This window comes from Carassius carassius, chromosome 28 (genome assembly GCF_963082965.1).
Source record: "Carassius carassius chromosome 28, fCarCar2.1, whole genome shotgun sequence".
In the NCBI taxonomy this organism is placed as follows: Eukaryota; Metazoa; Chordata; class Actinopteri; order Cypriniformes; family Cyprinidae; genus Carassius; species Carassius carassius.
In genome coordinates, this window is record NC_081782.1 from 6,794,364 (window position 1) to 6,851,265 (window position 56,902).

At 36.5% G+C, this 56,902-nt stretch overlaps 5 protein-coding genes across 10 annotated transcripts; 3 read left to right on the top strand and 2 right to left on the bottom strand.

Moving 5' to 3' along the window:
• Positions 1 to 1,185: 1,185 nt before the first annotated feature.
• mrpl44 (mitochondrial ribosomal protein L44) lies at positions 1,186 to 4,919 on the top strand. The gene is made up of 5 exons (XM_059514038.1): positions 1,186 to 1,506; positions 2,487 to 2,709; positions 2,786 to 3,031; positions 3,588 to 3,766; positions 4,083 to 4,919. Exons 1-5 carry the CDS (start codon positions 1,211 to 1,213, stop codon positions 4,258 to 4,260), a joined length of 1,122 nt encoding a protein of 373 aa, XP_059370021.1. The 5' UTR covers positions 1,186 to 1,210; the 3' UTR covers positions 4,261 to 4,919.
• Positions 4,920 to 5,812: 893 nt separating this feature from the next.
• Positions 5,813 to 32,525, top strand: agfg1a (ArfGAP with FG repeats 1a). Of its 5 annotated transcripts, none has more exons than XM_059514032.1 (15): positions 5,813 to 6,266; positions 20,435 to 20,528; positions 22,188 to 22,303; positions 22,675 to 22,837; positions 23,315 to 23,468; positions 24,109 to 24,234; positions 24,999 to 25,070; positions 26,967 to 27,161; positions 27,314 to 27,473; positions 27,559 to 27,638; positions 27,711 to 27,821; positions 31,169 to 31,318; positions 31,499 to 31,584; positions 31,687 to 31,771; positions 31,970 to 32,525. In XM_059514032.1, the coding sequence occupies exons 1-14, from the start codon at positions 6,100 to 6,102 to the stop codon at positions 31,744 to 31,746; spliced, it is 1,734 nt and encodes a 577-aa protein (XP_059370015.1). In that variant the 5' UTR covers positions 5,813 to 6,099; the 3' UTR covers positions 31,747 to 31,771; positions 31,970 to 32,525. The 5 variants fall into 5 exon arrangements, with proteins under 5 accessions (XP_059370015.1, XP_059370016.1, XP_059370019.1 ...); XM_059514033.1 differs by having other exon boundaries at positions 5,814 to 6,266; positions 24,112 to 24,234; XM_059514034.1 differs by lacking the exon at positions 24,999 to 25,070 and having other exon boundaries at positions 5,816 to 6,266.
• An 11-nt stretch (positions 32,526 to 32,536) lies between these two features.
• Positions 32,537 to 37,998, bottom strand: LOC132107807 (thiamine transporter 1-like). The gene is made up of 7 exons (XM_059514041.1): positions 37,652 to 37,998; positions 37,381 to 37,547; positions 35,532 to 36,159; positions 34,657 to 34,869; positions 34,275 to 34,467; positions 32,852 to 32,993; positions 32,537 to 32,732 (listed from the first exon to the last, which is right to left on the bottom strand). The coding sequence occupies exons 2-7, from the start codon at positions 37,525 to 37,527 to the stop codon at positions 32,565 to 32,567; spliced, it is 1,491 nt and encodes a 496-aa protein (XP_059370024.1). The 5' UTR covers positions 37,528 to 37,547; positions 37,652 to 37,998; the 3' UTR covers positions 32,537 to 32,564.
• Positions 37,999 to 38,105: 107 nt separating this feature from the next.
• Positions 38,106 to 39,472, top strand: LOC132107805 (biogenesis of lysosome-related organelles complex 1 subunit 3-like). 2 transcript variants are annotated; one of them, XM_059514039.1, is made up of 2 exons: positions 38,106 to 38,218; positions 38,580 to 39,472. In XM_059514039.1, exon 2 carries the CDS (start codon positions 38,590 to 38,592, stop codon positions 39,193 to 39,195), a length of 606 nt encoding a protein of 201 aa, XP_059370022.1. In that variant the 5' UTR covers positions 38,106 to 38,218; positions 38,580 to 38,589; the 3' UTR covers positions 39,196 to 39,472. The 2 variants fall into 2 exon arrangements, with proteins under 2 accessions (XP_059370022.1, XP_059370023.1); XM_059514040.1 differs by lacking the exon at positions 38,106 to 38,218 and adding an exon at positions 38,227 to 38,363.
• A 516-nt stretch (positions 39,473 to 39,988) lies between these two features.
• LOC132107803 (sestrin-3-like) lies at positions 39,989 to 56,097 on the bottom strand. The gene is made up of 10 exons (XM_059514037.1): positions 55,967 to 56,097; positions 46,545 to 46,610; positions 45,395 to 45,577; positions 45,129 to 45,311; positions 43,923 to 44,162; positions 43,065 to 43,197; positions 42,586 to 42,704; positions 42,294 to 42,484; positions 41,708 to 41,852; positions 39,989 to 41,574 (listed from the first exon to the last, which is right to left on the bottom strand). Exons 1-10 carry the CDS (start codon positions 56,018 to 56,020, stop codon positions 41,488 to 41,490), a joined length of 1,401 nt encoding a protein of 466 aa, XP_059370020.1. The 5' UTR covers positions 56,021 to 56,097; the 3' UTR covers positions 39,989 to 41,487.
• Between the last annotated feature and the right edge of the window lie 805 nt (positions 56,098 to 56,902).

Genomic DNA, 56,902 nt, shown 5'->3' on the forward strand with positions numbered 1-56,902 from the left:
GAACTCCTGTTCAGGGTTTCAGGTCAGTTTCATCTGTAAAGATGCTTTTTTGTCTTTGTTTTTTTATTTATTTATTTAATCAAGCAGCAGCACGTTGCTCATCAGTCATCACTCAAAATACTATATAAAAGGGCATCATTATTATCTGTTGTAATGTTACAGTAGTAATTTAGCTGAAAAAAAAATCAGATTTTTTTATAGGTTTAGGGGGAGCTAGACAACAACACAATCCTTACGAAAATTAACATTTTAATATTTAACTATAAATCCAGAGAAAATGTTTACTATTGTTTAACTGTGATAACCAAAAATGTAAAATTATTTTACAAATGTATTTATTTAAAAATAAATACAAATCCATTTGCAAAAAAAAAAAAAAACGAGAGAGAGAGATGGATAACAGGGCAAAATAAAGAGACTGAAGAGAAAAATGGAAGTGAAGGTGCAGTTCAGGAGAAAACTTTTAATTATTTTACATGTCCCCAAATTAAAGATTTAAAAAAAATGTATGTCAGGTCCATACAAAAAATTGTTTTGTCCATGAATTTGTTTGTATGAGTTTGAATTTTCCAGTCTGAATTTTTTTCCCAGTCCGCCCCTCCTGTAAATTAATGGCAAAGACATGGTTTCATTTACTACACATAGGCCTACTGAAGCTCGCAGTGTTTTCAACCTCTGCTGCCTCAATATAGGAGTACACAAGCACATAAACATAATTTCTAGAACTGCTCTGTGTCACTTCATGTGCATTTGACTTATTTTGAGAAAACTATCATCATATACAGAGACAGCAGTTTCAAAAAAACACCAATGTTTCAGGAGTTTATTACACAGAATACGTCACATGCTTATTAGATAACTGTATTTAAGTTGATGTATATGCTTTTATTTATTATTCTTTAATTTTCACAAATTTAGAAAGTAATCAAAAAGTACTCAAAAGTAATTAGTTACATTACTTTAATAAAGTAATTGAAAAAGTTACACTACTATTACATTTTAAACAGGGTAACTTGTAATCTGTAACCTATTACATTTCCAAAGTAACCTTCCCAACACTGCTTATATTAAGTACCAATGGTTATTCATGCTTTTTATATTGTACTAATAAGTAACTGCCATATTGATGATTATTAAAAATAAATGTATTACACAACCTCGGATAATTTTGATCAGTTTTGGTTTTGGCGGCTTTGTAAATTAAATAGTTATGGAGTCCACCTTTACAAACAGCACAACCGCTGTGCTCCGGACACGTGGCGGCGCTGTGGACAGCTTCCCTCCCGCTCTCCGTCGCTCTTTCGAGGATTGCGCAGTGCAAGTCGTGGCTGTCATGGCGGCGTGCAGGGCGCTCGTGAGTCGCGCTATATTGCCTCTGCATTTCCATTATGTTTGCAGAGGAGTAATGCTCACACATATCAGAGAGAAGAAGAGATGGATGAAGGCTTACACGCTCATCATGGAGAGGAAGAGAAAGATGGAGGGACCTCCACCTCCAAAGCCGCGGTCAGTGGAACATCTCAAGGCCACTTGTGATACTCTCCGGCGGTGTCTCAAATCATAGTGATCTGCCTACCTAGATATTATCTCTGCGCCATAGGATTTTTTAGAGCATGTCTGTGATCCCAACAAAATGCTGTCTAGGTAGGCAACACTAGGTTTTGAGTAACAGCCAGTAAATATCACTATAAACGCATTATGTATTGATCGGTGTACGGATAAATGAGATTGTTGGTGATATTTTGAGACTTCTCTTCAATTGTTTGTACTGTGACCTCTAAACCTGCAGATGTGTTACCCCGTGCATTCTAGTCGTTACTTTAACGTGTAATCTGTTCTGATCGGGGCTGAAATATTAACACATTTTTCAATCATTTCCTAACAGTTGAAAGCTTTTCTCTGAATGTAAAAAAGTATACACTGCGTTAATGAGAATGCATGACTGATACTCGAAGAATTATTTATATTTTTACGTTTTATACTAAGAGCATTTTGTTTTTGAAAGAAAAATGTGATGGCAGTACATACAGTACTATTATTAATACTATTGATCAGCTTGAGGAATAGTGGCATTGATAAACCTTCTTAAAGGGGTAGTTCACCCAAAAATAATTTACTCATGTATAAACAAAACTTTAATGATATCAAATTGCACACCTTTGTGTGTGTGTGTGTGTGTGTGTGTGTGTGTGTGTGTGTGTGTACTTGTTTATGGTACATTGTGGGGAGCAGCCTAAAGTTCCCATGAGGGGAAAATTGTTTTTAAAAATAGTAAATTATGTTTATCTGAAAATTTAACATTGCAAACTAGTTTACTGTATGGGTAGGTTTAGGGTTAAGGGATAGAAAATATTGTTTGATTAGTATAAAAGTAATAGAAGTCTATGGAAAGTCCCAACAATTCACAGAAACACAAACGTGTGGGTGTGTAGGGCTGTGTGTTATTTCATATGCACCTCTTTAACTCTCTTTTCTTTTCCCATCAGCTCCCAGCAGCCAAACTTTGATTATAATGCTGAAGTGGAGGCTTTCAGCGCCCGACTGCAGGAGAGTTTCTCTATGGAGCTTCTGAAGACGGCGTTTGTGAACACGTGTTACCTGCGATCTGAGGAGGAGAGGAGAAGAGCGCTGGGCCTTGATTTGGAGACGACCGCCCTCAACCTGAAAGACAATGACGAGCTGTGTGTGCACGGTCAACAGTTCACAAAGGTGAGAACACTGATGAGTCTCATGCTCAAATATTGGTATGATATTCACATTCCTCTCTTTCCATTGTTTTGTACAGGGTTTCCTCAATGACTGGTGCAGGGGCAGCTTTCCCAGCCTCCCTGAGGAGGGTGTGGCAGCCGTCGTAGGCCACCTGACAGGGTCAGAGGTCATGTGTCACGTCGCACGGAACCTTGCATTGGAGGATTTGACGATGAGTGCAGAGTTTCCTGTTCCAGATGAAACCCTGCAAGGAACATTCTTTGCTGTGATTGGTGCTCTGGATCAGAGCAGCGGTCCTGTGCGAGCCGGGCTTTTCATTAGAGTAAGACAAGAGTCCTCTAAAGTTAACTTTTCAGGTTTTTATTTATAATAATTGTTTGTATATATATTATTTATGTGTGTGTGAGTGAAATAACTTAACATTAATAAAAAAAATAATTTTCTAATTATAGAATGTTTATATGTTATTGTATATTTTTGATTGTTATTATATATTATATTATAAGATTTTCACCAAGACAGCATTTACCTGGCCCGTAATATAGCAAAACTATTATAATGATAATGATAATTATAATGATGATAATTGTATATTTATTTAATTTTAGAGATTTTAGAATTTTAGAAATTAATTTTATCTGATAAATACCATAGGATGTGACATAAAACAGGTTTCAGTTTATTGGCATAAAGTCACTTTTCTGAAGTCGTGACTACTATTCTTTTTTTTTTTTTTTTAAACCTATCGATGATCGAAATGAGAAATTTCCAAAAATGCCCATCCCTATATATTACATTACATTATATTATATCATATGTGTTACAGACCCTAATCTTTGTGAACTTGTTGATTTATCTGTTGTGTGTGTGATTTGCAGGATTTCCTGGTGAGTCAACTAATAGGGAAAGATCTGTTTGACATGTGGAAAGTGGTTGATCCCATGGGGCTGCTGGTTAAAGAACTGACACGTAAAGGTATAGCTCTACCCGAGCCCCGTCTCATCCGGTCTGCTGGCGCCAGTACCGTCCTCCCTCTCTATTTCGTTGGGCTTTACAGGTATTACACAAGGGTTAATAAGCTGCATGAGGTCATTGGTAATTTTGCTGATAGGTTAGTAACAGAAAATGAACTTTTTTACAAAACATTGTGTACTGTTACACTGCTATGTATCTAAACCCTGATCTATACTCTCCACAGTCTGTAAATAAAGCTCTAGTTGATTAATCTGAAGTGTCATATCAGGGTCGAGTCAGATATCTTCTTGTCTCTACTCCAGGAAGCAATTTCAGACACTACTATGGAAATAATCAATACTCTTCTCAGTTTAGATTTTGATTGATTTTTAAAATGGCAAATCTATTTTTTGTGTCAGTGAGCGTAAGCTGCTGGCTCAGGGTCCAGGCGAGACTGTCCTTGCAGCCGAAGAGGAGGCAGCGCGCGTGGCTCTGAGGAAAACCTACGGCTTCACTGAGAACCGCAGACCGTGGGACTTCACTGCCCCCGGCGAGAAGCTTCAGAAGCCCAGTGTGCAGGCTCTCACCAGCGGATAACTGACAGACTTCAGAGCTCAATGTGATGTACTGTGGCTTGAAGAGCAGATTCCAGTGGGACACTTTTTGAAAAGCCAAAATATGTACATTCATCATCATCTGCTTATTTACGTTGAAACTCGATTTCAATTGCTGAAATGTGTCAGTCGGTTCACTGGAGTCCAATTTAATATCCCAGAAAGACTGAAACTCTTTATGTACCACATACTATGATAATTAAAAACATCATATACATCTATCAGCAGGAGCATGCTCTTTAGATATTATTTCATTTATTGCTGCATATTGATGATGTGTATAAACGGTAAGCTTCGTTGCTTATCAAAGTTCTGAACACAATGTTCCATTTGAAATGTTCTGTCTGAATAGAACTTTTTGTGTTGTCATGGAGACTGGTTTTGCACAGTGGTTCAAAGTTGGTCGCCATAAACATGTTTGACTCATCTTATCAGCAGATTCTGAGTTGGCCAGCACTAGTGATTAGAAATGCAAATAACTGCTCTTCTGTAATGTTTGAAGATTTTTTATCTTACAGTATTCAACCTACCATTTTTTACATCTTTCTATGTCTTTAATCTTAATGAACACTGACGCGCAAACCACCATGTTCATATTAAATGCCAGTGAAACCTAATAAAATTAACTTCTTGTAATATAAACCAATCTGTCACTTGGAGTTTAAATTAATAGTATTCATACAAATTGTTAGCAGAAATAATTGCAACGGGAAAAAAAGCCAGTAACACTTGCATACTCAAATAATCTTGGTTTTATTTACAGCTTAGAATTTTTTTTACATTGTATATTTGGTATATATGTGACGATTCCATAAAATCTGTAAATTTTCTGCAAACATATAAAACTTACACTCCCTTGTCACATAAGTCTACAAGTGAGGGAAGTCAATACTTCAAGGCATATGCCTTTACAAAACGTAAAAAAATATTCACTTAAGTAAAATGGGACAACTAGCCCCAGTCTCCCACAGCATTTGGCCAATGCAACACAAAACGGTTTTATTTAATTTAGGCAGCTTCATTTATCACTTAATTATACATATCCATGTCCATCCTAAAAACAAAAGGTGATTAAAAAGTCGATTCATGTCCTCAGCGAACCAAATCCTCTGAATTAGGTCACTCTTGCAGAGAATTAGAGCCGGTTGTTATTGTGTTGCGTCTATGTGTTCCTGTTGAGGGCGCTGCTGCTTAAGAACATTTAAATGAGGGCGAGAACAAGCACTCGAATGTGGTCACGTGATCCTAGGTGGCGCCTGTGATTGGCTACTCACTGTACCGTTCCATAGTTTTCGTTCCAGTGCTAGTGGGTTTATACAATTATTAGACGTTACACAAAAATATCAAGTTTTTGTTGACTTATAAGTACGAATAGTGAGCAAAACTATTTATGAATGTCTATTTATTATATTTCCATATAGATTTACACCGCACAACAAAACTTACAGACAGTTTTAGCAATGAGCCCCATTGTATTTCTTCCGTTAAGTACTTATTATTAGTACTCGCCCCCTGTTGGTCGTTGTGTTGAAATGAATACAGAGTGGGAGGGCTATTGCACTGGCAGTGAAAGTAGAGTGGGCTGGCTGGCCGTTAAAGAAAGTGCCTGCGCCTCAGGACCCTCCTCTTTTCACTACGGCGCTTTTCGCCCGTTGTTCGCTAAACGTGAGACCCTTCTGATGAACACCGGTCCGTCCTAACGTTACCTTCCCGTTTCCTGTTGATACAAGGAAGCCCTTGTCTAATATTTCCCCAGAAACACATATTGGATTTTTATTACCTTTTTTTTTTATTGACCGACGCTATATTACCGGCTCCGGCCATGGCAGCCAACGCGAAGCGAAAACAGGAGGAAAAACACCTGAAGATGCTGCGGGAAATGACAAGTTTGCTGCCCAACCGAAAGTGCTTCGACTGCGACCAGCGCGGCCCGACCTACGCCAACATGACCGTGGGCTCGTTCGTCTGCACGTCCTGCTCAGGCATCCTGTGAGCCACCCTCCTGTCTGTCTCTGTCTGAGCCTCTTTATTTCAGTCACTCACTGGCTGTGCCTCAAAACCTAGTGGGCTGCCTAGCTAGACGTCGCATTATCTAACGCCCGTGATGCCTTAAACATGTCTAGTCAGGCAGCTTTATAGGTTTTGAAAGCAATCGTTTCAACCCAGCTGTTGATCCATTAACACAAATGTCATTGTTAGGGGGTTTAAAGTGTAAGTAAGGGTGGGCAAATGGGTTGTTGTCTTAATGGTGGTTGGTTTGATGCAGTAACATCATGTGTGTCTTGCTCTCAGTCCACTCACTTCAGCAAACTTGAGGAGCTACCTGTAGGCATATCACTGGCCTTTTCATACTTATGTCCTGCATTGTCTTATCTAGCACGACGGACAGACCCTTGTGGGTCAGATAACACCTCTATACAGGCTCAGCATGTGGAAGAGCTGGATAGTCACATGGTGACATGTGGCAAAGGGTGTGAGCACCCCTGCAGTCTTGTCCTGATAGCTGAGGGCTTGACAGTCTTTAAATGAAGCTGAATTTATACTTCCCTTGTATGGTTTGGATCAGAGGAGTGCTCCGGGATCTGTGAAAACGTTTGGACTCAAACTCAAAAGTACAGTTACTAAATTGAGTTGTTAGGTAGACCTTCAGATAGATAGTTTTTAATGTATCTGTTTATCAATCAGTCAATCTTGCTATCTGCTCAATATAGTACTGTACTGATGTATTGTTGAAGTATTTTTAAATATATTAATTTCTTTTATTTTAGTTATTTTTATTATTAATTTATTTTTACATCTAAGCATTTTTCAAAAAAAATTTTTTTTTAATTTTTATAAAATTTAAATAAATAAAAGTACAGTAGTAGTAGAAATAAATACAAATGTATTTAAGGATGGAGGGCCTTCATGACTATATTTGGGGGTCTGTGGTGTTTGAAAGATTTAAACCGTCTAGTGTGGATAACAAATATGGTCATCCTGATCTGTGGTTGCTTTGTTCAGTTTTCAGCATGCTTTTTTATATCAGATGTTGAGTTTTTTGTTTAGTTTAGAATTTTACATGGTAGTCCTTTTCCTTGTAATTTATCCTCCCTTGTTAGTTGGTAAGCAACGACAAATGAATGAATGCTGAAACATGCAATTGGTAGAATCTCCCTTGAAAGATGCATTTAAAAAGCCATTGTGTTTTAGATTGCATAGATAGGTAGAAAGATAGATAGATATAATTTCAGCCTTGTTGTGTAACGGGCATCTGCAGGGGATTTTGGATTAGAGTTGGGAATGCTCCTAAAATAATGCTTTTTAAATTCAAAGTCATCTTGCAAGTATGTGATGTAGAGTTTCTTGAATTGAAGTGAATAAGCAGATCTTGTTCCTTCACTGCATCTGTGAAGCTGACAGCATGCTTCCCTAAATTAAAGTACCCCTGTTATGCCATTTCCAATATTGCATTTCATGCAGTGTGTAATGTAGCTGTATCTGCAAAGTTGTAAAGCTGAAAGTGCACGATAAATAAAGTTATTGTCTCCCAAAATAAAGACTCGACTCTGATCAGCTTAAACGAGTCGTTAGTAATTCGAAGTACTAATAGGGGGCGAGTACTAATAATAATTTGATGGATTAACACATCTGCATAATGCACGCCTATGTTCTACGTTGGCCAGATGCGAAGAACTTGACCCCGCCCACAAACACATCATTCTACTGATGACTGCTTCTCTAATCTCAGGGAGTTCAATGTGGGATTCACAAAAGTTGCTGTTGAAATATGGATTGTATCCTGTTTATTTGGACCAGCTGCTCCACTGAATCACTACCTGTAAATATGATAAATAATAAATATTAAAATTTTCTATAGAGTGCTCAAAATCGAGAACTATTGAAATAGGCGTATCGTTTCCGACACCGCTGTACATGGCAGAACAATCACAACAGACTAGGCCATCTGACCAATCAGAGCAGAGCAGGCTCACAGAAAGGAGGGGAATGGAGAGACTAAATCTTTGACTTGCTTCGAACGAATCGTTTGAGAATCGCTGGAAAATGAGGTGATATTAAATGCATATCTTGCATATAATGCACACTTAGCTGAAGGTCTTAAAGAAGAGTCTGAATTGGTTGCTTTAATTCTTCATATCTGTGTTTCTGATATTGAATTGTCTCATAGAGTCTGAACTAGTCATGTCTGAAAAATTATTAGTGCTCATGGGCTCGCTTAAAAAAATGAGTTTGAGACCGTTCTGCTAGACTTGAGCTTCTTGTTTTGAAATCTCTGAGTTTTTAGAGGAATCTTCCAATTGTGTTGAGTCCAAATATGAGCTACTCTTTAAAATTCGATGAGATGTTGGAGAATGATCTCACTTTGTATCCCATGAGGGTACAGGAACCATCTGCCTTCCCTGTAAGCACTTTAGGGAGAAATGCAACAAGCAGTCTGATATAATATCACTGTTTCTAAGTAAAGCTATTGATAAATGATTGTACTTTAGTGCTGTCTAGATCCTGAGATCTCTGAAATGTCATTCTGAGTGACCTCTCTACAAAATTACAAAGAATGGTCAATAATTCTCCAAAAGGCAGAGGAGAGGATAGTGCAATCGACTGAGCAAATAAAAGAAATATGAGTTTGTTGTTCTAGTTGAACTCCTCTGGAGTCCTGGAGTGAGGCAAGGGGTGAGGATCGTGTTAGTTTATTTGGAAGTGGTGTTTGGTGTATTGAACAAGCCCGAGCCCAGGTTAGTTGTCTATAGGTTGGTCAGTCTGGGAGACATAAAACGAAACTAAAACGTTAATAAGGGATGACGTATTTACACTAGTTCCATCGACAAAAAGGAACTATGATTTTTCCATTGGCTTTTGTATTGTAGCAGAATGTAAGTTCTGTGACCAATAAAAGTTCCTGCTTCTTACACTTTTTGTTCATTGAGATAATCTTCCCAAATGAACAAAAATGAATTTTGGAGCCTAAATACAATCATAAGAAGTAAAAACTAGTGTCGCTACCATTAAGCTTTTGAAAACTTTTAAAATCCCTGACAGCCTCTGTAGTTTTTTTTTTATTACTTATTAAGCCACTTTCTCCATGTCATGTAAATTAAAAAATAATTATAATAATGAGTGGGGTGTTATGAGTGGAAATATGTTGATCTTGTGTTAACCACATTGAACCAAAAACCCATTGACTTAAGGACGATGGAACCGGAAGTGCAACAATGTTTGTTTCTAGCTTTTAGGGTTCAATCCTGCAGCGCTCTATTATTTGCTATGCATTTGTAAGTATCCTAATTTTCAATAGTTGTCCTTTCATTGCTGACGGTGAATGGTGACTGTCCTACTAAACTCCATCAGGGGAGATAATTGGGTTCTTTTCTAAGCACCAGCTTCTAAAATGACTTCAGTATCACCAGAGAGACGTCTGCTCGCTGCACTGAAGCGTATGCAGCAGATGTCAGACAGCCAAAGCATGGGAGTCTCCTTACAAACAGTCTACAAATATTTAACTTTTTTTTTACTTTTTAATATGCACTTCTGCGTTTAGCCGTTTCAACCTTATTTCACCTTATTTTTAGCTAAAGGACGTAGTAGTCAAAAGCATAATGTATGCACATTTATCTGTGGGTTATGGAAAAGTGAATGATTAACGTGTTAAGCTATTAATGTATGAGCTATTTGGTGTTGGATTTTAATTAGGGCATTTGTACGGGGAGATGGTCCTCTGACTTTGCCTTATTCACAAGTGTGCCAGTGATTCCCAGTTGTAATCCAGTAGAACTGAATGTAGATTTTGCCATGCTGCTTTTACAGTGTTTTTAAAGTCTTTTCAGTTATGGCCTGAAATTAGTTTAAATTAATTAGGTTGAGCATTGTTGGCTGAATTATGTCAGGAATTAGGTATGTACTATATTTTGATCTCACATTGCTGATTAAAAAGACATATCCATTGATATTAGATTTTAATTGTTCATGCTAACTGATTTCTTCAGTTCTGTGTTAGTGACTAATATCTGATCTGAACTTTAATCACACACACTCGTCTATGAATTTATAATCCCTGATCTTTCTGTGGCTTGTACATATGACCATCAGTTTCTTGAACAGGAAGTCTTTGTGAAGTTTTTGGAGCATCAGCAGCATGTGGTCTGCACATGCACAGGAAGTGGAAACGGTAGGACAGGAAGTACACATTGTCCTCTCACTTCAGAGCTGTGTCAGTGCTTGTTTGTTTGTGTGAAAGGCCATTGCTACACTCACACTTATCACATTTTCACTTCATTTGATGGATGAAATCACACTAGGACAGAAGTTTATGCTATGATTGTGTATTGTGAAACATTGGTTTCATCATTAGTGCTAAAATGTGGTTGTTTATTAAACAAAAATACTCTCAAAATAGACCTAATTTACCTGCGTTCACCCTATACTGTATGTTATCAGTAGTTGTCGACCGATAATGTGTTTTTGACAGCCAATGTCGATATCTTGGAAAGCAGGGGGCCGATAGCCGATATAAAGCCAATATAATTTTTTTTATATTATTTTATATTGTTTTATATTATATTTTTTATAAACTATTATTATTTAAGAAATTTGAAATCGTTTGACTTAAAAAAATTTATGGCTTAAAAAATTAATGTGTAAAAGAAGCATACTCTATATGACAGAATTTTTCACAAATAAATAATTAAAATAATTAAAAAGAAAGTGAACATTGTAACCAACAGGGCACTCAGTATTCTGGGACATTTGTGTGCATTGGGAATCATATTTTTCAAATAAAGCCAGGGTAACCCTCATTTTACATACAGCACACAGTGACAGTGACATGAATATGACAGTGGGCAAATGCATAAAAGTGCAGCATAATTTGAAATCATGAGTTTAAAGTTTGAAGAATTCAATTCACATGGACCGACTGTCACACAGAGAACATGCGATCATGCTGGATACACACTTCACAAGATCTCACAGCTGGATTTGGCTAAGTTTGCGAAATTAAATGTTCATTAGTCATTCAAAGATTTGTTTAAATTATAGAAATGCGTATTTGCTTAATGCTGACGGCAAACGAGAAAATATTATGATGTTTGCCTTTCTATTACTAATAGGCCTAATGTAAAAGCAATCATTATAATACTTACTATATACATTAATTCCTTTGTTTAACTGTTTGATCTGATTATTAGAAAGATTTATATCCGTATTAGACAGAACTGTTAATGACAATGATGAACAAAAGAGAGAGTATGAGCACTGTGTGTGCTCAGGCGCTGCCGCTCTCAGCGCCATCAAAATAAAAGTCTTGCTTCGAACATATTGGGCAAACAGAAAAACTTATCAGCCGATGTCGATATTTGAAAAAATGCCAAATATCGGTCGACCACTAGTTATCAGTATAACATTGGCCATTGAACACATTGCTTATAAGATATCATTATGAGAAACCCTATCTGCTGCCCACTGATCTCAGCTGTGATTTCCCTTCATGAATCTTTGAGCAGGAGCAGAGATCTTTGGTCTGAGAAAGATGAGCATTAACTTAGTAGAGATTGGGTGAAGTCAAGCTACCCACAAACACTTCCCTGTTAGTTTTATGTAGGGGTCAGTTACTGGGTAAACACATTCCAGCACAGGGTGGGTCCATTTGTCTTTCTCTCTCTTCTATCTTCCTCTCCTCACTCACTTTCACTGTCTTGCTTTACCTTTCTTTCTCCGTTCTCACACTCTATCGTTTAACCACATAGGCTACTCTTGTTTTGTCTGTCTTTCTTTCTTTCCTGTTCTCTCTATCTAGTTCATCTTTGTTTCCGTAGTCGCTGATGTATCAGAAACCGCAGGTCTTGTCTTGATTTTGATCATCATCTCATGCCACACGCTACTGTTTAAGCATGTGGCATTTCCTGTTGGCTGGTTTGCCATTGTAGATTAAAAAAAAAACCTGTAGTTTACAGTACAGTAGTAGTCTTTATACTTTACTCTGTATTAGGGCTGCAACTAACGATTACTTTGATAATCGATCAATCTGTCGATTATTTTAACGATTAATCTTTATGTACTTTTAGTTTTGCCCATTTTTTCCAATTAAACTTGTTCTGAATTCTCCATGTTTTGCGTAGTGACAAAGATGCATACAGAATTGGCGCTGCCCGTAATGGTATAGTGCACAACCTGCACAGTTGCGGAGCCTACGCTGATTAATAGACTGAGAATAAGCGTAATTCTAGAAAGTTGCATCAGCCGATCTGATCGGGAAGTTCTCTGGATTTCTCGCATTATAAGGACATTATATGAGTAACAGACAAGTAAGTCCAGTGTTATTTGAATATTAATGTTATACTGCAAGTATAGTTGTTGCAAATACTGTTTCTAAGTTTATTCATGTATATTAACGTGACCTATTTACCGCACGTGAATTACGCGCTGTATTATATGCTGTCAATCATTTGAAGTTAAAAATAGCGATCGATCACTGTGACTTGTGTAAGTAGAAGATACTTTATGTTGTTTATTATTTATATCATTTATGTAACATTTAAGTGATCCATCTGCTAATTATTATTTTTATTTTGTTGTTCTAGACCACTACATGTCCATCTATATTGATGCCAGAGCAATCATTAAAAGGCTATCATTGAGACAAGACTCTGAGTTCTCTGACAAGAATACTGTAGCGGTCAGTGCAAATCGATCCAGATATAAATCCTTAATCAAACAAAACTATTAACAAAGGGTCTTTATCCTTCAACATAGACTTTTTAGAGATTTTAACCATTTTGCATTGTCATATCCTCATCAAAAATATCCTTTGTCAAACTCTTCTGCAATCAAAACACTGACCCATAGTCTAGCAAATTTCACAAGGAGATTTCAAATAATGTTTTCACCATGGCAGTCCTTAGAGCTCCTAAAGTAGTTTAACATCCCGAACAAAGCTTATTAAGGAATCTTTCAGAAAATATTTTCACGAAGAATAAGAATAAAACAGAATAAATTTGCAGTACATTGCATTTTATAATTTTTTTCCTGTAAACACACAACTGGGAAACAGCTTTATAGCTTATGCTGTGAAATTGTAAACAATCCTTCGAATAAAGTGCCAGTGGCATGAAACCTGAATGGAACTCACAATTTAAAGTAAAATCCATCAGAAGGTTGTCCAGAAAAAAAATTACACACAAAAAACCTGCTGTGTGAAAAAGAGCAGTGAATACTTAGAAAAAAAGGCATTTCAAATACATTTAAACATTTACCTCTCTCATTCAGTCAAGACTGAATTATGTACTGGTAAACGACAAACTGATCATAGAAACTTGTTTGTAAATCTTTAAATGTTAACTGTTAAAAAGCAATGTTATTAGCTTTTTAGAAGTCCTAAACAGTTCAGTAGTGCAGAGTTTACAGGTTACTCTTCTTTTTTGAAGGCTCAAAGTAAAACTGCGTTCAACTTTGGATGACTTCGTTCGATTAGTTTTATCTTCCGCTTTTTTCTTTTTCTTTCTTTTTCTTTCTCAAGCTTACTCCACTGCCGTCTGTCTCCACCATTTCACTGAATGCTGCAGACGCAGTTCGGGAAGCACGTGACATAAAACGAGGCCAGCTATTGGCTATTCGCTACTTCTCCTACTGTGTACTGGCTGAATAAAACCCTGCGGTGGCTCATTACTGCCACACTTTGGTCACCGCAGATTTAAAATATGCACAAAATGAGCCGCTTATGGCAAATAAAAGTTGTTTAGCACATAATCGATGACTAAATTAGTTGACAACTATTTTAATAATCGATTTTAATCGATTAGTTGTGTCAGCTCTACTCTGTATGCATAATGTATACACTAGGGCTGAAACGATTCCTCGAGTAACTCGATTACAAAAAATGATCGAGGCAAATTCCTCTGCCTCGAAGCCTCTTTTAATTTATTTTAAAGCTCCCGTCAGGTTCTTTCGCAAAAAATTTTTTTTAATGTTACAACGCGTTTACATCACCCACAAAGCGGAAGGAGACGCAAGGAGAAAGCAGTGTTTTGATTTGAGGGTGCGGGCAAACGTAAAGAGAGCGTCGTGGCGTGTGTCCACTGCAAGATAGAGCTGGCATACCACAACTAGGGCCCTATGATTTCCGCGATGCAGAAAACGTGGAGGGAATCACCGAATCCAGTCATTAAAACGGATTTTACAGTTTAATGCGGAATGGCACGGAATTTGCCAAATTTTTAATTAATTAATCAAAAATAGGTCATTGCACTTACATCAAATCACGATATGGACTAATATCTGTAAATATTAAGCCGGAACAGTCCATTTAAATATTAATCCTGCATGTTCTGCGTGTCTCTGTTAATGAATGGCACAGAAGCGCGGCTCCGTTTATTTACACACACTGAAGCGCGCGTGATGCTCTGGTAATTTCAGCCTCTGCTGTCTCACTAAATAAGAACATGAACACACGAACAACATCTCCAGAACTGCTCTGACAGTCACTTCTTGAGCATTTGACCGTTTGATTTGAGTAAAACTAGCGTCACATCACATACTGTATTTTTCGGACTATAAGTCGCACCTGAGTATAAGTTGCATCAGTCCAATAATACATCATGATGAGGAAAAAAAACATATACAAGTCGCACTGGACTATAAGCGCCCTCTCGCGGCTGTAGACGGTAACGTTTTCTATTGGTTCATTTCTCTCGGTTCATGTCAAATTAATTTTGATGAATAAATCGCACCTGACTATAAGTCGCAGGACCAGCCAAACTATGAAAAAAAGTGCGACTTATAGACCGGAAAATACGGTACACAGAACTTTAAAGGTACATCAACCCGTCAAAATAAAAGTCCGGTTTAGCTTCTTTATTGCGGATTAGTACTAAAAAGTTAAGTTTGCTTATTTTTCAATTATTAAAAGATAAATTAAATTAATGTTTTATGTGCTTAATGTTTAATGTGCATCTCAGAAAATTGCATCTCTGCTTTATTTAAAACCCAAAAGTGAATGGCACTTAAATTCACTTAATTCATCTGTCAACTTTATTGTCATTGTTCAAAGTAGAAGTACAGACAGAGAAACAATGGGTAATAATTAAATGTTTATTTTTGATGTATGCATTGCATTCTATGCATTTAAAAAAAAAAAAAAAATTCTAAAAAAGGAAACGTAGTTGTTCATTTTAAGAGACCCAGGAGTCTTATTTTCTCTTGCATAATTAATATTGCACTTTCATTAAGTAAAAAACACATTTTATCCGATTACTCGATTAATCGATGACATTTTTGGTAGAATACTCGATTACTAAAATATTCGATAGCTACAGCCCTAGTATACACCTTTTAGTATACAGCATGCGTCATGCTCCCGGAACTGCTTAGTTTTCAACTGTGAGCGCAAGCTAGATTAAAGTGATTATTACATTTTGAATATGGATATTTTTTTTTTTTTTTTTTTTTTTTTTTTTTTTTACAAATGCATGATTTGCTACAGTAGGCCTTTGTTCACCCCCCGGAGCCATGTAAGACACTTTTTTTTTTCGCTTTTTATTTCCCATCTTTTGGACTGAAGCAATTCAACACCCGCTGACTGCAACGATAGAGCTTGAAAGATCAAAGACAATTTTTTTTATATAAGAAGAAAGTCATATACACCTAGGATGCCTCGGGGGTGAGTTAAACACAGCCTAATTTTCATTTTTGGGTGAACTAGTAGAGAGTATTGAGTAAACTCTCATACGCACAGACCTCACAAAACTGTGTATTTCTCTCTCTGTTAGCTATACATTATTACTATGTGGAGACTGGCCAATCGCCCAGTTCCCAGAGCCCATCATCCACCTACTCAGAGCATCACCATCATCTCACACACACAACATCGATACAAACACCAATCGCAAAAGCACACCTCACACTCACACTTTTCTCATTAATGAAACCATATGCGACATCTGCAGGCTCACTCAGTGTGTGAAGTCGATGCCAGAGCTTCTCACCACCAGCTAAAATGGCTTTCTCACACGCTAGAATAGGTAAAGCATTGGCCTTAGGCACTGTTAGCAAACTTTCCATCTCAAACATTAAAACAAATCATTGGCGCTACTTTTTAGTCAAATAAAAACCCTCTGAACAAATGCAAGTAACCCAGTACACAAGGGATCAGGCCTGGGTTAACAGTGCCGCCCGAGATAGGTGTAAATCCATCTACCTGTGTCCTGAATCCTGATCTAAATAATGTTCAGTTGTCCTGGTGACTCGGATTAATTCTCTTTTTTTTTTTTTTCTTTCTTTTAATTCTCAATGACTTATCAGGCTGTGGCCCATAAAAATCAATGGACAGCTGTCTCTTCAAGTCCCGCCCCTAAGGTGACACTATTATTATGCTCTTGTGTTTAGCTGGTTGCTGTTTCTGATGCTTATTGTCTATGTCAGGGGCGAAGTGTGTCGTCCTTTAGCCTGATGAAGTGAGGACTTCCCTTTTTTTAGAATGCAGGCCGGACGACAAGAGACCGTTTGCTCACTTTGAGGTCGATCCCATTTATGTACAGACAATTCGGGAATTATTTTAACTTTGCCATGATTTTGTTACATTTAAGGCATACAAATTGTTTGCATTCTGTGTGTACTGGACAATTTTAGTGTGTAACCAGCACATTTTCAATCACTAGAATTCTGAAGAACTTTAGAGATACTTTGACCCACTATGGGACCTCAGCCAGAATAGCTAAAAAAGGAGGCCCTTAAAGTCAAAAATGGTTGACAAGATAAATAAATGCTTAAATTTCAAGTCTGTTTCCCCACAAGTGTATAGCATCAAAAGACTTGGAATATAGTGCTAAAGTCAAATAGATCACCTTTTTGAAGCTGTTGTACTTTTCCGTCCCCATTTACTTTTTTTATACGAAAAAGAGCATGTGGGACATTCTGGTAAACTTCTCTTGTGTTCCACAGATGAATGTCAACGTCATACAGGTTTGACACAACATTAGGCTGACCATTTTTGGTTTTAGATTAACTACTTACATACATTACATACACAATTGTACCATTGTGTTTTTGATCAAGGCACTTCAGATTACTTCAAGGGACTTCCTCTGCAGTAAGATGCACTGTAAGTCACCTTGAATTTAAGTAGCTGCCAAATGAATTAATATAAATACATATTCATAGCACATTTGCATAATTATCAAGCATTATACTATGAGACTGCTGATGAATAATTCTTGATGCTGTTGGTTTCAGGCAGTTTTTGGGATGCTTTGAGTTAGTTATACGTTCATCTTGAGGAAGTTCAGGCGGAATGGTTCTTGGGGGCCAGTTACAGAATCCCAACCCTGTGCCAATGGCCCGCAGCAGGTCTTGTGGATAATTTAGCACCTGGTCTAATCTTACCAATTTCTTGCTGTTCATGCCTTTTAGAATTTATCAATGAATGCCTCACATCTTCATAGACACACACACACACACATATAATATAATGTAGAGGAAATAACAGGTGACATCTCTAGAGGTGGAAAATTGTTTTGGGGGAATTTACCAGTGCACTTGCATTCCCACATGCAAACAGACAGCGAATGTTAGTGCAGAAGTGGCATGTTGATGTGTATGCGCCTTTTGGGGGTTTCGAGGGGGTGTGTTTGTGTGAATGGTGTTTTGAATATCTGTTGTGGCTCAGGTGTCAGATGAACTGTCACCTGTTTCAGCACAGAGGGACAGTGGAGTAGCATTAAATGTCTTTTTTATAGTTACACATGTGCACCCTCCCATCACATTGGCAAAGAAACCGGTGCATGGGAGTGTTTCTTAAAGGAATAGTTCAGCCAAAAATGAATTTTGTGGTCCACAAAAGAGAGGAAGATATACATTTTTAGTATTGGGTAAATTGTTCCTTTAACTACCTAAATGAACTTCCTGTTAGTTATTAGCTGCATCATTAGATGAAAGATATAGGAAGAGAACAGGGGATGGAAATAACAAAACGGATGTGTAAGAGAAGCAGAGGCGGCGTGTCCTGCAGTACACAGACTCTGATCCCTAGAGAGCAAATCTGAGCACTCTAACAGGGTAAATACAGGAAGGAAACAGGCTTTCTAATGGGCAGCCCTTACACATGTTTACATTGCTCTTGGGCATTCAGAGATCAAGTGTACAGAAATCATGAGGCTGAGGAATAAACACACATGCACAATCAAAGACACACTGAATCCTCAGATGCTCCTCAAGTTGTCTTCAGTTTCTAGTCTACTTCTTTCTGGGAGGTTTTTGTAATTGGACAGTTATAGTACTGTTCAGGAAGATATCTTTTGGACAAAGTTAATACTTTTTAATACTAAATTCATTTATAAAGTGACTAAATATTTCCATTTCAAATAAATTGTTCTTTTGAACTTCATATTCATCATAGAATGTCAAAAAAATCATGATTTCCACAAAAATATTAAGCAACAGCAACATTAATTATTAGTAACAACATTAATAATAAGAAGAAATGTTTATTGAGCACCAAATTAGCATATTAAAAAGATTTTTGAAAAATCTGCTTTGACATAAGAAAAAAACTATATTTTAAATTGTATTCAAATTGAAAAGAGATTTTTTTAAGATGGAATATTTCACAATATTACTTTTTATTTTATGTTTATCAAATAAATTCAGGCTTTGGGAGTAAAAGAGACTTCTTTATAAAAAACAATACAAAATAAAAAAAAGGTTTCACTGACCTCAAACTTTTGATGCATATTGTTTTCTCTCTTTTACACTTTTTTTTTTTTTTTTTTTATTTTTTTTTTTTTTAAACAGTATTATTGAAATAAGAGGTAAAGGTGTAATTAGGGATGTTATTCAGCAAAAAATAAGCAGAAAGAAATGTATTATTCATTTATAAACCATCCTTCTAAATGGTTGCATTCCTTTCAGTGAGGCAATTTATGAACAAACAGTTTTATGATGTTTACACAGAATCCTGATTAAGTCCTTGTGTGTGTAATTGAAGCTTTAAATATTTAATGATTTTTGTTCTGGTGAAGAATGATAGGAAAAACTTCTAAAAGTCTCATAAAAATGGCTTAATTGTGACCCATATTCCACCATAATTCTTTAATTCACATGACATACTTTTAACTCAGAAAACCCAGTTTCCTACAGTTAATTACGACTTCCTAGTGCTGTTTATGTGCTCTCATCTCTTAAATGGGGTTGTTCCATCATTAGCTCACCTCTCTCTTTACACTATCACTCTCTTCCAACCCCTCATACACACAGACTTGGCGAGGTGCCGAGCAGTTTGACATTGTCCTTGTCCTAGATCTGTGTGCAATAAGCAGGTTTGTAATGAAGAGTTACCGTGACAGCGAGCAGAAAATCTCATTCACACTGCAAGAGATTTACAACACTTTATTTAATTAACATGTTATCATTTTATCTAGGACTGGGTATCGATTCAGATGTCCCGATTCGATTTAGATTCACAAGGTCTTGATTCGATTCTCGATTTTGTTTATTTTTTTATTATTATTATAACATTCAGTGAATATAATTTATATACAAATGCTATTGAACAGTCACAGTTTACACATGATGAATTTATAAAATATAAAATATTTAAAACTTAATAAAAAATAAAGAATGATTAATATTTAGTAATAGTAGCATTGTTGTTAAATAGTAATATATTTTTGACGGTTTCTTCACGTTTAAATAAACTTTTATTTTGACAGGTTGCCGTGAGGAACTTGCAGCTGCTGTGTATGTGATATGATGGTAGCTTTGTCAGATGAAACAATAAAATGCTAATGAAGAGACTCAGAGCAGCTGGGGATGAAATTCATGTATTTAAATCATCATAGTGAGACGACAGAGATTGAAAACACCGCAAGCATCGTCTGCACTTGTGTAAGCAGAACAGTTCGTTGCACCATCCGCCATTCATTCATTGCCTTTACGCGTGATGACAAATGATTCCAAAGATTTGTAGTATAACTATAGAATTTTACCTGAGCATTGCAAATCACACTTTGTTCTTGTCAACATTCACAATAATCAAATCTTCTTTTAAATGTTTGCTGGAATAAATATTGGAAAAGAAGAAAACTTTTGAGAATCGATATTGAATCGACGTCATTTAAAAAACCGATTAATCGTATAATTTGATCTCATATCTCTCTTTCTCTTCCCTTTAGACGAGGCCTGAATCCCCCCCACAGAGTGAAGTCCATCTCCATGACGACTTTCACGCAACAGGAAATAGAATTTCTACAGAAGCATGGAAATGAGGTAATTGATGATGGCATGGTTCAAAGTGCAGTGGTGTCTTTATTGACATGGCAATTGTGTCGTCATCTGTGAGGGCTGTCTGTGCTGTTATCTGGATACCAATGAGTTGATGATTTACGGGGTAACAGTCATATGTCTGTGATAAGATAACAGGAATTTCTGGGATGTCTTTTTTTTTTTTTTTTTGAACACGTGTATTGCTTGTACAGTGAATAACAGCTGTACAATTGTTATTTGTTTTAAAAAAGGTAGTTCTAGTATTTTTTTATTTAATTTTTTACTTATGATATTGATTATTATTTTGTTTATTTAATTACAGTTATATATATATATATATATATATATATATATATATATATACTTCTAAAATCTAGGTTTCGCTAACCTCTAGAATCTAGGTTTCGCTAGGTTTCGAGCTTCTTCTAGGCGACCACTGATGAGACGCTTTTCATCTCCCCCTTCTCTTTTCTCTGTCTCTGCTTAACTCAACATTCCTGGGATTGTTCCTAGGTCTCGTGAGGCCTGATTTACGAGGATGAGCTGAAAATGATGTTGCATGCCAAGAAGACTCTTATTTGAGTGCTCTGTGTTTCATTAAACACATGCTATAATCTCCTGTTTAAACCATGTTGAACTTCAGAAGTGTGTGTGTGTGTGTGTGTGTGTGTGTGTGGGCATTTTGTTTTATGATGTTGTTTTATGTGGGTCCAATTCAAACTGGCTTAACCACACAGCAGGTTTGGTGTATTAAAATCTCACAGCATCTGTCTGACTGAACTTCTGATTTGGTTTTTGATGATGAGGGAATGTCACGCAAACTGTTGATGTTGGCAGAATTTCAGTAATTTAAAAGTAACAGCTGATTTTGCGGCAGAATATTGCAGAGTTTGGTTGGACGAATGATCTTTATGAACAACGCAAGATTCACTACTATTAAAAGTCTGAGGTTGGTAAGATTTTTTTGAAATGTTTTGTGCAATTCTGTTATGCTCACAAAGGCTTACATTTTCATACAAGCACAAAGTGCTAATACATTGATGTTTGGGCAGCTATGTACGGCTGCTCATCAGAGTCAAGTGATTGTGTCTTCACTCTGCTGTTGATATTCATAATTAATAAGCTGCTACCACTGTTTCCTAAGGGTGGGTGTGTGTGTGTGTGTACAAATGTGTATGTGCATTGATTATATCTAAATGGTTGCAGTCTTTTCACTTCTGTGAGAGGTTTCACACATACACTTCACATGTAGTGGTTGCAAACCTTATGGTTTAATTTTTTATATTTATCAGTTGTGTTATTTTAGTGGTTGTGTGTTTGACTCAACAAGAAGAGTTTATTTAAATGTTTTCTCAAATGTCATCTTGAGATGTTGGTTTCCTTTTTAAGAATGTGTGTGTTCAAAGTGAGACTTTCTTTAGTATGAATGCCTGCATTGTTTTTTTCACACACACGAGGCAGTGAGAAAGAGAAACTGTCCGTCTGAAGGATCTTTCTGTTTTTCTGTCTTCTCTAATAATCTGAGGATTAAGTGACTGAGTTGCTGTGGAAAATGTCATGTTTTCTGACATATGAATCTCTGTTTCACATGTTTATGGTATATTTGAACGTCTGCTCTCTCTCCTTCTCTCTCTTCGTGTGTGTGCTTTTGTGTTTATGCAGGTATGTAAACGGATATGGCTCGGCCTTTATGATGACAGAAACTTGGCCATCCCAGACTTTAGAGAACCCCAGAAAGTCAAAGAGTTTCTTCAGGACAAATACGAAAAGAAGCGATGGTGAGAGACACAATGGGCTGAAATGTTCTTTATTATTTTTTATATTCATGTGCATTCAGTTATTATCACACAATAAACCACTATGCAAAGTGAGCTGTACATTATCCCACTTATTACAAGACAAATAAATGGGCACGAGTTGTGAGAATAAAATATTAATATAAACTGAAATGCATGTAAGTGGTTCTCATAAGTCTTGATTTGCACTTTATTTTGCATTTGTGGTGTCAGGATGGATTAATTAAATCCTGGTATTTCCTGAAAATTTCCCAGTGTTCACTGTGCACCTCTAAGATTATATTTTTATAGACAAATATTTTCTCAGTATGATGATGATGTGTTCTTTTCTCATTTAAATGTCTTTCTCTCAGGTATGTTTCTCCAAAGCAGGCTAAGCCGGTGACGTCGGTTCACGCGTCAGTCTCTGGTTCATCTGCCAGCAGCACCAGCAGCACTCCAGAGGTCCGACCTCTCAAAACATTACTGGGGGAATCAGTACCCACTTTACACCTCAACAAAAACACACCCAGCCAGGTAACAAAACTCATTTATACAATACTGTGAACAAAATGATGCATTACATTTATCAGTGTCAGTAAATACACTTATTTCAATTTCAAATAAATGTTTTTTTTTTTACTTTAACACTAAAAATGTTTCTTGGTTTCCATAAAAATATTAAACAGCACAACTATTTTCAATGTTGATAAAAGCAAGAAATTTGTAAAAATGATTTCTGAAGGATCATGTGACACTGAAGACTTGAGTAATGATGCTGAAAATTTGGTTTTGCATTAAAGGAAAAAAAATCCATTTAGAAATGTATTACAGTAGAAAAAAGTTATTTTAAATTGTAATAATGTTAGATCAAATATTTTAGATGAAATAAATTCAGCCTTTGTGAGCATAAGAGACTTACACCAAAGTATTTGAACTATATACAAACTACTTTCTTCATACATATTTCTGGTTTATTTTTATTTATTTTTAAAATTTGGCTTGCTTTCTCAGTCTCCGGTTGTGTCACGCACTCAGCTGACCCAGCATCAGGACAGGAAGTTCGATCTGCTCAGCGATCTAGGTGGCGACATTTTTGCAGCTCCGCACTCGCAGTCCACAGGCAATGCAAACTTTGCCAACTTTGCACATTTCAACAGTCATTTGGGTAAGAACACACTCGTGCTACACTAACAAACTAAACTTTCCATTAAAAATGGTTCAGGAAAACTCCTAGTGTGATGTGGTCGCTTTCCCATCATGCTGCACTAGACTTATTAACAGCCACTGCCACAAAACTCCTCATGAAATATAAAACCACTAATGCTTACTGGCATCTCTAGAGGATAATGATTGGGCTTTTGAATCGGTTAATGCCAGTAAACAGGTACAGAGGTAAACACACACACCATTATGGTCAAACCTGCCTTGTCTGTTAAAATGTGCATGGTGTTAGTGCATTCAAGGTTTCTGTTCATGTCACCTGTATTTGTCTGCGTGTAGTTTTATTTGTGGGTTTGTGTTATTAAGCATAATATCATTCACTTTATATCAGTGTGTGTTATATCTTTTTTTTTTATGCAACCAGCATTTGAGTCAGAACCATTACTGTTTAGATTTGCTAAATGTACAAGATGAAATGTGGGAATTAATTTAATATTTAAGAGGAATTTCCGTAATCTCCTGACTGGAAAGAAATCAAATTGACCTAAATGCTGGACGTGTTCATCCCATAGTTTAATTCTTGTTTCACTGTCGTTCCTCATTCCATTTTCTATTTGTGTTTGTTTGTTTGTGGTGGACCCCAGCAGCACAGAATGCAAATTCTAATGCAGACTTTGCGAATTTTGATGCGTTCAATAATAGTTCTGCTACTCAAACCACAGCGACATTTCCATCACCTCCACAAGCCCCATTTCAACCCGCACAATCAGGTACAAAACACATGAACATATATTTACCTCAAATGTCTTTGTATGTTTGTGTGTCTTTTTTCATTGCTGTTTATTTGCATTCTCACTTCTTAAACATTTTTTTTTTCAGTGGTGCTTTGGTTAAACTTTTAAATTCTCTCTAATAAAAAAAAAAAAAGTCACTTGATGTTTCCAGTGGTGGGTGCAGAAACATCTGGTTGATTTCATTCTGTCATTTCACTTCTTCGCTATATCAGCTTGACTTATTTTTCTTCAGTTTTTACTTAATTTTTTTCTAAATGTGCAACTCTAAGCCAATTTGATCAAAAGTGACAGTTAATGCATTTATGTTACAAAAGATGTCTCTTTCAAATAAATCCTGTTCTTTTAAACTTGACATTAATCAAATAATCCTTAAAGAAAATGTATCAGTTTTCAAAAAAACATTAAGCAGCTGTTTTTGCATATTAGAACTTTTCTGAAGGATCATGTGCTGAAAATTCCACTTCGTATCACAGGAGTAAATTACATATTTTAATGTATATCACAATATTGCTGTTTTTACTATATTTCTTGATCAAATATATGCAGCTTTGGCAAGCAAAATAGATGTATTTTTCTAAAAAAAAAAAAAAAGAAAAAAAAAATCTTAAAAAGAAAAAAAAATATTACTGACGACAAACTTATTTTTTCTTCTTTTTTTTATTGTTGTCTAATTTCTATTATTTTCTGCTGTTTTTAATATTCCTGTGCTGTCATTCACTCATTTCCTGTGCATATGTCAGTATACAACAGTCTCCCATTTAGTCGCATTGTGGGCGAGTTTACCTCCTCGCTGCCTTCACTGGCCATGAACAGTAAGTCGCAGCTTGTGTGCCTGTCTGTGTCTTTCGTACACACACTAACCCCCAGTTAAATTGATGGATTTTGTTTTCCTACTTGTGACACTTTCATGCGGTGGTGTAAAATCGGATTTTCCTTATATAGCTCCTCAGGAATTCTCCTGGGATGTCTCTCTGATTTGAAGGACACTCTTAGTCAATGTTCCCTCTAAGCTACACGCTCCTGATGTTGTTCCTGCACAGAGGAAAAAAACGTCTTGGGTCACATTAGCCACGTTTCCACTGTCGGGCTAAAAGCGTGCGTGCTAGTACGTGGCAGGGCCAGTCACGTTTCCACTGTCACTTCCGGGGCTTGATCGTGCCTCGTCGGGGCTTCCTAGGGGCCAACGGCCAGGGTTTTTTGGTCCGACGTAAACCTTGGGCCAAAGCGGGCCAGCTGGGGCTAGAGGAGTGGCTATGAACAAAGGTGGAGTTTCTCTGTGTATGGAAAGCGTCAGCACCGCGGATCATTGCATAAAGCTAACAGCTTACACCAGTCTCAAAACTCACTTTCAGTCAGTAGCGAGTGTTTGAAACAACGCGATCCAATCCAATTTGGATTATAATCACTAAACAAGGCAGAAATATTTATAAGCGATGCAAAAGACTATGCACGCTAGGTATTAACGTTACCATAGTAAACATGGTAAATGTGACCGTTTGAAGAAATCAGACGTCAGCTTCTTATTCTCTATCACAATCGTGTATTCATTTAACATATTTTATCTGTCATAAGTCTTGTCTCAAGAGTTAAGCTCCACATAGCCTATGTCATAAAAATATAATAATGTTTTTTGTTCGGGAGCTTTTATAAAAATAGAGAAGTTCTCATTCATTCTAAATGTGACATATGCTACTGTGCTATAAAAATAAATAAATAAATAAAATAGAAATAGCCTACATTTATTTCTGTGACAAATTTTCAAGCCTGATAAATTAATTCATTATGCTCAATGTATAACTTATTTAAATTCAAAAGCATCGATGTTTTACTATATTTAATAAAGCATGCAAACAAAAGGCCACTGTTATCGTGTTCGATTTGTGATCGCGCATGTTCCAGTGATTTATTTCTTATTAGTTTTGTGATAACTTCTCTTTGTTGTTGAAATGATGAGGTTGCATGACGTTGTTCCTGAGAGGCGTATAAAGGGCGTGTTTTAGTGAAGCGGAGCTTCAGGCTCGACTGTGGAAACCCTGTGCTATTCTGGCCTTGGTGCTACTGGCCCGAGGCTATTAGCCCCGCCCGGCCCGTTTTAAGCCCTGGCTTGCACTGGCCCGACAGTGGAAAAGCGGCTATTGAGCTGTACTGTGAATATAACACATCAGTCTTCAGATTAAGGGAAAAGCTATCTCGACAAAGTTTTACATTTTGTTACATTTGGTGTAATTTCATCATTTCATAATAGTATGTATAATTCTATTATATATTTTTATTTTAAAATAATATGCATTTTATGTATTTGTTAGATTTATACCTTTAAAAATATGTAAACCATTACAATGATTAAAAATTATTCTTTTAAAAGAAATGCAATACAAGTAAAAAAAAAATTGTAAAAATATAAGCAATATAAATTAATAATTTGTGTGTGTGTATGTGTATATATATATATATATAATTTTATTTTTTTTTAATACACACAAATATATTATTAAATAATTAAATCAATTATGCTGTTATATAAATAAAAAATAAAAAAGTGTCTCCATGTTTTTAGCTTAGTTATTATAAATTATCCTTAATTTATTAAAACAAAATGTGGTAAATAGCACAAGGTGCTCCACAACAACAAAACTTAGACTGAGCATTGCTGTTTAACATTTTCTCCATCTGTCACATATTTGCTCATCCTTTCTTTCCTTTCACAGGTAGCTCATCAGGACTAGCCAATGCCAACTTTGCGAACTTCGATAACTTCCCCAAATCGTGCAGTGCTGATTTCGCCTCATTTAGCTCCACCCAGAGTAACTCTGTGGGAGACGGGCATAAAGTGGAAGCAGTCAGCGTCTCTGCAGAGCGATACGCAGCCCTCGCCAACGTGTTTGGCAGCAAACCTGAGCAAGGTACATCCAGGAATGAAACAACAATTTTTGAACATTGACCCATTTTACTGTCCATTTTTCAGTCAAATGCTATGTGAAGCTACAAAGCACAAGAAATCTTTTCAAAATCGTACTTCTTAATAAAAACTGTCACTTTCTGTCTCTCTCCACAGGTACGAGTTCAGCCCCTCCATCAGCAGGTCTGGGTCCTCCACCTCCACAGGCAGCTCTGTTGGGCGGCGATCGCTACGCTGCTCTAGCTGAACTAGACAATGTCTTTAGCTCCTCAGCGCCAAACGTGAGCAGCTACAACACTGCCACCACCACACAAGGGTGAGACTAGACAGAGACGTGGCCCTTTATCTCTCAATGTATTTTTCTCTCGCGTGTTAAGCTCTCTTTCCACTCCTGCATTCAGGTCTGTGTTTGGATCCTCTGCGGCTGCTCCTCCAGTTCAAGCACAACAGGGTTTACCCAGCATGCCTCAGGGTTTTGGAGGTAAGCATCCTTGAGATCTATTTGAGAAATCCATTCAGTAAATCTCTTACATCTCTCGTGTTTTTTTAACAGGACCTTCGACGAATCCATTCGTCGCTCCGGGGGCTCCGCAGGCCCCTCCCACTAACCCATTTCAGACCAATGGAAGAGCAGCAGTACCAGGAGTGGGTGTGGCCACAGCAGGTGTGGGCCGGGCTTAAAACTATCTCCTAAATCTTAGTTTAATTGAGTCGCAGAGTATCTTCTCAGAATTCACAGCGGGCTTTGTCCTCGGTTTTAAAAGAGTTTAAGCAGCTCTTGTGTTGTGTCTCATTATTTATTTAACACACCAGAGGGTTTTGGGAAGAGTTTTAAGTGGGACAGATACACCCAGTATCCATGCTAGGAGCTAACAGCTTGAGATCGCTTCTACACACGCAAGATACAAAGGCACCACAGAAGAGCTGCAGAGATTTGTGGGTCTCTACATCCCTGCAGTGGATAAATGTCCGTGTTTCAGAGAGAGAAAGAAACAAGGCAGGAAGGGGAAGCATCTTTAGTTAAATGTGAATGAGAAGCAGATTTTTTTTATCCCCTGGAATTTAAATATAGGCCAAAAGTGAGAGAAAAGCTAAAATGGAGTGAGGTGTGAGTGATGATTTTGTCTGGTTGTGTTCTTGACATGCTGATCAGACACGTTGGGACCCCTGCTGGGTCAGGCTTACCCTGCGACCCAATTCGGTATGTCTGTCTCTCTCTTTCTCTCATTTTCTCCCTATTCTCTCTTCCTTTTCTGGGGCTTGGTTTTGACTGGAGACTAGTTGGCTTTATAAACTACACTGACCATTGTTCTGTGGTCATCCTGACATTTTGACCCCATTAAAGAAAAGTGTGCTTGTGTTATCTTTAATCTGAGGTTGATGAACCCCAGATAAAAGAATTAATAGCCCATGGTCACATCAGTGGTCTCCAGCTCTCTTTGAAATTAAAATTGGCCAAATGCATATGTTCAATAGCCACTTAAAAAAAAAATTATTTCATGAGATATAAAATATCAAGCCAAGTGGCATCTGCTAATAAATCAAATGTTTTTCTCAGCCACTTGTTTTGATGTTTTGTTCTGTTATGTTACTAGACAAAAATGTTTTGGGGTACGATTTGTATGTTTTGGAAGAAGTCTATTATGCTCACTAAGGGTATTTGATCAGAAATACAATAAAAGCAGAGTTGTTGTAAAATATGATTGCAATTTAAATTTACAGTGTATTCCTGTGATGGCAAAGCTGAATTTTCAGCATCATTACTCTAGTCTTCAGTGTCACATGACTTAATAGTCACATTAGATGCATTTCTGTTTTCCGAAAACAAATCTGACCCCAAACATTTGAACAGGTTGTACAGGTTTGTGTGTGTGTGTGTACATACATATATACATACAGGTGCTGGACATAGAATGTCATCAAAAAGTTGATTTATTTCACTAATTCCGTTCAAAAAGTGAAACTTGTATATTATAGTCATTCATTACACACAGACTGATATATTTCAAATGTTTATTTATTTTATATTATCATATTTTGATGATTATAACTGACAACTAAGGAAAATCCCAAATTCAGTATATCAGAAAATTAGAATATAACTTAAGACCAATATAAAGAAAGGATTTTTAGAAATCTTGGCCAACTAAAAAGTAAGAAAATGAAAAGTATGAGCATGTACAGCACTCTTAGTTGGGGCTCCTTTTGCCTGAATTACTGCAGCGATGCGGCGTGGCATGGAGTCGATCAGTCTGTGGCACTGCTCAGGTGTTATGAGAGCCCAGGTTGCTCTGATAGAGGCCTTCAGCTCTTCTGCATTGTTGGGTCTGGCATATCACATCTTCCTCTTCACAGTACCCCATAGATTTTCTATGGGGTTTAGGTCAGGTGAGTTTGCTGGCCGATTTAAAACAGGGATACCATGGTCCTTAAACCAGGTACTGGAAGCTTTGGCACTGTGCAGGTTGTTGGAAAATGAAATCTGCATCTCCATAAAGTTGGTCAGCAGCAGGAAGCATGAAGTGCTCTAAAACTTCCTGGTATACGGCTGTATTGACCTTGGACCTCAGAAAACACAGTGGACCAACACCAGCAGATGACATGGCCCCGCCAACCATCACTGACTGTGGAAACTTTACACTAGACCTCAAGCAACGTGGATTGTGTGCCTCTCCTCTCTTCCTCCAGACTCTGGGACCCCGATTTCCAAAGGAAATGCAAAATTTAATGCAAAATTTTCATCAGAGAACATAACTTTAGACCACTCAGCAGCAGTCCAGTCTTTTTTGAAGCGAGACACTTCTGACGCTGTCTGTTGTTCAAGAGTGGCTTGACACAAGGAATGCGACAGCTGAAACCCATGTCTTGCATATGTCTGTGTGTAGTGGTTCTTGAAGCACTGACCCCAGCTGCAGTCCACTCTTTGTGAATCTCCCCCACATTTTTGAATGGGTTTTGTTTCACAATACTCTCCAGGGTGCGGTTATCCCTATTGCTTGTACACTTTTTTTTCTACCACATCTTTTCCTTCCCCTCGCCTCTTTATTAATGTGCTTGGACACAGAGCTCTGTGAACAGCCAGCCTCTTTTGCAATGACCTTTTGTGTCTTGCCCTGCTTGTGCAAGGTGTCAGTGGTCGTCTTTTGGACAACTGTCAAGTCAGGAGTCTTCCCCATGATTGTGTAGCCTACAGAACTAGACTGAGAGACCATTTAAAGGCTTTGCAGGTGTTTTGAGTTGATTAGCTGATTAGAGTGTGGCACCAGGGGTCTTCAATATTTACCTTTTCACAATATTCTAATTTTCTGAGATACTGAATTTGGGATTTTCCTTAGTTGTCAGTTATAAACATCAAATTAAAAGAAATAAACATTTGAAATATATCAGTCTGTGTGTAATGAATGACTATAATATACAAGTTTCACTTTTTGAATGGAATTGGTGAAATAAATCAACTTTTTGATGATATTATAATTAAATGACCAGCACCTGTGTGTGTGTGTGTGTGTATATGTGTGTATATATATATATATATATATATATATATAATTAATAGACTTGCGGAAGTTGATTGAATATGTTAGTATAGTGTTGGAAACTGTTGTTTATTTGTTCTGTAATGTCATTTCTCCTTTTTTTTGCAGTGGAGCTTTTGTCATGTTTTGTCATCTGCTTTGCAGACTCATTGCCACAGATTTCTGTACTCAGGATAAAAATAGCACTTCTTTCAAGTCAACATGACCCTTTTTCCTAGTCGTAGGTTTAGTCTTCCAAAAATATAAATTGAATTTGCTCTGACTCTTAAATACCTTTACTTTTTTCAGTGGAGTGTTGGATTCCTGAAAAAGTTCAATTTCAAATCTACTGATAGAGAATAGGAAGTTAATTAGTCTGGTAGTTCTGAGTTATAAGTGCAAACATTATGTAAGTGCATCTCACAGATTGGCCGGGATGGCACATGTATGTATGTCAAAACTGGAATGTTAACGCAGAGCTCTTTGTGTCCCACAGCCTCTTTTGGTCATCCATCCATGAGCATGCCGACTGGGTTTGGAAACGCTGCTGCGTACAACCTTCCCACCAGCTTCAGTGGAAACTTCCAGCAAGCATTTCCTGGACAGCCGTTCACCCAGCAGCACGCGTATCCCCAACAACCCAACGGTAGGGGCTGAAAAAGACTTGCTGCAGAGATTTTAATGCCGTTTATATTAATGCTTTACAATGAATTCCAATGTCATGCAGCCTTTTGTACAATGTTTCAGCAGTACTTCAGTGAAAGACTGTTTTACATGGTCACATTTCTATTTTTTTTGTATTCACATATTTGTCTCTTTTCATTAGGAGGTTTTGCTGCTTTTGGTCAGGGTAAAGTCACTCCGTTTGGACAGAACATGACAGCGCCTGGAGTAACTAACAATCCCTTCCTGGTGTGTTAAATGACACATTTTGATTAAATGCAATCTACAGTATATATTTGAATGTTTTCATTTATGTATTATAATTATACATTTTAAATTTTTCTCTTGCAGGCAGGGGTACCAGCAGCACAGTTTCCTGCAGGAGGCTCATCCACAAACCCCTTCTTATAGCACGCCTTTGTCCTCTGCTCCTACGGTGGGCGGCCTGCGACTCGTTCGCGCCTCTTGCACTGTTTTGTTTCTCAAGTAGCTTTGAAAAAAAAAATCTTAAAGAATTTTTTTTATTGAATTTTAAGAGTAAAAGACTGAAGAAAAAAAAAACAACAGCAAAGGAATATATACACAATCCCGTCTATGGCACATCCATAATGACCGGAAACAAAACATGTTGCAGGGTCGTTTGGAGAAAAGGAAACTGAACAGAAACGTGCTACTTATGTCAATCCTGTGACCTGGCCTGACCTGGAAATCATCTGCATGATGTGGTTGATTACTAAGTTATTGCAAACCTCCTGTTCATGTTAATGCTGCAATTCTGTATATAATTACTTCTTAGAAATTGCTCAATTTTAGGTCTTTGTGCATATCAGTATTTGTATCTTTAACACACATACACACGCGTCAACACACACATGCTGCATTTACGGCGTTGACGTCCGCCATGCTGTGAATAACATTAAGCAAGAATGTGGAATCCCTTTTTTGACATCATAGTATCGCTTTTTTGTGCTTTTGGAGTTTCTGAGATTGAGGCAAAAACATTGTTTTTTTTTCCGTTACGAGGAGTTTAAACTACAAGACTCTTTCTGAATGTCAATTCCTCCTGAATTCTTGAGACTCAGACTCAAGACCACTTATGTTACAGAAATCTAAGTTAATGTGTGTATATATATATATATATATATATAAATAAATATATACAATATATATTAAAAGGAATTTTACCTAAATCAAGTGATTAAACTCTCAGTACTTCCTGTTCCTTGTGCTCAGAAATTTGTTTCGATGATGATTTGTGAATCATCTTGTGCTTTAAATGTTTCTTCTGGATTTTCTCTCAGTGTTTCCATCTCAGGTTTTCGGCACATTGTGGTATACAAACCACTCAAGAAGAAAATTAGTGCAATAATAGAAAAATATGCCCCGTAGATGGTAAACTAGAAGACAAGTAACACAAGAACAATGTTAATGCATGTTCTGGGTCCAATGCAAAATTATCATATGTGTCATGACTATAATAATTCTGACTTGTATGGAGGGTGTCAGGTAACCTCACCTGTGTGACAATATCCACCCCAAGCCCGCCACTATCCACCACCACTGAGGTGATGATTGTCTGGAGGACCAGCGCACAGAAGGTGTTGGCTCCGAACACAAGGGCGTAACGCTCCAAGTTCAACCCAGCTGCTATCTGGAACCTATGAAACAAGGATATGGATGTACTCATGCATTTATTGACTAAATGGAGATATGATATTAGTGTGTAGGTGTATTTTTCTTGCTGCTGCTTTATTGAATGTCAGGAAATTGTGATTTCTGGGCCTGGAAAAGTAGTAATTAATAAAAATATCTAAAATGTATTTTTCTAGTTGTGCTTCATTCTAAATTATTTTATTGGCTTAAGTCATTTAGTGCAAATTTCTTTAAATAACTATTTCAAATCTTTAATCTGTAATGATTGGAAAAATCATGGGGGGGGGGATCTTGGGACCCTGTGATGAATAACGCAATGAATGAAAATATGAAATATTATTAGATGTTAGGAAATATTGTAAATGTAATTTCCAGGCCTGGGAATGTGTAAAAAAATAAAATTAGAAATATATATATATATATATATATATATATATATATATATATATATATATATATATATATATATATATATATGTAGTAGGCAACATTTGAAGTGGATGAACCTTTAAAAGATCAAAGTTGTCCTTAAACAATTAAAAGAATCCATGTTCTTGTCTTAGAACAACTTTGATGAACTTTTTTGATGCACTTCAAATGTTGACTATTATATATATAGAGAGAGAGAGCTACATTACAGTGATTATTACATTTGAATATGGATATTTTTCTTACAAAAATGCATTGATTTGAGGTCTTTGTTCACCCCTGGACCTGTGTGTGACACTTTTTATTATGAATGGAAGCTTTTTATTTAACTTCTTTTGGTCTGATGCACTGCAGCACATGCTGACTGCTATTAAACAGCTTGAAAGATCAAAGACAATTTTTTTTATAAAACTCCGACTGAATTCATCTGAAAGAAGAAAGTCATATACATCTAGGATGACTTGAGGGTGAGTAATTTATGGGCTAATCTTCATTATTGGGTGAACCAACACTTTAACCTTTGCAATGTGTACATTATTTATTTATTGCAACTAATGTATATAAACAGAGACTCTGCCATGCTTTGCATTGTCAGCTCACTTAAAACACATGGACCTGAAATTTGTCTGTCAGCATTACAGGTCCAAAATCTTCACCATTGCACCAATTAAGGTGAAACGGCTAGGGGTCAGATAAGATAATGTACACTTCTCTTAAAGTTTATCATGCAATTATGTTGTTAATTTGGAGTGGGTATAGTTTGCATTCAGCAAAATTCGGTCCAAGATTCCATTTAACTTAATTATTAATAAACATAATCTGTTTCTATTAAGTCTCGTATTTTAAACAGAACATACATGGCAATGGTGATGAGCAGCATGTACAGGCTTTTAAAGATGATGTAGCTACAGTAGCAGACCCAGATGTTTCCGCTGAAGACCATAGCGAAGAGAGCGCCGCCCTCCAGGGCTGAGAGCGCTCCCAGAGCCACCTCTCCCCAGCGAGACCAGTCTGCGGATGAAAAACCGATACCGTATGCCGCCCCCGCCCCTGTGGTGCAGTGTTGTACAATAAGAAATACATTTCACATTTCAGTAGTGTAATTCATTGGACGCACAAGTCACATTTCCATTTCTGTCAAAAATATATGACTACACCTGACTAAAGTTTATAGCAGGCATATTTTCTAGAATCTAGACTCAACTAAGCTCACAATAAATAAGTGTCCCATCTACTCACCAAACAGGTTTGAGAAGGCCTCCACTCCTCCATTGTAGACCGTGAAGTTACTCGACGGCTCCACGTACTCCCACAGTGACTGGACGTAGTTCACCGTCTGGTTGTAGCCGCAGGTAGCCAGTGCCCACCACACTGACCAGATAAGCAGTGTACGTGAGGAGAAACACTGCAGGAAGTCCCTCCACAACCGGAGCAGAACATCACAGCAGCCACCTGGGATATCATGAGATGCATTCCATTTAGATTCAGCTGGTTAATATTTAATTTATAACATCTGTTAGTTGTGACATTCTTTTTTTTTCAACTAGACCTTGTCTCAATATGCCAGTAAAACAAGAGACTTCTTTAGTCATTTAGACATCTTAAACCCTGCACTTTTCTAATAATCGACTACAAGCTCACATTCAGATCTACATCCATCCAGTCAACATCCAGAAAAGATCTGTCACTAATTGCATTTCAATGCCACTTTAAATATCAAAGACAATTAGCATTTTAGCTATGGATTCACTTTGGGTTTTCCTGTGGGTTTTATGTTTTAAATTCTTGGATCGATTGTAAAAGCAGGAATGAGATGGGGTTTTTATCCACTAGCAATCTTGCATTTAGCAACTTGTTAGAAACCACCTTTTTAAATCACAAATAAGGCATAGCTTATGTATTTTATGGCATAAATAAAACCTAAAAATATCTTGTGTTAGCCACGGACAAAATTTCAGGCTTTTAACCAAAAACCCAGTCAAAAAAAAGACCTTGACTTTGGGACCATGGTGCCAGAAATGCTAAAATGCTACTTATTTTAGTTGTTTTAGGACTCGTTCCTGTAGCACTCATGTGATTTTACTAATATGTCAGATACGACTCATTAGTCCTACCTGTTTTGAAACTTTTTGCACTTGTATTATCACATTCAGCTGAAACTTCTGATATTTGCTGCTGCTGCTGTTTGGCTCCATCCATCTCTACACCATCTTTTTGACCATTGCTCTGAAGATCTTCCTCTATCCCAACATGCCCTTCACCATCAGTCTCTCCTCTAGCACTCCTCATTTTGTGGAAGAACATACTTGTCTTGGGCATTGGGAGAAGAATGGAGCCGATCAAAGCAATACCAGTTAGAACCAGTGTAAACACTAGAATGTTGTTATAAGACATCAGTTCAAAAGAGACTAGGATTTGGCCCAACACTGAACCAACAGTGTAGCCCAGCAGCTGGGCAGTCCGGCAGTATGAGGTGGCTTTCAGGTATTGCTTCAACTCCACCATGCTGTAGAGGTACGTGAAGTAAGCAATGTCACACGACGTCACCACTCCATATGTAAACTGCATGGCCTGCATCTCTAGGACCCCATTACACCACAGCAACATCGCTGTAGTGGAGAACAGGACTAAACACTGGAAGACCGCCACAGGTTTGTAACGCAGCCAATCAGTGAGGAGGAAGACAGGAACCAGCACTGTCAGGTACGAGTACGTCCATACTGGGAATATCTGATTGGTTACCTTTGGGGGGAAAAATTAGTGATTTACCAACAACAACAAACTAGATTTACTGCACAAATCTAAATCTAAATCTAAGTTTAATAATATAAAAAACTGAATGTAGCCTAACCCTTATTACATATGTTACATGTGCTTACTATTATACTAAAAATAAATTATGTAGAATTACATGCAAGTAACCCTAAGACAAACCCTAATCCTAACCCTAACCATACAGTAGATGCCTGTAGTTAATTAATATTACTCCGTACTTATATGTAATGTATAATTACACTGTAACAAGGCTTAAAAAGAAGTGTAATATATTAACATCTAAATAATAATATACAAAATATAATTGAAAAAATACTTTTAATAATTTCAGATTAAATATACTAACTATGCCAAATGCAGATAGAATATATATATATATATATATATATATATATATATATATATATATATATATATATATATATATAATTTATGTCCACTGCATATTTCACTGCAGTAAAGATACTTCTACAAATCTAATTCAGTAGTAATTATACCGAGTAACTAATTTACTGTGTTCAAAAAATAATTAATTAGTTCAGTTACTAAAAAACAAGAAAAATATATACTTATCATATGAACAATAATTTTGAAATAATAATATAAAAATAACTAATAATACAATATATGAAATATTATTAATTATAGTCATTTTAGATTTATAGCATGTCATGTAGCTGTTACTATTTAAAATGTAATGTGCCATTAATGGATTTTTAAATATTATCTATCCACTGCATATTTTATAACAGTATCATATTTTTATTGCACAAATCTAACTCACAACATCACAATAACTGACAGCCTTAAAAGTTTATGATCTGAATATTATCTATAATGAATTTACAGAGAATTAAAGGGATAGAACACAAACTGTTTTTTTTCTGTTTTTGTACAATTAAAGTCAGTCAGTTCAAACCACCAATAGACCCCACTGAATTTTATCACACAAGGAAAAAAAACTAAGACATCTTTTTTTAAATAAAAAATATCTTTGTATTAAAATTCTACAGGCTTGGAACAATATAAGCATGAGCAAATGATTAAAAGAATTGTAATTTTGGGGTACACTATCCCTTTAAAATCTGCTGAGATTATATTCTATGAGTCATGATGACTTCCTGAAACTAGATTTTGAAATCCAAAAACATTGTGTTAATAATTACACTTCTTGAAAGGTTACTGTACCTGCTCAATGGTTAGGTTCTTGTCTGGTCCAGTTAGGAATGGGATGAGAAATGGTTCTAAAGGCTTTACTGTGCTGAAGAACCCATAGATGCATAACAGAGAAGTGGGATACTTCCAGTCCTTCATCCAACGCTTCAGAGTCTCCATCTTTGTAGATCCAGTGTTTCCTTAAATTGGATCCAAATACAGTACATTTATCAGACTGAACACTATAATAATATAACCTTTATGTTATTGTCAAAAGAGCACTATTTTTGCATGCACTGTTTACCTTTGCAGGTGCGTGGGATCTGTTTTCATGAAAGTACTGCTCCTGTCTTGAGATAATCAGCACTCAGTCTGAGAGTATCTGCTGTAAATGAGCAACCAGTGAGCAAAGTTCTGCTTAGATTATTCTGATCACACCTTAATTCTGAGCAATTATTCACTAGATAATCAGACTTTGTTTATTATTCTAATACTATGTATTGTTGATGTTATTAATTAATTTGTGTTTAAGATTAATTTATTTGACAAATTTTTACTTCAGTTGTGTCTTCACTCTTTATTAGTATAACTGTGGGAGTATTTCTTGTGATTTTCTTCTGGTTTTGGAGTAGGAGAGGTTGGGGAAAAAAAATTATTTCATTTTTATTTTTATTATTATTCCCACTTTCGAACATTTATTTTGAATTCTCATAGGCCTCTTCGGTCGGACTCTTATTTTTAATTCTCACAGGCCTCTTCGGTCGGACTTTTATTTTGAATTCCAACGTATTTCTGATGCTTCCTGTTTCAAAACTGGTTTCTCGTGACAAATCCTATGACACTTTTGGTTTGTGGATAAAAACACCAGCAGGTTAGAAAAATGCACACATTTGACCTTTATTGCTTTATTAATGCAGCTACAGTGCAAAATTTGTATCAAAATACACGCGTCAAACAAAATGATCATAGCTTAACTAAAAAGTGTCAAAATAGGTATGATAATGTTACAAAAATACGTAAGTACGTCGTGACCCAACTGTTAATTAGCTTTTATGGATATATACCAAGGTAGTGCTATGATATTCCTTGAAGTGCCTTAGATACTTGTGTAAATGCGATGAAAATAGTATAATTTATTTTAATGGTATACGTTAAAATACGATGGTATTGCCTCTATGCCATGGTAAATTACTCTTCGTAAAATTTCAAACTTATTTAAATGTATCTTCCAGGTGTGCAATCATGGCAAGCAACAAATTCCAGATCGTGGTGCAGGGAGAGGCATCTGAGACGGACTCAGATGATGAAGTGTACATGACCTCTGCTCCTCCTGTCCATGCTTCATCATCCTCATCATCAGGGATGAAGGTGGCAGGAGAGGCGTCCGAGACCGACAGCGAGGACGAAGAAGACAGAGCTCGCAGACTGGCTTCAGAAAGCCATCAACAGATGCTCCGCAAAGATTTGCCTCCTCTCATCGTGATCAGAAACACACCTGCCTCTCCGTCCAGACAGGAGGACAAATTGTCGCCTGTGTCCAGACCTGACTCAGGTAGGTTTAACACACTACTCCAGCAAAAACTGCAGGAGAGCAATGCGCGATTGTGCACAGACGTCAATCAAAGCCTGAAACAGGTGTATCAGAACGCAGCAAGGGACATAAGACAGGCTACCGCTCACCTCAACAACTCTCAGACAGGCATCATCAACGCGTCCCACAGCATCAGGCTCATACTGGAGGACCTGAAGTCAGTGTCTGAGAAGATCGACATCATTACCAGCTGTCATCTGCTGCCGGACATCACCATGCCAAACACACTGCCTGAACAATCCCAATCAAGTGCTTAAGAGCATGATGAGATGGCTGCATGTACGGTATATAAAACGACAAATTCTGTGAAATATTATTGCTAAATATGGTCCTGCTGTTGGCCTGTTGAAGGCCCAATATTAGCAGCAGCTTGGACACATTTTTATGAATTTTTTGTGTTCTACATATCAATAGTATTTGACCAACATGGTCATTATTATCAGTTATCAATTAATAACATGAAAATTTGATTGGCGTGATTAGTTGAATGCACTGGGGAAATGGAGACAATTCTGTAAAAAAAAAAAAAAAAAAAAGAAAGGAAGTAAACTTGTCCAATGTGTAAAATAAATTTCCTAAAATAAATTTCCTAAAAAAGAATATATATATATATATATATGTTTATATTAAATACAGGATTTTCATTTTTCACATTTGGGTTGAAATGTATAAAGAAAAGCATATATTAATCGAAAACTAACTAGTCACCATTTCTTGTCATTTTTCTTTTATCTTTTGCAGTTCACTTACACATTCTTGTTGTTCATGTAATATTATTTTGAAATGTATTTAAATCGAAATATATTTAGCATTTTTATACATTAGGTTAAAATGTAAACAAAGGAAGGTTTCAACTTAAATATTTTTATTATTACTATGAAAATGATACAATACTAAAAATAAAGGTAAAAAAACTGCATGTCGCAATTTAATATTAATGTATATATTTATATTAAATATAGCATGTCACATGGAAGGTCGGATATGACAAATATGAATTTCTGCATCTGAAAAATCTGCACCAAAAGCATCACTCATAAACTGGATTTGTTTAGAAACTTTATTGAAACGTACAGGTCTGTGAAGGGGATTTTGGAAATGTATACAATTATAATGCGTGGAGAACATGAAAGCTTCATAGCATCACCTTGATCGGAATAAACACAAGTAGGAAATGCAAAAGACACATATGCCTAGTGTTAAAAAAAAGGTTTGCCATTGAATCTGCTGCATAAACTTTGAAAACACTTGCAACTAAGTTTAAAAGGCACTATGAAGACAGATTTACTTTCTCCATTGATACATATGAAACAATCTCTGGTATACATACGGCTAAATGAAATCTAACCTGCATTTCTAAACCTGAATAAGGCACTGTCTGTGAGACTGGACCGGGCAAAACTTTGTCTCTTCTTCTCATCTTTTCACTATACCATTCATTTCAGAAACAATCTTAATCTCTTTTTAAAGGACACTGATGCTGCATCTTGATTAGAGTTGTGCAAATATGAAGCAATGATTCTTAAAGCGATATGAATAAATCTTTGAGAAATGGTTTGATGGACAGTAATGATCACATCAATAGTGTCAAAAGTAGTTAATTTCCAGACGCTCCCTACAGGCAATCACTCACACACATGAACTCTCTCATGCTCCTGTGCATGGGTTTATTTCACAGAGGCACACCAATGAAAGCGATGCGCTACAGATGTGCAAATACTTTGTCCTGTGCAGACAGACATTCAGCTTCATGTTAAAGCTCTCACACGCACTCACACTGAAATAAAGTTATGAGATGTGATTAGTAGAGCTATTGCAGCAACATAAATATAAAAAATGTATGTTGCTATCTAAAGTGTAACACTGAGGCTCAAAGGAAATAGTAAAGGACTGATAGTGCAGTTATAATGCTACAAAGCTTCCAGGTAAATGACTAAACCAAACCAAATTGATATTTAAAAAAAAAACCCTGATACATTCAATATGAAATAAACAATGTACAAGAAAGACAAAAGGCACAGGGATTTAGAAAATACTTTTCTCTCCATACAGAAGTCTCACATTCTGCTACTGATATCACAAATACGAAAACAGTAGTCTGTTCCAAAATACAGCTCTTCTCAGAAACAAAGACAACTTCCTGTTTCAACAAAATGAGAACTCAGTCCTCCAGTATTTCAGCTTACAGTATAAGTGAGATAATATTGCACGTTAACGTGATTTGTCAAGTCATGATGTCGTCGGATCGATCAGTCATGACTGCCCACCCACAATTCTTGATTTATTTGAACATGCCATTCAATCCCATTTTGATATTTAGAGTTGTACTCTGTATTCAGTGTACTTCATTTAGTTATCAGTCAGAACAGTCTAAGAAGAAGCACACACAATTTTGGACACAATTATAAGAATTCAATATGCAAAGTATTTGCTAATAACATTTCGCACAATAAAAAATAAAAAGAAATTGTTGAATTTAGGTATAATAATGATGTCCATATATATTGTGGGTGAGGTCTGATTGGTCAATTCAACTAAAGTCTGATTGGTCAGGTCATATAATGAGTGATGGCTCTCAAGGCATAGAGCAGCTCTGCCTGCATTCGAGCTTCCATTAGAAGCAAATTCACATGAACCTGGATAAAGGAAAGAAAGAGAACATCGGTATATTTAGAGGCATTTTTGACTATTAATTATAAATCATAAATGCATTTTTAAAAACTGATTAAATTAGATAAAATGTATATTTGACATGGTAATATGACTCACCTTCTCGGAGTGTCTGAACTGGTGCCAGTAGCTCTCGTACATGCGGCGCGTGGTTCTCTCTGGATAACACGTCACTGTTTTGATGTAAACCTTCAGATTGCGCTCCAACAACTGATTCACCTCACCATAGTCATAATCATCATATCTGCAGACACAGTGTGAATGTTCATCTTTCAATACTAGGCAGGAAAGAATGGATTTCAGTACTTCTGGTCATCCTCTGCTAGTACACCAGGGGTCGCTATGGGTGTACATAAACTGAAATAAAATAAACGCAATCTAAATAGAAATGAAAACCCCGAAAGCTAATAAAAATGACAAAAGGAAATAATAAAATTATAAAAAATTGAACTAAAATAAAAGAACAAGATAACTAACGTATGTAAATGATATTATATAAATAACACTAGAACACACTGTGTTAAACTGTATCCAATGTGCTTGACTTGACCTTTCATTTGCTGTGTGACAAAGAATTGTCCACCATGATTTTTAACACCCTAACTTTTTTGTTTTTATTTGACTGCTAATTATTTTTCATTAGCAGAGTTCCATGAGTGTGGTCTGTGCTCGTAGCTGCTCATACCTTATTCCATACATACAGTGGACGTAGTTGAAGAGAGCCCTGCGCAGCATGCTGGTGTCCACCCCCTCGTGACTGGCCATGTTGTAATAGGTAAGATCACATGCCGTTCTGAACTTATCATCCAGCAGGTGACCGATGTCAGAGTACAACCGGTTCACCAGAGAGAAACCATGATCCTCCCATGTGTAGTCCTACAGAGTGAACAGACACAATGACCAATCATTTATCATAAACAAAGTAAAAAAAAAACTATGATGCTGTATATGTGTATATTTGAGGGTGTTTCTCGTACTTGTGCTTTAAAAGTGGGTGGGTTGTCTTCTCCGTGTCGCGCAAAGTCTTGGTATCCAAATGACGGGTCGTCTACAAACCGAGCCACGGGAGAAGGAGGCCCCACTTCGTCATCAAACCCTGCATATGAACATACATGCACTTTAATACATGCACTGAAAACTAAAGATCACTAGATCTTTAAGAATGGTCTGAATAAGGCACGTCGACTGGTCATGCTTAGTTTGATGTCAATTATGACAAATGGCAAATTAAGTTATACAGATTTAGAACAACATTTGGCTGAGTACACAATGGCAGAATTATCATTTTGGTAATTTATCCCTTTGGTTCACAAAGTACCACAAGACCACAACCAAAAGTGAAGAGAAACAGGAAAAACTAAACCGTAATTTTATTTAAAGGTTTTAGCATGTAATGTTATTCTGGAAGAAAAGATGAAAAAGAGCAGATGGCTAGAAAGAATCCGTGTTGTAATACCTGCAGACACCACTAGAAGACTCTCTTTCTTTTCTTTTTCAAAGCGAGTGAACATCTCTTCCTCTGACGCATCATCATCTTCTCTCTCCTCCAACAATCGCTTCATTCTCTCCATCAGATTTTCCAGCTCACTCTGATATACACACAAATGGAGTTAAAAATTATATTCTACTTCGACTACTTCGAAATATATTTTATTTATAAATATATTAATTTATTTGCTGTTTGAATAACCATGGAAAGGAAATCATTACAATTAATAGGCCTAATACACAATGTCTTTATTAAACTGTGATCGCGTTAAACACAGTTTCCGTCGTAATGAAACCTTTTCATAAAAGTCTTCAAAAGCATGTGTTTATATATATATATATATATATATATATATATGACCCTGGACCACAAAACCAGTCTTAAATGATTTATACATAAGATGAATAAATAAGCTTTCCATTGATGTATGGTTTATTAGGATTGGACAATATTTGTCCAAAATACAACTATTTGAAAATCTGGAATCTGAGGGTGAAAAAAAAAATCTAAATATTGAGAAAATCGCCTTTAAATTTGTCCAGATGAATTCTTAGCAATGCATTTTACTAATCAAAAATTAAGTTTTGATATATTTACGGTAGGAAATCTACAAAATATTTTCATGGAACATGATCTTTACTTAATATCCTACTGATTTTTTGCATTAAAAAAAAATCGATAATTCTGGCCCATACAATGTTTTTTTGGCTATTGCTAAAAACCCCAGTGACTTAAGACTGGTTTGAAATGAAATGCAATCTGAAGATGTTTTCCTGATCTTAAAATACAAAAACAACACATGGACATGTTGTAATGTTTTCCTACCCCAGTGTCAGGGTTACGCACGGGGTTTCTGTTGGCTTGGTTGCTGTTTGTAAGGTGGCAGGTGCATAAACCTTCCATGGCTGGAGGGCAAAGGTCATCCGTGACCCCGTTGACCTCAGGGTCAGGGTTGACACCGCTACCAAACACAAAACTAGCCAAGGCATGGAAATGTGCCAACAGTACGACAGCATGAACCAGCTCTGCCAGAGACCAGCTGTGTTCTCCCGTCTTCACCAGAGCCTGAGAAAAACCGAGAATGTAAACTCATTCATGTCTAATAGAAAAGAATTTAAAACAATTATAATGAACAATACAACACTGATGAAGACTCCAGTTTAAGACAATGTATATGCATTCACCTACATAGGGTTATATAATGCTAGATGGCTACCATAGCACGCTATTATTTCTACAGTAAATGTGGAGTATGCATTTTTCAACATATATTTCCAGTAACATGTTATTTGACTAAGAATTCAAATGTTTTTAACACAAAACTGGTTTGAAAATTCACTGCTTTTTATTTACATGATGATACTCTTTGCACGCTCTGAATTAAACACAATGACAGCAAATGTGGTGCCCTACTGTTTGAAATACTTTTTTCCATAATGCTTGCATAAAGTTACAACAATTCTGCATATACTAGGGCTGCACGATATTGGAATAAAAATTACGTTGTGGTATTTTTCTGCAATATATATAAAATACAGAAATGTTTACCAGATAACTTGAATAGCCGTGTTTGGAAATTTACAAAATGAAACGAATAATTGATATGATAATAATTTCAAATATTTATTATTTATTTATTTGTTATTATTTATTTACTCTTAAGACGTTTTAGAGTGTAAAAGTCTTCTAGGCCTAATTTCTTTTTTGGGGGGGGGGTTAAAAATGCGTTCACACTTGGGTTTCTTGCTTTACAAGAACTGGCTCAAGTTTAAAAAAAATTTTTTTTAAATATCTTTACACTGAAAGGCACATTACTGCAGTTTTTTTTTTTTTACCATTTATATAACATAATATGACTATAAAACAATAATTTGTGAGCAGTGCCATTAAGTTAATGCACATATTTATAGAATTAAATCACAATCTGCACAATTTGACAATCACACTAAACCCTAAAGGCATGATTTTATTTTGATATACCATGTAGCTCTAGTGTATCTTGAGCAATAACCAAGAAATCTAGTATGTTACCTGTATGTGTTGCTTGGTGATAAGCCAAGGTCTATGCGCGAGGATCTTGTTAATCTCATTGAGGTTGCGAAGTCGTTGTGGGCAGAACTCCAGACCTCTCAACCAATCAGAACACACGTTAAACTGCTCAAACTCTTGCACATGCTGACAGACCAGCGTGGAACACTGATGCCGCGCTGCAGCCTGGAAGAAACAAAAAAATCACTCTTAATAATATTCAAGTTGAATAAAGTCTCCCTTGAAAGTGTTTCTGTGTGCTTTTGTACCATTATAGCGATATAATGCCTGTAGTGGTGTGGTAGTGGGCCGTCCATCCTCAAGAGATAATAGTGACAGTGCAGGAAGGCTTGAAGATAATGCGGGTGCAGCCCCATCACCTGCGTCAGGTTGTACATACGACCGCTCAACTCTTCGTCTAAGAAGTCATTCAGAGGCATGGCTTCTATGATCTGGGATTGAGAATCAGACATCAGGACACGAGCAGACTGTTATATCCATACACAAAAGCACTATGGTCAGATGGTAATATAAATGAAACGATGTCTGTCAGATTTTGTTATCTGAGAAGGCATTGCGATGCTATGAATTAGAGCCAAGAAAGATTTGAACTTTAGTTCAGGTTCATCTTAAAACAGCAAAGTCAGGACAGATGCTATAATTCAATTTACAATCTAAATAGACTTTCTTAGATCTCCCGGCACGCTTTATTCGGATTCAATGAAAATCATCTCCTGAACCAGATGAACTCAAAACAAAAATGAAATGAACACCAACTGACCCGAGAAAGAACGATAACAGAATCTGAGCTCAGATTCAATCAATGTGTGAGAAAAAAGAGAATTTTCAGTTACAAAAAACTGGCAATACTGTTGTCCGACATACACTATGGTATTGAAAGAATACTATAGTAATATACCATGGTACTTACACAGCACTCCTAGATTAATTAGTAAAAAAAATAGTTTTTTATTCAGCAAAAACTAAGTAAACTGTCAGAGATTTTTACTTCAAATAAATGCTGACCTTTTGAACATTTTGATGAATAAAAATAAATCCTGAAGAACAAAACTTCCAGGTATAACAGTTTTCACAAAAATATTAAGCAGGACTCTTCAACACTGATAAGAGTACATTTTCCTTGAACATTAAATCTGAAGGATCATGTGGCACTGAACATTTTTATTTGTAATAATATTTCACAATATTATTGCTTTACTGTATTTTTTATTTTATTTTAAATCAGCCTTGGTGAGCATAAGAGAATTCTTTCAAATGTGGAAAAAAAATCTCAACAGATGTTTGAACATTAGTGTATTGCCAAGAAGTATATCATGATAAACCCATGGTTAATGTCTAAAATAATTAAGGTGTAACAACTGTACAGTCTATATAAAAAAAAAAATAGTCAAGTATTACCTCATTTTCTGGAATAAATGAGCTTGGTCCAGCTGATATGTGTCTTGACATCTTCACTCCCTTTTCCTGAGGAACAAGAACATTTGTGATGAATATGAAGAAAACATCCTGACAATACAATCAAATAAAACTAGTGTGTGTGTGTTTCATGTTATAATACTTTCTCCAGTTTCAGGTTAACATTAATATGCAGGAACAAATACAAGTAAGCCATCTGTAGCTTGATTCCGCCCAGCAACAGTGGCTCAACCAATGGTGTGAGTTTGGGGGTGGGGTTTAATCAATTAATGGGGGCTTGTTTATTCAACTATTGGCAGGCAGGAGAAACCTGTTTGAAAGCAGTCATTATTTTAGAGACACTAATGTAACGGAAAAAATGTAACAAACATAAAGTGAAGGAAATTCAGAAGATATTTCAATAAAAGTATCATAGTGTATTTAACATATATATTTTAAAGATCACAACGTTGATTTTCTGGTCGATTTGGTGTCTACCTGCTGAGGTTTATTTTAAAGGTTCCTCCCAGTCTTTGTTTTCCTGTTACACTGAAAGATAAGTTCCACGAAAACTGTGTTTGTGTTTAATCTATGTGTGTTTGCCACGAACTATAATGGCAAGGGTGTAAGGGTCACTTCAGATCAGTGATTCGAGGACTGGACACACCAAATATCTCTCCCTGTCTTTCTCACCCTCCCTTCAATTTATCTATCCTTCCTTCCTTCTCTTCAGGATTTTGTGTTCATATCCCACCAACCACCACAAATACACAAACTGTTGTATTTGCGGTCGGGGATGTTTTGCCTTCACTCTGTAGCCTAATTAGAAACCTGTGCTGTTTATAAAACACTAACCTAGAACTAATAAGGGTCTGCACAACCAGACACACATTTTAAAGTTTTCTAAGAATGCATAAATCATGGAAGGAAAGATTGAGCAACACAAAGACAAGGAGAGTTTTGTTCCAGGCTTGTAGGTTTCTTACATTCCCTGCTCTATTGAAAGAGAACAAGACTTTACCTATAAAATAAAGAGAGCAAATAGACTGCACAAATAAAGTGGACGAGTTGGAAACAGAGGGTGGATAGAGGAGAAAAACAATGAACAATTAACTCAACCAAAACACATTCACAGTGTGTACAGCTAACTAATACGAATGAATGAAAAATAGTAAAGAAAATCAGTCTAAGATGCTGATTTGCAGCTCATGAAACATTTTTTATTATTATCAATGTTAAATGTTGTTTTGGAATATAAATCTTTTATAACATTATAAAAGTCTTAACTGTCACTTTCGATCAATTTAATGCATCCTTGCAGGATAAAATGAATTTCTCAAAACCTCACTGACCCCAATTTGTGAATGGTAGTGGGTATTTTTACAAGGTATATCTGTAATACGAGTCTTCAACTTCTTGTATGAGTGTAGTTTTCTCAAGTATTATTCATCACAAGATGCCTTGTTACATAATTAAAGTCAAACAAAAAGCAGGAGAGAAGAGATATGGATAAGACAGAGGGAGAACCACCGGATCTGTGAGACTAACTGAATCGGTTTAGTTTGTTCTCTATGCTTAACGTGTGTCAAGTCTGTGTGTCTTTGCAATGAGGCTGCAATGATTTGCCGTCCAGACTTGTTTGACACACATGAAAACATTGACACAGCACTGTGACCACTGTGACCTGCACCTTGAAAAAATGCATCAGCGCTCTCGGCCAATCAAAACGTAGCATACTATCAGCACTGATAATGCTTGAGACTGTCATTCTGCGGAACCATGGAAATGATTCTGTTGTCATGACAGCAGCATGAGTGTCCATGTATAAAAGCAGCTTTTTCCTCAAATAGTCTGGGACATTGTCCAGCTATAAAGATGCATTTTTCAATAACAATGAATAAAAATGACAAAATGTAATCTATGAATATGAATAAATGTTAATCTATGTACATGAATAAACATAAAAATGCCCTCTACGAACACCTTGGCAATATAATCGCCATTAGCTAGTACATTTTTCAGTTTACTTGCCAGACTGATTTACTATTTTACACACACATATATGTATATTAGTGCTGCAACGACGCGTTGACGTCATCGATTACGTGGACTACAAAAATATGTTGACGTGCGTGAAATGTGTCGACGCGTCACACTGTTTACATCTCACGTAATGGCATGCTGGGAATGGAGAAAGTTGCATTCTATCACAAAAAACAGAGACCACTGTTATCAAAAGTATGGGAATACTTCAAACAGAGGCCAAAAAAAAGGCCATTTGTTCCCTTTGAAAAACCGATATGGTGTACCACGGCAGCACAACTGCGATGCACGAGCACCTCAGAGGAAAACATCCTGGCGCTCTCTGATGTTACGGTTTAACTGGTTAGCGTGTGATCTGGTGACCAACTTCCTGGTTCAGGTCTCTGCTGCAGATGTGATGGAACTACCGCAGCAGATTCGGCGATTCTAAAAGTACAAACTGATGTGATATCATTAAGTGTCTAATAAACGCAGACTTGCTCATTGCATGATTCTGATATTCTTGTAAAGATTACAAGTTATTGGTATGATCACCCGTAGCAGCTGAAGTAAGGATAAAAAAAATAATAAAGTAAGTCTGTGTTGGCGCGGGTTTCGAACACGCGTTAGGGGCCGTTCACATATCACGCCTAAAACGCGTGGAAAATGCTAGTCGCGCCGCTTTCTCCTTCTTTCCAAAGTGCTCGGGCAGTTGCGCCCCTGGGATGTCTGCCGTTGCTAAGCAACCATGACATGCTCTCTCCATGAAGATGCGGAAATTTCAGCAAAGGATAAATGGATAGCTCTGCTACTAAATTTATTTAAAAATGGCAATCCATATACAGCTATGATCAGCAGTTCCTTCATCTTAGCTGCGCTTTCAACGTTGTTACGGGAAAGGATTAAACTGATTGGTTAGTTCTTGTCACATGACCCGCGGTGCGCTTGCGGCATTCTGAAAAGTTAAGATGCTTTTAACGATATGTGAACGGCCCCTTAAAAGACAGCGCGCCGCGAGACAACAGTCACAGACCACCGAGCTACCCAGAATCAACTCCAGATCTCTGGAAACCATGCTAAACCATAGCAGAACCATGACTACATTTTATGGTTTGTAATGCTAAAGAACATTTCATGACGTCTCAGACAACTGTAAATTTGTGGCTACTGTGGATTAATTATAAGCGCTATAGTAAACTCATATTAACCATAGTAAAATAATTTTCTTTGCCTCTTTATTTTTGTATACTGTAAAAACTTTAACCACATTGGTTGAAAATGAATAAAGGTTGAAATATTATATTAGAAGTTGTACTTATATTTTCTTGTAAAGTTATCCAAAGGATTCATTAGCTAATCAAAAAAAGAACATTAGATTAATTATTTATTGTAATAAAAATAATCGTTAGAGTAGTCGAATAATCAAAAAAATAATCATTAGATTAGTCGACAGTAAAAATTATCGTTAGTTGCAGCTCTAATGTATATGATTCCAATCAGCTTATCTTTGTAAAATGGCACAGCTTCTTAAATCTTAGCTTCTTAATCAGTCAGTAAAGCATTATATTACGGTATTAAGCACTATTTAATGATAGAATTTTAGTGATTAGAACTAAAACTTGGTAACCATTTATGAATGCATATTTGTCATTTTTAATTAACTTAAGACTGGTGGTGATGCTTAAGAAAGTGTTGGTCATTCAGGGTTTCTGTAAAAAAAGAATAATAGTAATAGATCATATTAATTATTATTAAAAGATAACACTACTACTAATTCTAATACCATACTAACAATATACAATGCACTACGGACTGATGAGATGCTGGGTTCATGAATATTAATCACGTTGTCTGCGTTCGGTTGAACTGATTTCCTGAAATCAAAACAGGGACATTAACAGATCAGCGCCTGCCAATGAAATTACCATTTGCGCATTAGCTCCACCCACTTCCAGAGAAACCGCCATATGTTCTGCTTGTTATAAAAATGTAATAATTCTAAAGCGCGTCGATTCAGCGTTTGTAAGACTCTCACTCTCTCTCTTTGCATATGTGAGAAACAGCTCTATCAGCAAAGCGACGGCGAGTCAAGCGCCTTCACACAGAGTTTACAGTTCAGCAAATACAGGTGTGCTGTGCGTCCATTGAGATGAATAGAAAAAATACAGATCACTATACGGAGAGCAAACTCTAAAGCGCTCAGTATTCAGCGAGTGAAAACATATCTGTGCTTATCTTATAATAGCCTGAATCACACACAATGGCGAGTAAAATCTAAGAATCTATTAGCCAATGGCTCACGATAGACATCATTTATCATATTATCATCAATTGTGAGACACTTTTTTTATGGATGGGTGCTTTTTATTAAACTTCTTTTGGACTGATGCACTGCAACACCCTCTGACTGGCATTAAACAGCTTGAAAGATCAAAGTCACATTTTTATATAACTCCGACTGAATACGTCTGAAAGAAGAAAGCCATATACACCTTGGGGGTGAGTAATTTATGGGCTAATTTAAATTTTTTTTGGTGAACTAACCCTTTAAGTCTGTTCTCAACGCTAAAATGAACTCTGGATTACAGCAGTGTCTGAACAGTGTTCTCGCCTTTAGACACATCTCGTTTTAACTTTTATGTATTAAAGGATGCTATTGTCCCAGCACTCTGCTTTTGCCCAGGCACGCTTTTGATTCGAAATGTCTGTCCAGGAATCCTAAATGCTTCCTTTCCCTTCAGGACCTGGCACTCTGCCTTCAGCCAAAGAAACGGGAAGTGTAAGTACGTTTCAAAGAGACGAAGAGGGTGAATAAGTGGGTCTGTCAGGAACAGATTGTGTCTTACATTATGGGGGAAAGTGCAGAAATATTTGTCTCCATGACAGCAAAGTTAGGCATAAAACAAAAGCACACACACTTATACAGTACTTACATAAGTCCACTTTGTGCTCAGTTTAAACAAATGAGTCTGTTTCGTCAGGCCTACTCGTACTAAGTTTGAAGAAAGAGAGACAGAAAGAGACATAAAATGACTACATGGATAAAATATGAAAGAGGAAGGGTGAGAGAGAGAGAGAGAGAGAGAGAGAGAGAGAGAGAGTTGTGATATAACATTCTGGCACACTGGGCCACTATGAGTCTCCATCCAGATATGTTAACAAATATTCAGCGTCTCGGTGAGGATTAGGATTAGGTTTGATCTCCAGTGAAGTTTTTTAACGGGATGTAATGAGAGAACGAAGGGATATTGTGTAGAGGTTTACTGGGGATTACTCTTTTGAGCTCTTCAAGGATAAGGCTTAATTAAATTGAGATGATTTATAGTGGAAGACAAGTCTTAATGTTCATATTTTCACAGCAGGACACTCAAAATGTGTTTTCAATAAACCAGTTAAACAATTTAAATAACAGAAATGAAGCTGAAATTAAATATAATATAAAAATAAATATAAATTGTACATGAAAATTTTAAAATGTTGCCTTGGCAACAAACTGAAGTTTAAGTACTAAAATTACTAAAACATAAACTGAAATAAATACTGTATAAATATAAAAATATAAAAATAGGCTAATACAAAATATAAAAATACTTGAATAATATATGAATAATACTAAAATAAATAACACCGTCCTCAATACACTGCATGATTTAGTATCAGTCATGACTGTAGCACAAATGTGTGGGATGGGTTTATCAAAGATTATTATTTTTTCAAAAAAATTAAAAGCACAGCATTTAAAATTCAACCTCAATTTCAGATAAAACAAATTCCATTAAAGTGAAATTATTGTACACCCATAGATTGTGCATGAAATCAACTAAATCGATAAAAAAATATTGTAAATAAAAACAAACATGCATTTTTAGAACATTAAAAATAATTTCTTCAGGGTTTCTTTTTTTTTTTTTCTTACACAACAGCATTACTGTTTCTCTCATGAGGATCCTCCCCCGGTGATCAGTTGATTACGTCAAAGTCTGTGGCCCTTGAATGATGCCATTAAACTCATAAAAGATTATGCAACACTGGCAGAATGCACAGGGTTTAGTTTTGCTTGATCAGGCACCTGGTGGCACCATGGCAAATGTGCCCAGCCGGCACTTGCGTCCTCACTCAATTAGAGGTTTGGAGTATTTGTAGTTCTCTGCTCAAACACGACAACACAGTGTACAAGCACTGGTCCTGTTCCCAACAGGTCACTATGTGGTAATGGGGCAGTGTGATTCATTGGTCAATTATGTCACGCCAGTGCACTCAGCAGCTGGAGGAACAGGAAGTGTGTCAGCTGCTGAATCAGCAAAACTCTGCAGCACAATTTACATGGGGCTTCTATCAGTCTCTCTTTCAAGCAAGAAAATATTGAAATACAAAACCGGTTGCATCGAAGCAAGTCACAGTTTTGTTGCTGAAGAAATTCCACAGTAGAGCCATTGTTGTTTTTTCACTGAAGCGTGTGACAGCAAATAGGAATAAAAATGATGGGATCGGGCGATAAGAGAGAACATTTTTGCTCTATGTGAGTCTCGAGTCACTTATAAGGTTAAAGGTGAAGAGTTTAAGATTTTTATGTCAAAATACATACTCTTACCTTAGTTTATTGTTTATTGACTATAAGTATGCCATTCACGGGTTTATATCCCAGAAAAGTGTCAATGCCAAGTTCTGTCATGGCGCAGGCTGATGGGTCATTAACGCAAACTGATGATATTCACAACATTAAACTACTTAGCACAAGCTGATTGGGTTCATGTTGCATTCGCAGCCACCGAACTTTACATTTAAATGGCTGGTTGGTTAGCATTCACTAGAGCATTTCACAACATGCTTTCAGACTTCCCCTAAAACCCTCTACCTACCCAGCTCCACCTGTATAGATCTGCTGCAGCAGCAGTATGTCTTTAATACTCACAGAAGTTTATTGGTATTTGGCACAACCAACAGCAGCATAGTGGATCTATTCTGCCAAGACCAAATACATTAACATTTTCATGAGTTGTCATGATAGAAATATTGAGCCTCCAAGGAACCTCAAATCATTTAAATGCGGTCCACTCAGTTCCGTCAATCTCTTTCAAGCTCAACCAATAGCAAGAGTTTGGGGACACGGCTACTTTAGCAGGCTAAGCCAGATGGTATTTATTTAGCTGGGGTGTTAACATGGCGAATGGGAAATTACATGGGAAATTAAATTCAGATTTGGTTACAGAATTCAAACCAAAATTCAAAAACATGCAAAACACACAGTGGCGGTGCTTTTACAAGATGGAGGAAATGTGATGCACTATGCACTTGATACTTTTGCGATATGTACTCAACCATGTTGTTTATTATTTATATAAGGTTATTTGCATCAACAGTATTTGAAACAATGATATGTTTCCTTTTTAGGTGAAATATTCCTTTAATGCACCAATGCATGAGTGTTATTAATAACTAGAGAATAAAATGTTTTTTGTGTTCTAATTGGAAACAATTTGACTCTAATTATGAATAGTAGGGATGCACCGGTTGACCTGGCCATAAATCGGAACCGGACGGTTTTTGCTTAAAATAAGCGATCGGCAATCGGAAGGTTTTTGGTCTTTTTTCGGCTGATTTTTCCATAAGTGCACCCGCGGGCACATACTACATTGTAATCATTCGCTATCATGTCAGTTGTGTGGAAATATTTCAAAATTTGTGCGCACTGCTCGGGACACCTTAAAATTACATTGACTTAATTTGATTTAAAAATCACCTGCTATAGAACACTGAAGTGTTTCATTCGTTCCAATAAAAAAAAATTGGGTAATGAATCACATCTATATATTTTTTTTTAACTTGCGCCAATAGTTATTTATTTTTCATTGGCTCAAGTAAAAAAAATATATAGATGTGAATCATTACCCTTTGCATCTTTATTTTATTCGCACCAACATTATTTGATTTTAACATTTTGGAATAATGTATTTATATAGCATACATTTATTTAGTCTCACTGGTAAAGACCTTTTTTTAATTTAAAACCATATTTAAAACTAAAACAAATACTGAACTCTGATTAAGTAACATTTTATTGAAAGTGTGTTGATTTAGTTGTTTGGATTGTAGAACTATGCAGTTGTTGCCTTTAATTTCACATGGTTACAGTTAATCTTTTCATTTAAGACCAGTTCTATGTAGTTTCAACCCAATTCAAAAAGAAAAACTAAATACTGATGTCTGTACCATCTATGTTTGTATTGAATGTAGACTACTTACTGTGCAGTTACTGCCCTTAATTTCAGATGGTTATGGTTATTGTTTTCAATAGCCAAAAGCCAGTTTTGCCTATTAAATACCAAATAAACATCTTGTTTATGCATACTTTCCTTGAGTTTTGTTTGTTGCTTAAAGAAGAGAAAAATCGGAAATCGGTATCGGAATCGGCCAGGAAAAATCATGATCGTGCATCCCTAATGAATAGCATACATTTTCTGCAGGTCAAGGCAGGACAGAGAAGAGTTTGAACTGCATGATTCCAACTAGGGAGAGGTAAAGGTGAGAAGAGACTAGCTACATGCTGATGAGAGTTATCACAAACCATTTTCATACAACAGGCTTTATCCAAACACACAGAGTTGCAGTCACAGGATAACTCTTAGCATTTGCTCCCGGCTGCTGTTACAGACATGAAGATCAAACAAAGAGCTTGCAAGCCTTCAGCCAACAGTTCGACCTAATAAATGCCAGCTCGTGTTTCAGCATTAAAGTCCAGTTTGATTTACAACAACTTTTGGCAGGGTGTATGTGAAAGGAAGATGTGCAGAGCAGAAGTAGGTCACATGTGTTCAACATGATTAATGACAGCTAAAAATAACATCTTCCAGCCAAAGAAAAGAGAGAGGGAAAATAGTAGGATTTCAGATGAGATGAGTAAGTTAGTCAGCCTCTGATACAATCAGTATGTGATGAAGTACTTGCCATTACAAAACCTGTCATTATGTCAAAAAAATCTATAGATAGATAGATAGATATAACTCTGCATTGTTTTAGATTTTAATATTTTTATTTTACAAAATAGGTTATGAGGATGTGTATATATCTATGTATGTATGTATGTATGTATGGATGGATGGATGGATGGATGGATGGATGGATGGATGGATAGATAGATAGATAGATAGATAGATAGATAGATAGATAGATAGATAGATAGATAGATAGAAATAAAGTAATAAGTGACTAAATTAACCTTTCCTGGTTGCTAGAGATACAGAAATGTCTGACACTTATGCACAACCCATTCAGTACATTATAAACCAAACGCACCAAAATCTGCATCAGGGGCATATTTAAGAAACACATGTGATTGAAAAAGCCCTAACTGTTGCAGAATAACAGTCTGGATGCATAAACACGGAGAATAACGTTAACGTTACCTTTTCTCTGATCGTGTTCCGGCAGTGGTGGCATATGTCTGTGGTTCCGTTCATTCTGGCAAGCTTAAACCAGGCGAATAGATCTGAATCCCGGTCTCAGGGACGGTGTACTGGTCTGGGCATGCCCGCTGCCAGCTATGTATTCTTTCGTGTCTCCCTTCGCAGTGCGCAACGCTTTCAGAAGTGTCCAACTTCTGAACCAACGTGGGCTACACGCCCCCTCAGCTGACTTCTTTCTATCCGACTCCCAAGTGAATCATTCTTGTGAACCGATTCGTGAATCACTCAATGGCTGAGTTCGTTTAGGGGTAACCCTGTAAGATGGAAAAATAATTAATATTAACCTCACCAATAATTAATAATATTACTATTTTCTATTATATTACAACAAAAGTAAAAATGAAAAAACGAAATCGTTCGGAAACACTTTGAGATGCGACTCAAAAGAATCGGTTCCAAAAGAACCAATTCCCTAAAAGAATCATACGAGTCACTCCCCCCTCCAAGTTTCTCTCCAGACATGTTTCTCCCACTTACATATACATATCAACAATTTTAATACTTTCTGTGAAGAGCCTTGTATAATTTTTCATACAGTGTTAAACTTTTCGGTTCTTATATATGCAGATGGGGTAAATGTTTCATGACTTAACAGCTCCCAATTAAATATCTGTGCTGAGGTCAATGGCTCATATAACCTCTAATAAAACAGTGTATTGTACCAAGACGTCTGATTAGATTTCACTATCTCTATATTTTCCTTAAACTGCTTCTGAAAAATATTTGCTCTCTTTCTATATGTATTTACAGCTTTATTTTCTAGGAAAAATAAGCATGGCTGTTCAAACAGTCATAGTCTTGACTCAACAAGTGTCTTTTTTTATGGTGCATGCATGCAGGAGCCTTGAACAGAGCTGGGAAATTTAAAGAAAGGAA

Bases quoted from the DNA above. Each gene is read 5' to 3' on its own strand.
- mrpl44 (XM_059514038.1), top strand. From the start codon at position 1,211: ATGGAGTCCACCTTTACAAACAGCACAACCGCTGTGCTCCGGACACGT. The intron at 2,710-2,785 runs GTGAGAACACTG...TGTTTTGTACAG, and splicing joins ACGGTCAACAGTTCACAAAG to GGTTTCCTCAATGACTGGTG. The intron at 3,032-3,587 runs GTAAGACAAGAG...TGTGATTTGCAG, and splicing joins GAGCCGGGCTTTTCATTAGA to GATTTCCTGGTGAGTCAACT.
- agfg1a (XM_059514032.1), top strand. From the start codon at position 6,100: ATGGCAGCCAACGCGAAGCGAAAACAGGAGGAAAAACACCTGAAGATG. The intron at 6,267-20,434 runs GTGAGCCACCCT...TCTTCCCTTTAG, and splicing joins ACGTCCTGCTCAGGCATCCT to ACGAGGCCTGAATCCCCCCC. The intron at 22,304-22,674 runs GTGAGAGACACA...TCTTTCTCTCAG, and splicing joins AAATACGAAAAGAAGCGATG to GTATGTTTCTCCAAAGCAGG.
- LOC132107807 (XM_059514041.1), bottom strand. From the start codon at position 37,527: ATGGAGACTCTGAAGCGTTGGATGAAGGACTGGAAGTATCCCACTTCT. The intron at 36,160-37,380 runs GTACAGTAACCT...TTCCCCCCAAAG, and splicing joins AGAACCTAACCATTGAGCAG to GTAACCAATCAGATATTCCC. The intron at 34,468-34,656 runs GTGAGTAGATGG...ACTGCACCACAG, and splicing joins GGCCTTCTCAAACCTGTTTG to GGGCGGGGGCGGCATACGGT.
- LOC132107805 (XM_059514039.1), top strand. From the start codon at position 38,590: ATGGCAAGCAACAAATTCCAGATCGTGGTGCAGGGAGAGGCATCTGAG.
- LOC132107803 (XM_059514037.1), bottom strand. From the start codon at position 56,020: ATGAACGGAACCACAGACATATGCCACCACTGCCGGAACACGATCAGA. The intron at 46,611-55,966 runs GTAACGTTAACG...CTTGTTCCTCAG, and splicing joins GGAACACGATCAGAGAAAAG to GAAAAGGGAGTGAAGATGTC. The intron at 45,312-45,394 runs GTACAAAAGCAC...TGTTTCTTCCAG, and splicing joins GGCATTATATCGCTATAATG to GCTGCAGCGCGGCATCAGTG.